Raw genomic sequence first — 72,089 nt, 5'->3', positions numbered from 1 at the left:
TAACAGCATGATTATGCTGTGCATCGGGTTTCCTGTCTTCCTATAGTTTGGTCTTGGGTTCTTTTAGTGCCTAGAATGGGTGGGCTAACATTTTCCATAAAATTCTTTCATGGACCCTGTTTATTTTATATTAATCTAACTGAAATACACCTACAACTTCCTGATGCATTTCTAATTTTTTCATAATTAACTTTTCTCATTTTTACTATGGATTATTTTCTTTCAAATTCAACAGCTTTTTCTATATCCAATCTATGTTTCACATATTCATGTGTGTGTGGTAGGGAATGGTATGCATACACAAACAAGAAAGTGCATGATTGTGGAGACCAGAGGTACACCATAGGACCTTAAATGGGTCTCTTCAAGGGCCATGTGGTTTCATTATTGAGACAGGATCTCTTCCTAGGTCCTATGGATCACTTATTAGGTGATTCTGATTGGCCAGGGATCTTCTTATTTCTTTCTCCTCAGTACTAGGATTACATACACTGACCACTAGATGTGAGTGCTAGGGATCAAGCAGGTCCTTATGAGGTGTGCCAAGGAGTTTCTCGATTGAGCTTTCTCCCCAGCTTCCCTAGCCTAATTTTCTCCTTATAAGCTTGAATTTCTAAAATTTAATATTCATTTTTTAAAATATTTTCCATGGTTTAAATTTTTGAAAATAGAAAGGAAGGTTATCATAACATCTTGAAGTCATTCTCTGTTCATTGTAACAGCTGTGTCTATTGTGGCCATTTTGTTTTATTGACCTTTCTCTTCACTGGGGAGTATGGTTTTCATGATTTCTTTGCAAGTATGATAATGCCTTTTAAATGGGTGAGAGATATTATGAATTTGGTCATTTGGTGCTCTTTTTTTTTCCTTAAGGAGATATTGAGAGGTTACAAGGCAAGAATTACAAGGACTCTAGAATGACAAAGCATTGAAAACAGTCACATAGAGACAAGATTTGCCTTTTATATGATGGTGGCTTTGTCTCTTCTTGAGAGAACATACAATTTCACCTCAAAAGTCAGGACACAATATCTGACACAGAATAGGCAATGAATAATAACTTACTAAATTGGTATATTAAAAACTAGAGGCACAAAATATTAACAATCAATAACACAGTCATTAGTAACATGTTTTAGGTGAATTGAGTTTAACTATGGGTTAAAACCTTTTCATGGATATATATTAGAACATCTTATTTCTTTTATAAAATAAATTTATAAAACAGATGTAATTATTTCCCTATATTAGAATATAAAAATAGAGGTACAGATATCCTGTTAGCCCACAGTCACATGATAGATGACAGAGTTAAGTTTTAGATAAAGGATGTCTAGTCCCAGATATTTTTATTAGCTTAACAAGCAAAATTCTTAATAACTACATACAGTATTATTAACTGAATACAGTGTTCATGACTTACAGTTTTTATCATGTATGTTTCTTGACATTTAACTTTTGGTTCAAGAGTATCATATACTTTGTTGGTGCTACTTTTAAATTTTGGATTGGTATTGGTTCTTCTCTGAAGTCACTCTCTTTTCAGTGATTGACACCCATGGTCTTATAAATCATTCTCTCACCCACCTTGATTAATATTCTGGATCTTTTCAGATGGAACTAGCATCATTTTCTCTTGTTTGCTCCTACCTGAAAACCAAAGGCAACAGACTGAATATACATGTTAAAATTAGTGGAATTAACAAGTCGACATTACGTCATTAGAAATCTGTTTCTGCTATGACCTAAAGAGGTGATGCTAGAGAAACTTCACCTTGTTTTCATATAGACATTTTGTTTATGTTTAGAGTAGCTTGACAACCAAGCCAGTTAAGTAGTCAACTTCCCCCTTTTTGGCCTGCTTCAATATTCCTATTTCACTGAAGAGAAATACAATTTAATAACAATCCTGTAACCAAAGAAATATCATCCAAGTCTCTAAGTGAGAGTGAGATGTACCAACCAGTGCACAACCATGCCAAAGTTTGGGGAAAGTTGCACAATGCACTCCATAAAAAAATAAATAAAAATAAACTGCCAACATAATAAAATTGTTAAATCAGTCAAAAGTCTCAGATTGGCCTTTATATTGGTATAAATATTGTCATCCTTTTAGAGAGTTCCAATGGTAGAAATACAAACACGCACAATTATTATTAATGGGCAAGCTATTAGCAATGAGTTATATATGCATTTAAATCATTATTGCCCATGACACTGTATGATATTATTAAATATGTGTAGCTACAGTAAATAATACTTTGCATTTGTAAGATTCTACACAGTTTAGGATAATTTATGAAACACATGTATGGCCTCTGATCATAGAGGAAAATGAGACTCCAAAATGGTGAAATTAGTTTCCAGACAGATGGACTAGCAGGCCATGTGCTTCTTCTGTTGCTTTAGCCAAATAGGACATCCTGAACAAAATATAACAAGTAATAATTCTGAAGACAATAAAGAGACAGTGATCCTTGAGATGTGGGAAACAACGCAGATGAGCTAATTGCTGGCCTGGTTACTGCCTTGAAATAATTTCCAGAATACAGAGCAAGAAATAAGAATTCAGTCTGAGTCCAGAGAAACTCCAGGTGGAGGAGTTGATATAGAAATCTGAAAATACTAGAAGTCAAAGAACAAAGATTGAAGGGGATGAAATCTACAAAAAGAAGTGTTAGCATTATAGTTAAGGTGAATATAAAGTAGTGAAACAGAGAGCAGAATCTAGAAATAGACTCGTATATAAATTTCTGACTCTAAAATATGGGAAGGCAATTCATGAATAATTCATCTTTCAAATGTTGCTGAATTTTTATCCACACCTGTGCAGTAGAGTAGTTCTGCCCCACACATTGCAAATATATGCAACAACTGGCAAAATATTAATTGTAGATCCAAATGATATACCTCTACAAGTAACTATATGCAAATGTTTATTACTTCAGTTTAAGTAAATATTATAGACATAATCCACAAAACAGGGTCCATAAAAATTCAAAAAGAAAATTGGAATATCATTCCATTTAGAACAGCATTCTCTTCCAGAGATACTATTAGGGTAATGAAAAGACTAAGAACAAAGAAAAAACATACAGACATCAAGTGTGTAATAAATATTGTTTTAATCAGGAATATATTTTGAAATTTCTAGAATTGAAAAAGGAATTAAATGAGTCAATTAAGAAATAGAATATCGCTGGGTGGTGGTGGTGCACACCTTTAATCCCAGCACTCGGGAGGCAGAGCCAGGCAGATCTTTGTGAGTTCGAGGCCAGCCTGGGCTACCAAGTGAGTTCCAGGAAAGGCACAAAGCTACACAGAGAAACCCTGTCTCGAAAAACCAAAGAAAGAAAGAAAGAAAGGAAGGAAGGAAGGAAGGAAGGAAGGAAGGAAGGAAGGAAGGAAGGAAGGAAGGAAATAGAATATTTAGGTTGATTCCAGGTTCTGGCTATTGCAAACAATGCTGGTATGAACATAACTGAACATGTGCCCTTGTGGTATGATTGAGCATTCCCTGGGAATATGCCCAAGAGTGGTATAGATGGATCTTGGGCCAGATTGACTCCCAGTTTTCTGAGAAAACACCATATTGATTTCCAAAGTGGTTGTACAAGCTTGCATTCCCATCAGCAGTGGAGGAGAGTTCCCCTAGCTCCACATCCTCTCCAACATAAATTGTCTTCAGTGTTTTTGATCTTAGCCATTCTGACAGGTGTAAGGTGGTATCTCAGAGTTGTTTTGATTTGCATTTTCCTGATGATTAGGGATGTTGAGCATTCCTTAAATGTCTTTCAGCCATTTGGGCTTCCTCTGTTGAGAATTCTCTCTTTAGTTCTATAGCCCATTTCTTAATTGGACTGTTGAGCATTTTGATGTCTAATTTCTTGAGTTCTTTATATATTCTGGATATCAGCCCTCTGTCAGATGTAGGGTTGGATGACCTTCAACTGAAGAATGGATAAATAAAATGTGGTACATATATGCAATGGAGCACTACTCAGCAGAGAAAAACAATGACATCATGAGGTTTGCAGACAAATGGATGGATCTAGAAAAAAATCATCTTGAGTGAGGTAACCCAGACTCAGAAAGACAAACATGGTATGTACTCACTCATAGGTGAATACTAGATGTAAAACAAAGGATGATGAGACTGCTACTCACAACTCCAGGGAGGCCACCTAGTAAAGAGGACCCTAAGCAAGACACAGGGATCACCCAATGACAGAGAAATGGATGAGATCTACATGAGCAAACTGGACATGAGAGAGTGGGGTAATGAAGGGCAAGGGTCGGGGGAAAGAGAGCTTAGGGGAGCAGGAGATCCCAGCTGGATCAAGAACAGAGAGGGAGAACAAGGAAAGAGACACCATGATAAATGAAGACCCCATGGGAATAGGAAGAAGCAAAGTGCTAGAGAGGTCCCCAGAAATCCACAAAGATACCTCCACAATAGACTACTGGCAATGGTCGAGAGAAAGCCCAAACTGACCTACTCTGGTGATTGGATGGCCAAACATCCTAACTTTTGTGGTAGAACTCTCATCCAATGACTGATGGAAACAGATGCAGAGATCCACGGCCAGGCCCCAGGTGGAGCTCCGGGAGTCCAATCGGCGAGAAAGAGGAGGGATTGTATGAGCGAGAGATGTTGAGACCATGACTGGAGAAAGGACAGGGACAAATAGCCAAACTTGTGGAAATACATGAACTATGAACCAATAGCTGAGGAGTCCCCATGGAACTGGACCAGGCCCTGTCGATAAGTGAGACAGTCGATTAGCTTGAACTCTTTGGGAGACCCCCAGGCAGTGGGACCATGACCTGTCCTTAGTGCATGAGCTGGCATTTTGGAGCCTGGGGCTATGCTGGGACACTTTGCTCAGCCGGGGTGAAGGGAAGAAGGGACTGGACCTGCCTTGACTGAGTCTACCAGGCTGAGCTGAATCCCCAGAGGAGACCTTGCCCTGGAGGAGATGGGAATGGGGGTAGGTTGGGGGGAGTGCAAGGGGGTGAGGATCGGGAGGAGGGAGGACAGGGGAATCTGTGGCTGATATGGAAAATTAAATTAAATTATAAAATTTTAAAAAGTAAATAGAATATCTTTTTTTTTTTTTTTTTGGTTTTTTGAGATAGGGTTTCTCTGTGTAGCTTTGCCTGGAATTCACTTGGTAGCCCAGGCTGGCCTCGAACTCACAGAGATCCATCTGGCTTTGCCTCCCGAGTGCTGGGATTAAAGGCGTGTGCCACCACCACCCGGCTAGAATATTTTTTAATGCCTGGTATAGTTGATTGACTTAGCAAGATGAAGTATCTCTGACAAAGCCTTGTGGAAATCCAGCGGTCAGTAGAGCAATTTTAAAAATAAAGACGTTGACCAGAACTAGCCTACACAAGTGAACAATGTCACTCCCAGGAGACTTGTGTTATGGAATGAAAATCACTGTGCAAGGCACAGATCTCCCTCCAAGTTTTGGATCAGGGAGCAGCCAGTGATCCACAAAACAGCAGACTATTGACACCGCCCTTTGGTTATCCATCAAATCTATATGGTAAGACCCCATTGCTGAAGATATCACACACTTTGTCAGCAAGTAAATAGAGCAATAAATGTGAAACTGGCTGAAAAATCTTCCCCGCCGCTCAGGTGTCACACCAGACGTTAGACAGGTTGCATTGCGGAAGAAAGACTAACAAGACATAAACGGTCTTACCCAGTGCTGGACCTGCGCCTTCTTGCAAGATGCACCTACTGGTGCAACAGTAACATGACTATTACGGGATAAGTAAGTGCTTTCTGGTTGGATTTGAAGCCTGCTTGTTAGAAAAGAATTCTATGACCAGTACTGTAATCCTGCTTAAAAGCCCATGTCTGGGGAAATCTTAGACTTTGGGGTAAAACCTGCAATAATTCTTTCAATGAATGATCATGCTGTCAAAGTACCTTTTAAATATTCGTGTTTGTACCATTAGAAATAGGCTGCTCTAAACGTTGGTCCAGAAGCTTCTTTTGGGAGCAAAAGAAGCAATCAAGGAATGGATTTATAACTAGTCAAAGGGCTGAGAATAAGAGACTGATTCAGCCCTAAGGAGGATATTTGTTTCTATGTCTCTCCCGTATGCCTCTGGGAACATAACAGCAAAGAGAGAAAATAATCATAAGAACAGAAGAAAAAGGATGAGTGCAATGAAACACCCTCTTCTGAAAGTGACCTGGCTAGTACACTTATAAGGCATAAGATCAAGGCAGCCACAATTCTGATACAAATGGGAAGGATAATTTCCAGATCTTCTCACCTCTTACTGAAAGGTGCCCACACACACACACACACACACACACTGTGTGTGTGTGTGTGTGTGTGTGTGTGTGTGTGTGTGTGTGTGTGTGTGTGTGTATGGACAGCTGGGAACCAGCCAACCATGGATCTCTGGAACAATGAGCCAAAAGGAGTATTTTCCAACTTCAATGGTTTCTCTCGGGTATTTTTGTAACAGTAGGGGAAGAAATCTGACTTGTAAATCTGGAACATTTATTACCTTGTTTTCCAGAGGAAATGAAAATTAAGAAATTTCATCAACCCCTGTATGAGATCAGACTTTCTGTTTCTGTTTGTCTACTTTTTCAACCGGTCTTGAAGAAGTGCCCATGACATTAGAGTCTTGCAAGGAAATGGGCATAAAGCATTGCTGAAATTGACATTACCTTTTATCTCATATTCGCACCTTCTCATGAAGCCATGACAATGCTTGTCAGCATAACTGCTCTTACTGCAGAAATCCTCCATCTGTTGTTTTCATGACAAACATTGAGCATATCGACACTCAGAGATGCCTAGTCAGATGCCCCCACATTCTCAAGATGCCAAAGTTGTCCTTCTCCAGTTTTATATTTACACTGTACCTTCAACAAACTACGGATATGAAAGGATTATTTGCACATCAGTGAGAGTTTTGAAGGCATTTGCCAAGAGGACAAAATAAGTGTTCAAACACAAGTTAGAAATGGTGGTTTGTGCAGCAAGCAAATGAAAGTTTGAAAATAATTAGTAACTATGTGAGAAGTAAACTATGGGAATAGATAAAAAGTAAATGTGTCTTAAATAAATTTTTCACTCAAACATTTACTGTCTATTAAGATGAGTATGCAATCTGAACAAAGAAATTCATAAAACGTTAAAGATATAGAAAGCCAATTCTAACTTCATACTTTTTGGCTAATATTAAAAATAAAACAATATATAGAAGGGAAATTCACTGAATTTTAGTTTCATTTAATTGTATCTGGAACAAATTTCTACAGCATACATCTTCACTATACTGATACATCCTGGTCACTTAAGGAACTTTTAATGCATGATTTAGCCAGCATGCCCTATACCTTGACTGCATTCACTGACTGCTATGGGAGGCCATCTAGAGTGGTGTCATGGCTTGCTTCAGGCCATTTGAACACTTAACATTTGTCTTGGAACATGTCCAGAGCTGTTATATTTTTGATTGCTTGCCTTGCAGTTTTTAAATTGACAGTTTTCCCACTTACTTTCTTCCTTGAAAGCACTATTTCCACAACTGCATCAAAGCACCCCATGATAGTCCTACCACCCTCTGTGTCAATGCATATTGGATAATAAAACTGCCAAGCTTATAACTCCTCCTCTTCCCCCTTTCTGTTTATCATCTTGAAATTAACTTGTAATGATCAAGGCTACAATGTACCCTGTTGGTGGGCTGCATCCTCAGCAGTACACAGTTTCACATAGAAAGAACACTTTGGATTCTTTTCCTTTATATTCTCTCTCTCTCTCTCTCTCTCTCTCTCTCTCTCTCTCTCTCTCTCTCTCTCTCTCTCTCTCCTTCCCTCCCTCCCTCCCTTTCCTCTGTCTTCTTCCTATAAGTAAACCCATGTTTCCTTGGATTAGAAAATAAAAAAAAATCATGTGTCATTCATTTCATAAACTTACATAAAACATTTTAATTTAGGAAATAAACTTTGAATGGGAAATAAACTTTGAATGAATATGATTTTTAAAGCAATGCATTAACTTAGAATGTATAATCTGTTATTTTCCTTCCTTTTTATTGCAGTTTATGAGGATAAGCAATTGATTTACAAAATATTGTCTTACTTTAAATGCTGTTAGTAAACACCTGACTTTCCAACAGTGGCATATTGGGCTTAGTAATTCCTTTTGAAAAAATACATATTTAAGTGAAATGAGAATATATCACTTTTCTTCGATATTTTCCTCACTCCAGCCATTCCCAGTACCCTGCCCCAAACACCCTTTGACTCTCAAGACGATAGCTTCTTTTTATTTTATTGTCATCGTTGCATACACAGTTCAAGAGATATTTGTAGATAAAGTTGGATTCCTTTTTAATTATTATTTTATTTTATAATTAATTTAATTTTACATATCAGCTGCAGATTCCCCTGTCCTTGCTCCTCCCACCCCCCAGCCTTACCCCCCATTCCCACCTCCTCCAAGGCAAGGTCTCCCCTGGGAGTTCAGCTCAGTCTGATAGATTCAATTGAGGCAGGTCCAGTCCCCTCCTCCCTACACTAAGGCTGAGCAAAATGTCTCAGCATAGGCCCTAGGTTCCAAAAAGCCAGCTCAAGAACAGGTCCGGTTGGTTGTGGTGGCACACACCAGTAGGATTTACTGAATGAGGTGGAGGCAGGAGGATCACGAGTTCAAGGCCAGCCTGGGCTACACTTTTTAGGGCTGGAGAGATGGCTCGGTCGTTAAAGGCTAGACTCACAACCAAAAATTTAAAAGTTGGATTCTTAATAGAATCCTTAGCAATTAGATATTAATAATGTCTTCCAATTGAACACTTTAAAAATATCTCCAGACATTGTCAAATATCCAAAAGGAAGAAAAGATAAAAATTAATCTAAATTTAACTAACCAATTAAATGTAATTATAACTGCTGAACAGAGAATATGAGATGGGAGCATTGAATTTTCATCTGGTTTTGTCATTACTCCTTTCCTTCTTTTTCTCCCTCTGCGACTTCTCTTCTTTCATTGATTCCTCCGTTTTTCTCTTACGTTTACCTTCTTTATTTTGATGGATAAAACTTTTATTTTAAAAAAAAAATCACACTTTTCCCCCCAGTGGATACCATTCTACATGGAATTCTAACATGTAGAAGACCAAGCAATCAACACCCCCCCCCCCTCTTTGGTTTTTCGAGACAGGGTTTTTCTGTGTAGCTTTTGTGAATTTCCTGGAACTCTGTAGCCCAAGATGGCCTTGAACTCACAAAGATCTGCCTTCCTCTGCCTCCCGAGTGCTGAGATTAAAGGCTTGCGCCACCACTGCCCAGCTAACATGTCTTTTTAATGGTGAATTCCTAACACTTCCCATTTCTATATTTTGTATGTTGTGATAGTTTTTCCTCTTCCCATGCTGTCAGGTTAGAAAGAGATTCCCTTTTCATTAGAGAGAGCAAAGAACCTGGCATATCTTTCATATAAGCATAAGGAAGCCTTTGCTTTTTGCTCGCTTGACCTCACTCTCACTGGCAAGTTCATCTGTCTTGCTGCTGAGGCATTCCTTCCCTGGTGTTAGAACCGCCTGTGGAATTCCCAAATCAGCTGAATCCTGGCAGCTTTCTTGGACTTCCCTAGGACACAAGTACCTGATTGGGGCTGCTAAGACATCTAGTCTCGTGGACTGAACAACTACTGGATCCGAGGCCTTTCTTTCAGGAGGCATTCATTGTTGAACTACTCTGACCAGAAATCATAATACACTGTGTGTGTGTGTGTGTGTGTGTGTGTGTGTGTGTGTGTGCTCACTCTGTCAGTTCTGTTTACCTGGAGAACCCTGACTAATAAAGCTCTGGATATGAGAGCTGGTGCATAAGTCCTTGTTAAATAAATAGATTAATTTTATTTCAATATTGTCAAATTAAAGCTATGTTAAATTGTCATAATCCTAAAATAACACAATTATCTTTTGAAAAGAGGTCATTCTATATAGCTAATCCTCAAAGCTCTAAGGAGTATAATATTCCAAATGAGTTCTAGGGAAAAAAACATTTTTTTTCTTTTGAGAAACAATTACAGGGCACATTTCTATCACATTGATTGCACCCTTGAGATGATATAAACTATTTCTAGGTATTTAATGATAATGAGAAATGGAATGATTCTTTAAATTCCTTGTATTTTATCATGTGTGGATTAGACATAATGATTGAATTGTGTTATTTCCATAAGTGCATGAAACACTGATTAAATTCACCCACCCTCCTTTTATTCACCTCAATATATAAACACTCATTCTCTAGGAAGCATTATTATACTTAGGTTGACTTTTTATTAGTGTCTAAGACAAAGAATCCATTGAGTCTTTAAGTGTAAGGAAAAAATAGCTTAGTTTGAAGTATTCAAATTAGGAAAATATATAAGTCACTTGGCAGACATATGCATGTAAATCCTAGAGTTAATGTAAATGACTGGAGAGAAGGGAATCAAGCGGGAGGGATTTAAACAGGTGCAGAAAGCCTAGACTTAGGAGACCTTCCACAGACAAATAATATTCTTGTCAGACTAAAAGGAATTAAGCATATTGTATAAAAGTGCTCAGTTGGCACTTTAGTGGGGTCAGTGACCAAAAAAGGAATGTTTGCACATAGGTAGGACTGGGAGTTGCATTTCTTCCATGAGTTAGATTGCTCTGGTCCAGCAGCTTTGTTCTCAGAGTTCATCAGTGACTTCTTTTTCCCACCACTCTCAACCTTGCTATTTTCTACTTTCTTCTCTACATGAAGAGCAGACAGTACTACAATTGCAAGAGAAACTGTCACACCTAAATCAGGTAAACATATTCCCTTTATTCTAGATAGTAAATCCATATGTATTCTTGTCTCTCAACATTTTTCTATGGGACATGCTATAAAACTGATAGTAGCAATGATGATCCTGAGTCTATTCAAGCAATCATGTGTACACTTGTGTTTGGACAAATTTTACAAAACAAAATATAAAGTTAAAACAATAATGAAAGACCTATAGAATAAAGTTATAAAAACAATTGTGTATAAGCTCATGTTGGTGTTAAGCTGTTACTACAAAAGAGATTCAGACAATAAAAATTAACAAGTTGTATAAAATGAAAGCATTGCAGGAAGCTGAAGTTGATGTATCATTGAAGAAAGAAAGAAGTCAATTTTAAAATAAATTCAACATAGTCTAAGAACACATAATTTCTAAAATTGACATAGCATACACACATATGCTTCCTATTCACTCACTAACTCACCCAAAATATTTTCTGCCTTGAAAACTCCATCAAAAAGTGCCATAGAAAGGTACACTATTTTTAAAATCATGTTTTATCTTAGTTTATTTTTCTTTTTTTATTTAACTTAAGAATTTTTTATTCATTTTACATACCAACCACAGATCCCCCTTTCATCCCTCCTCCTGCTCTCCTCCCCAACCTCCCCTCCCCCACCCCGCCCATCCCTCAACCTCTCCTCCAAAAGAGTAAGGCCTCCTATGGGGAGTCAGCAAAATCTGGCACATTCAGTTGAGGTAGGACCCAGCCCCTCTCCCCTGCATCAAGGCTGAGCAAGGTGACCCACCGTAGGTAATGGGCTCCAAAAAACTAGCTCATGCACCAGAGATAGATCCTGATCCCACTGCCAGGGGCCCCTCAAACAGTCCCAGTTACACAACTGTCTCCCTTATGCAGAGGGTGTAAGTGCAATCCTATGCAGGCTCCACAGCTGCCAGTCTAAAGTTCATGAGTTCCTACGAGTTGGTTCTGTTGTCTCTGTAGATTTCCCCATCATGATCCTGACCCCCCTTGCTCATACAATCCCTCCTCCCTCTCCTCAACTGGACTCCCAGAGCTTGGCCTGGTGCTTGGCTATGGATCTCTGCATCTGCTTCCCTCAGTTACTGGATGAAGGCTCTATGACGACAGGTAGGGTATGCACCAATCAGATTACCGGTTTAGGCCAGTTCAGGCACCTTCTCCACTATTGCTAGTAGTCTAATCTGGGGTCATCCTTGTGGATTCCTGGGAATTTCCCTAGCACCAGGTTTCTCCTTAAGGCCATAATGTCTCCCTTTATCAAGATATTGCTGTCATTGCTCTCCCACTCCATCCCTTCCCCTGCTCTACCATCGCCTTCCCTCATGTTCTTGTAGCTGAAGTTTTTTTCTGGTCCTGCCCAGCACCACGGACCCCGCAGCCGCTTGTAAAACAATCACTCAGAAGCTGATATTAATTAAAACTGATTGGCCATTAGCACAGGCCTACCACTGACTAGCTCTTAAATTTAAGCTCAGCCCATTTTTTGTTAATCTCTATGTTGCCACATATTCCATGGATTTACCTGTGTGCCATTACATGCTCCACCCTGCATGGCAGGCTGGCATCTACTACTCAGCCTTCCATTATGCAGAATTCTCCTTGTTTGTTTTCGGAGAAAGGGGCACTGTACCTTTTACAGATTGCAAAGCCCACTTAAGTGATGGTGCCATATTGTCCTGGCCTCAGAGAACACCTGTTGCTAAAGCCACAACCACATTCTCCCCTCTATTGCTCCCCAAACCCCAGTTTACTCAGGGAGATCTCATCTATTTCCCCTTTCCAGGATGATCCATGTGTCCCTCTATGGGTCCTCCCTGTTTCCTAGCTTCTCTGGAGCTGTTGGTTGTAGTCTGGTTATTCTTTGCTTTATATCTAGTATCTACTTATGAGTGAGTACATACCATGCTTTTCTTTCTGAGTCTGGGTTACCCCACTCAGGATGATATTTTCTAGTTCCATCCATTTGTCTGCAAATTTCATGATGTCATTGTTTTTTACAACTGAGTAATACTCCATTGTGTATATGTACCATATTTTTTTATCCATTCTTCTGTTGAGGGGAACCAAGTTGTTTTCAGGTTCTGGATATTATGAATAATGCTACTATGAACATAGCTGATCAAGTATCCTTGTGGTAAGATTGGGTATATGCCCAAGAGTGGTATCATTGGGTCTTGAGGTAGATTGAGTCCTAACATTCTGAGAAGTCCCCATACTGATTTCCAAACTGGCTGTGCAAGTTTGCACACTCACCATCAGTGGAAGAGTGTTCCCCTTACTTCACATCTTCTCCAGCATAAGCTATCATCAGTGTTTTTGATCTTAGACATTCTGACAGATGTAAGATGGTATCTCAATGTTGTTTTGATTTGCATTTCTCTGATGACCAAGGATGTTGAGCAATTACTTAAGCATCTTTTGGCCATTGAGATTCTTCTGTTGAGAATTTTCTGTTTAGATCTGTAGCTGATTTTTTTTTAAACTGTTTGGTAATTAGATGACTAGTTTCTTAGTTCTTTATATATTTTAGAGATCAGCCCCCTGTCAGATGTGGGGTTGGTAAAGATCTTTTCCCATTCTGTAGGCTGTCGTTTTGTTTCATTTATGTGTCCTTTGCCTTGTAATAGTTTCTCAGTTTCAGGAGATGTCAATTATTAATTGTTGTTCTCAGTGTCTGTGCTACTGATGTTATATTTAGGAAGTGATCTCCTATGCCAATGCATTCTAGGCTACTTCCTACTTTCTCTTCTATCAGGTTCAGTGTAGCTGGATTTATGTTGAGGTCTTTGATCCACTTGAACTTGAGTTTTGTCCATGGAGATAGATACGGATCTATTTGCAATCTACATATTGACATCCAGTTATGCTAGCACCATTTGTTGAAGATGTTTTCTGTTTTTCATTGTACAGTTTTGGCTTCTTTGCCAAAAATCAGGTGTTTTTGGCAAAGGGGCATCTAGGTTGTGTGGTGGTATTGTGTTCCCCAAAATATTGTGAACCATAATAAACTTATCTGGGGTCAGAGACAGAACAGCCACAATATTAAACATAGAAGTTAGGCAGTGGTAGCACACGCCTTTAATCCTAGCATTCCAGGGGCAGAAATCCATGTGTTCAAGGATACAGCTAAGCATGGTGACTCACGCCTTTAATCTCAGAAAGCAAACCTTTAATCCCAGGGAGTGGTGGTAGAAAGCAGAAAGGTACATAAGGAGTGAGGACCAGAAACTAGAAGCTTTTGCCCTGGTTAAGCATTTGGCCTGGTTAAGCATTCAGGCTTTGAGCAGCAATTCAGCTGAGACCCATTCTGGATGAGGACTCAGAGGCCTCCAGTCTGAAGAGACAAGACTAGGTGAGATAGCTGTGGCTTGTTCTGTCTCTCGGATCTTCCAGCATTTCACCCTAATACTTGGCTCTGGGTTTGATTTTATTAATAAGAACTTTTAAGATTTCTGCTACAAGGTCTTTAATTCAATTTCATTGGTCCACATGTCATGAAGCTGTTTATATTACTATAGTTCTATAGTAGAGCTTGAAGTCAGGGATGGTGATGCCTCCACAAGTTGCTTTATTGGAAAGGAATGTTTTAGCTATCCTGAGTTTTTTGTTTTTCCATATGAAGTTCAGTATTTTTTTTTGAGTTCTGTAAAGAATTTTGTTGAGATTTGATGGGGATCACATTGAATCTGTAGATTGCTATGCTAAGATTGTCATTTTTATTACATCGGTTCTACCTATCCATAAACATGGAAGATCTTTCCATTTTCTGATAGCTTCTTCAATTTCTTTCTTCAAGGACTAAAAATTCTTGTCATACAGGTCTTTCACTTGCTTGGTTAGAGTGACCCCAAGATATTTTATATTATTTGTGCCTATTGTAAAGGATGCTGTTTCTCTGTTCTTTTTCTCAGCCTATTTATCATTTGTATATAGGAGGGCTATTGAAAAATCATAATTTAAAATGTATTAAAGCATATTTTCATTGTATATCTCCTATAGTTGGGTGTATTCAGTTATATAAATATTATTTTGTTAAATTTCCTACAATATTTGCTACCTGTTGTATAATCTGAAACACTGCTACATTACACCATATATTTCAGCTTGTAACCCATCATATGTCCAAAAATATAGGGCCAATCAGTTATGAATTGAAACAAAAAAATGCAACAAGATTAACTTTTTATCTCCATGAGTTGGTTTATTTCTAGTATTTTGCACTAAAATGGAAAAATAACTCACAAATATAGAAATGAAAATTTTGGGTAATTCTGTCTGCCAAGCAGGGCTACATTCAGTTCATATTTCTGACTAAGACACTTTAATCTGCATGAAGAGGTAAATTTTCATATGTTTTAACAGTGTGTTGGCTGAAACTAATGCCAGAACTCTTGGGGCTTTGTGAAGAGTAACCATTTTCTTTATGTCTAGCTATAACATTCATCGTTTCCGAGCAAGCCATTCCTAGTATATAAAGTGCTCTGCCATGTAATGACACTAAGCTTAAAAAGTTTAGTAAATGAATATGTATACACATGGACTTCACACTAAAAAAGAAGTTTAAATAAAGTGAATCCATTGCCCTGTTCTCATCCCATGTACTTCTGTACTCAGGGGTCTGTAATGAATGCTCTCAGACCAAAATTCTTTACACTAATATATGTAATACTATGCTGGGTGGGGTTAACCATCATTTTAGTTGTATGCAGTATAGTTTGTCCTAAAATTTGCATCAGCACATGTCTGACTGATTGGAAAATATCTTCATTTTTGTAGCTATCCCTGACTTCTATTTAACCCACCAAAGAATGGTAATCCAAAAACACAGACAAATATATTCTAAAATAAGCGTCATGGATGCCCTGATTTCTGCACAATTTCAATTCCTATAGCTTTCAGTTCTGTAGTTGCAGCATGTATGAAGACATCCAAGTCCAAAATTATCACCCCCCTTCCCATGGATCACTGTACTATATCCATAGCCCTACAGGTGACGATCACATTTAGTACTATACTCAATCTACTAGTGTAAGAAAGTGACTGATGGGGACACTTTAGACTTCCCACAGGAAAAGAAAATGTGTTAGATCAAGTAATATGTGCCAGCATGCCAATCAGCTCAAATATGGCATGCCGACTTCCACCATCCCCTTGTTCTCTTGGCTATTTCCTGTTAGAGTGGTTTCTCTTTGGTCTTAATCATAAGCCCTCATTCATAATCACAAACTCCCTGCCTCTCTTCTGTACCTCGTGTACATCTCTCTATTATTGCTCTGGTCATCCCCATTGCTTTATCCCATCTGAACCTCAAACATGCACATATACCCCCTGTGCTGGACAAAAAAATTTCAGTGCTCAATAGGAAGAAGTCACTGCGGCAATGTTCAGTGAAAGTGTGTTTCAGTCCTTACTTTCATTATTTACAATTGAACACAAACATTTGTATCTTTCCTCAACTGTTGATTTTCCATCATTTGTTTTGTTCCTTTCCATTCTGGATTCTCCCATTTTCACATACACTAACACAGTGAGTAAAGCAGAACTTTTGAGACCAGATGCCAGGGTTCCAACTATAGCCTCAGCTATAATTAGATAAAACCAGGGAAATTCACATTTTGTCTTGATACATATGTGAACTTGGCAAAGCCAAGTAAAATCTCCAATCTCCATGTTAACTTCAAAATAGAACTAATACCTCCATTAACACCCAGGAGAAGGAGATTATTATGAAAATTAAATGTGTTATTACAATAAAATGTTAATAAAGTTTAAGTGCCATTTTTAAAACCCTAAATGATAAACTTCATTTAATCATACTGTTCTTACAATTAAAGCCATGGGTTCTTTCCACTTTGGCATTAATTAATTGCTGTGGTTTAGTATTGATTCTTCTGTTTCTTTGTAAATTCAAAGATATTAAATTGATAAAAAACACACAAGTATTGTTGTCCAATTAGGTATAAAATATAGATTATGTGTAAGAAATGGATTTACTATGTATTAAGGCATGAAAACAATGAACTATTTATATACTCAAGTCAGACAAAAGTATCAGGAATAAATATTTATCACAAATCACTAAGAGTTATACCAACATCTATTTTCCATAAGACAATGTCTTCAAGGAAGGCAATTGATGAGTTTCCTGTAAACCTACATTTAAAGTTTACTCAAGTCAACTTCTATAAATAAAGTAATAAGTTTATTAATTAATTTGAACTTAGAATGTCATTAAAATTTACTACTTAACACCAATGTAAAAATGTTTTACAATCAATTTAGAAAATTTGAAATTGATGAACCATGGAAAATCTTTTGTGGTTATGTCAGTAGCTTTTGGAGGACAGTTATTTTTTCTTCAGTATCAGCAGCTCCTGCTATGTCCACTACAATTGTCAAGTACATTTGGGAAAACACAGAAGATGAGGGTTGAAGAAAAGAACCCATTACAGGAAGTAAGAAATAGTCATCAAGCCATGAGCATGTTTTTCCTCACCATGCTGAGCTCTTAGATACATAGAGCACACCCAAGTGACATCCTTCTGTTTTCATATTTCTGACTGCATCAGGGAGAAGCAAATACTCTGGCTGCCCTGCTTCCTCAAGGCAGCAAGAAACTTGATGAAAAGTGATGTCATTCTAACTTGTCACATATTAAGACAAATAACATAATATCCAAGAGTTGTGCATAGTCTCCCTGTGTGAGCAAAGTCTGGGGTGGGGAAGCCTGATTGGCACAGGAACATGTTTAACGGGAAGGAGAAGCATTTTGCAAGAAAGGGCATCTGGAGAAGGCTCTGAAACCACACCTCTGTCTCTTGACATTTCAGTCAACAGAAGGGTGTCCCATGGGGACTGCGTTTCGTTTTGGAGCACTTGAGCTCTTGATGAAAGCATGAGTTTCTAAAGAGGGTCTGTCACAGGGCTACTAGACTTCATAGTGAGCTTAAAGAACAGTCTGAAGAAAAAGTTAGTGTTCTCAGGAAATGAGAGCCCACCTAGCAAAGATGTTGAATGCCACATTAGGACCCTCATCATCAAACTAGACACTGGAATAACAAGTCCAGTGAGTAAGAAGATAAGATGCACAAAAGTATACCCTTGATAAGAAGCAGCACATAAGGAAAAGAAAAGATAAATTTTTCAAACATTGGACACCAGTGTTTCTCCATTTGGGAGAAATTACCAAAAGAAATACAACCTCTGAACAGCATTCAGTACGACATGAAATGGATGTGTTTTAAAAATGAGGGAAAAAATGAGACAGAAACTTAGAAGTACTCTCATCTCTGGGGAAACAATTGTGCATCGTGTTATTTCACCTTAATGGAATTAAAAGTAATAGGAATACCATATAGCTAAAGCATCCTGCTGCAGTTTTAAGTGAGATTATATTCTATTTATGAATTAACTTCTTGAGAATGGATATTGTACAAATATTTAATCAGTCTACTGGCTTATCTGATTGAATGGATCTACTTTTCAGGAAAAGTGTGCTGGATTTTGATTTCTCATATCCATTTCCTTTGTTCCATTAAGGTTTTTTTGTCTTGATAAATGTTTGTATTTATTGCCATTTAAATATCATATTTTGGATGTTGGGTAAGATAATTGAATGATCTTTTCCAAAAGGATAATTCTTATTTCTATAGTAAGTTTACTACAGGTTGTAGTGTCAAGAAAGAACATGTATTTTCTTTAATGGGTCCCTTTCTCACTGTGTGTTTTCTTAACCTCTGCCATACTGATCTTTCTGCAGAGACTATGCCTTTTAAAGTCTGAAAACAGAAAACTAAGACTCTCAGAATTAGACTGGATTAAAGGGACGAATTGGTGTTAAGAAATGTGTCCCCTGTGGAAAGAATATGTTTCAACCCACCTCACAGGGGGATAATCTTTCGATCACTCATTTCTGTGGGAAATAACGATGGCGAGTAATTTTTAAATTTCAAGTAAAATATGATTAAAACAGTAAAGGACACTTTTCTGAGCCAATGAACTAAGTATGAATTTCAATACTAAGACATAAACATTATATGAGGGAAATTACTGAATTGTCTCTGTATTTGTTAAGTATTGGATTTGTATGAAGTATTTTATAAGTGTATACCATCTGATCCACAAGTATCTCATGAAAAATGAACACGTTTGAAGTACATATTTAATTCAACTTATGGAGTTTTTACCTCAACGTTGATGCCTATTTTTAGACTAAGAGTTTGGTGAATGTTACTTGTGAAACAACGATCTCTATGGTTTAACCTAAAATTAAACATCCCCTACAGGTAAAATAGAGGAAACAGGCCCAGCTTCAGTGTATGACAGTCATGGCCTCTTAGAAAAACTTGAATCATCTGCTGATGAGCAGTAAGAACTTAGAATATAATATCCCCTCAACTTGCTTCCACAAATAAAGAAAACGTGTGGCATTTACACAAGTTGTTTAAGCCATTTTCATTTGCTTTGGAAATGAACATTTATAAAACAATGAGAAGTTTTACAATCAAAGACTAATGATTCTTTTATACAGAAAATTTTCATTTTATCTCTTAAATAACATTCTTTATAATATTATTTATCATATCTTGCTCATATGAATACTAATCTACATATATAACTGTTTTATAAGAACTTAATGTAAATTTTCATTTTAATTTTGTTAATAGTTAAAATCCATATATCTTTTTCAAAAGTTTCCAAGCAGCTTTCATCTTCACCATGATAATGAATGTTGTATCTTTCAATAGGATTGATGCCATGTATCCTAGGGATGAGTGACACAGACAGTTACTAGCCCAGAAAATAAGAACTCCAAGAGCAAACATCACTGAAAAGAAAAGTTTGGCTTAAAGTTAAGTTTCCTTATATGAGATAAGACCATTACCCAGAAAGGCTTCCTTTCAAGTCTTATTCTCACACTCCTGAGGTCAGAGGTCACTGGCAGCATTTCTTTAGTGTGTATGCCAATTTCCTTCACATTTTACCAACATGCTCCTGCATGGTGATGTGGCTAAAAAAAACTGAGGCTGGAAATCCAGATAATGAGGAGCCCTATTTCAGTTCTGAGAACTAATGAGAGTCCCAGGAGAGTAGTCATCCAAACCCAATGAAAGAAATTAAGTTTTCACTCTAGAATTTGACTGAATTAGAGAGGGAAAAAAATCAATGAAGTAAAATTAATTCTGGCTCTCACTGAAGCCAGGGCCCAATTTGGACTGAGCATAGGGCAAATATAGGACATTCAAATTTAATGAACTGTACCAGAGGTGGGTCCAGGTTTTCTGGAGTCTGGAAATTATAAGATTTGTGGGCCCCTCTCTTAGGAAATTCATCTTACAAATACATGATCATAAAAATGTACATGTGCATTGAATAATATGCATTATTCTGTTCACCCTGACACCATGAAGAAACCACGTGCAACTTACAGGTTTGCAGACATATTTCCTTCACTTCACAATATTATGAATTCGTGGAGACAGCTGTGTAATAGAAGAAGTAATACATAGTTTGGATGTCAGTTCCATACCCCTGTAAAGCAGACCACTAATAATAGGATGCTATCTAGACTTCTAAAGTATAATTAGCATTAATTTCAATAAATTTCACTTCATTTCCTAATCTTTTTCTATTTTATGTAAATGTCAATGTTTAATTTTAAAAGATAACATGTTAAGGAGACTCTGAAGTTCTACAGAGAAAATCCATAGTAGGTTTTTTTTGGTACATTTCACTGAGATAGAGAATGTTTTGATAGGGTTATTTCAAAGCACTCTATAACACACACACACACACACACACACACACACACACAAAATCCATCCATCCATCAATTCATTCATTTGTTAATATACTATTGGTAATAGCATATATCTTCCTTATGAGGATATGAACTCTAGGTGCAGATTGTCTTGCAGGAATTTTATAAGAAAATATTCTCCAAATTGAACCTAGGGAATAGAAGATAGCATAAAAAGGAGAATTTTTAACAGTGGTATAATCACACTAGTCTTCAAACCAACACCTAGAGGGTTGTGAAGATGGAATTGGTATTTCTTTTCATTAGTTTCTCATAATGCTGAGGATAGAACCCAGGGTTTTATACGTGTTGTGCAAACACTGTACCATTTTCCTGCATTTCTAGACCCAATTTGCAATGGTTAATCCTCCTGAGTTTGGGATTTGGGTGTGATGTTTTATATTTCTACACCAAAATTTCAAGATGTGTTTGCTGTCCCAAAAAAGTAAGTATGACCCCTAAAATGTGGTGCTTTTTCAGACCAGGGCAATTTTTGAAGAAAGCTGAAAGATTATAATTGTCATCCAGTTGTTCTTTCTACATTTGAGGCTACGGATCCACAGTCCGGGCTTGGCAACTCTCTTACATACTCCACTCATGCATTAGCATTATCCAGAGATAGAGAGCTCCTTGGAGATTCTAGCAGGACTTGTAATGGAAAAGCATCCATAAACAAGGCTAATGGGGCAACCTGGAGCTCTCTTTCCAAGCTAACCCTCCTTATCCTACTGAAACTACAAAACTAGCTTCACAATGCTTTCAATCTCCTTTTCCATCAGTTCAAGATTCATCTTTCCCTTAGTGTTTCTACAAGTACAGATGGCTCAACTTCAGTGTTAAAGAGATGCTTGTGGCTTGGTGCCATTCCCCTACTTTAACCCCTGCATTCATTCATTCATTCATTTATTTAATATTTGTTTATTTCTCACAAACACTAGGCAAAGGTTCCAGCAGAGACATGGGAATGGACAACTCCCATGTCAGTTGCATCCTTTCAATTCCCATCTGAAGAACATTTTCTGAAGGATGACCAACGCTTTTTAGGATAGTGATTTATCTTCCTGTACTCTATTCCTTGGTGTACTGAATTTGAAGAATGTGGTCATCAACAACAAACTAAATCTAAATAGAAAGTTTGCTGTGTCCATTGCTAGAAGTGTTCTTTTTCTGGGATCCTAGACCTATGGTGCCAGAGGCTCATTTTTGACAATACAAAAGACAAATTTCCTAATCACCTTAGGATAGCAATAAGTGGAACCATTACTACATTTACACTTACATCCTGGTCTATATGGTGTACCTGTCACAGAACAACATCACATACAATTTTGATTTCTGCAACACAAGGCAATGGAAAGGTAAGAAAAGCAACCACCTTTACAGAATGTGATCCCATTCAAGTCAAGGAATAAATCATTGCTTCTTCCACAATCAAAGAGGTAATACTGATTTCCTAGTATGCTGATGGAATATTAGGAGACCCTTCATTATCCTCTTTTGCTACCTGTTTAGATCATTAGTACCATCCTAGTATGCCTTCAGTGAATGAGAGTCTACACATTTTAGGGTAAGTTTTTCACATCGATCTCTGTTACAATAGCTGCTTACTTTTACATGTCCACTGTGATAGCATGAGGGTTTTCAATGACAGAGGATGACCTGCTTATCAGCCGGCAAGTAAAGCAATTATGTTTCATGGTAAATGCTTTCTGGTGGTGAATGCACTACCATGAAATGCAAACAGTTTTATATTTTGTGTTCCGGCCATGAGAACTCGAAGTATCACTGATTGATATTCTTTTCTTCTTATTTACCTTCTTTAAATTCCTCTGACAAATTGTTCAACATTTGCCTTTGCTGTTGTTATGGATAGTCTTAACAAAGGGCTATTTCTACATCTACAAAAAATGTACAAAAAAAAAACCCACAGTATCACTCAGAGATCTGGTCACAGTACACATATTAAAACATCACCAATTATTGAAGTGTAATTGTAGAATAATACAATTTATTTTACTTGTCCCCACATGTCTCAGGTAACTCATTGCTGAGTATACATTGGTATTCTTCTCTGCTTCATCTTATTATGAGAGTCACATGCAATAGATTGAGGGAAAATCACCAGTATAAGAATATTGAATACTATTGGCATTTGGACCCATCAGTTACATATCCAAATTTAATCTTGGAATATGGGCTCAAACATTGTTTTTTCCATCTCAGTGCTGATTTCTTTTAATACTGAAGTAGGTTGAATATATAGCCTGGTGAGTCTGATAGGACCCAAGTCTTGATTGACAGCTCTGATATTTATTCAGAAAAGAAAGTTAACAGATAAGGAAACAGGAACATTCTTGGAGATATTTGACACAAGTTTGCAATCCTTAATGCAAATGTTATAACACTGTCCCTCAAAATAGAATCCTATGTTATGATTCTCCTGTCAGAATATTTTTACATTACAAATTTAGCTGGTCCTATAATGTCTGCCATATTGATGGCCCAGGTGGTAAAGCTATCTTGAACATGATCCTGGGCACTGTTCTCATTAGAACATTTCATTCAGCCCATTATCTTTCAAGGCAATTCTATAAGCTGATATTTTATCCAAACTTTTATGCCCAATCCTTACAATTTGAAAATCTCATCTAAAACAAAGAAAGAGAAACCAGTAATTAAAACAGATTATTTTCCTATTAATAAATTCTTCCTTATCAAACTTTATATTTTGCCCCATTGATCACATACTCTCTAAATCCAAGCCCATATGTACTCTGATTTCATATTCAGACTTCTACTGTACAATATGGCTGGATCATGAAGATTCAATGGATATAAATAATCCTTTCTGTCTTTAGCAGTCCCAGAAGTTCCCTGAACAAAGTATGTTGTGATGGTCTTACTTCTCAGTTCAATAGTAAGATGCAGAAGGAGGACAGATTCTGGGGATCACACATTCTCTTTTGCAGAAAGAATGCCTGTACCTCACCCAAGTCCTTTCAGTTATAAGAATGATATGCTATTTCTGAGGAAAACTTGACCTCTGCATATGAAGAGAGCCTAAACCTCAATATTTGTTTTTGACGATATTAATTTTATACTGAAACTACATATATCTAAAAGAAAAAATCCATAGATTAGCCTTCCTTTTAATTGGTTTCCTAAATAATTTTATACAGGACCTGATTTTGGTTGAAGGACAAAATAATTTTTATGTTCGTTCTGGTTTGTTATTTGCTAAATGATATCAGCTGATTATGAAAAATGGCTGGTGAGTCTGAAATGACCCAAGTCTTCATTGGCAGCTCTGATACTTATTCAGTATGAAAGCAGTTTAGAAGAGAAAAATTAAGGAAATTGACTCAATGAATATGTAGTTTAAGGTCAATTGTTCAGAGAGAACTTTCTTATATTTATTGCAGAGTGTTTGTTTTTACACTTGAAATACTCTCCCACAGTGGATGATTATTTATAGCATCATAGGACAGTCCTGATGTCCTTTAACTTGCAGACAAGCTTTTCTTTCTGTCGTTCACAGCCTGAATATGTGAAGTGCTACCTGTGTGGCAGCTTTTACAATCATTATTGTTATTGAGCATTCTGATTCATAGGGATTTTCTGTGTGTATGGAAGCTGTGACTTTGAAAATCCTATAGGATAGGAATTCAAAGTAAAAGACTTGACTGGCTGTTTCTCTGTAAAAACTATGTATGTTGATTGTTTTATTCAGAGATGATATAATCAGATATCGAGAAATATTTTCTTCAGGATGTTAATTTTTTGCTTTAATTATATATTCATTTATCTTGGATAAATCTCCATGGAGATATAGGGAAAAATTCAGAATTTTTTTCATTTTTCAATATATTTCTTTATTTCTAACCAGAACCTTTAATATTGTTCAGAGGAAAGTTTTCCTCCCCACAGATAATGCTCATTACTCAATAGTATGTTCCTAAAGTTCTATCTGTCTGCACTGCTGACAATCTCTCTGACTCTGACTTGTCTTTTGTGCCCAATTTGCAAATGAGATCCCCTGCTCTCCATAATTGCTGCAGACACCTGAGCTGAATGTGACTTGAACTTCCTTTTGCTTCTGAGTCTCAGTAGAATTCACACTACCCTTGGCCAGCCCAAGGCTAAGAGATAATGATTATCTTTCTCTAAGACCGACATTTAGTATTCCAGACAGATATCTCAGCCCAGTCCTCCTAATGAGCACCATTGCCCCAGAGAGAAGTACTGGGAAACATAAATTTGATGACAAAATTCTTAACAATTGCATTTTAATACATTTTAAAATTATTTGGGCATATTTTTATAAATTCAGTGCTTAGCAAATATTTTCACCTCTTCTATATATTTACACAACTTATTAGTTGTTATTTTTATTATCTACATTAAAATCAGCTGGTACTTTTGTGGTGAAATAGAGAGATATCATTTTATCTGCATTTCTTTTCCTAATCATTCCCTTGACATTATTGGGTAATATGTAATTTTACTTAATTTTTTAAAATTTTGTATATGTGTGTAAATAAGTACATGTGTGTACAGGTGGCCAAGATGACCAGAAGATGGTGTCAGAATCCTGGAGCTGGACTAATAGGCAATCATGAGCCACCAGACTTGAGTTCTAGGAACTGATCTCAGGTCTTCTGCTAAAAAAGTCAGTACTAGCTCTTAAGCACTGAGCCCAAGGCTCCTTCCTTTTTAGGAGCCTTATCTTGCTATCTCTGAATAAATTTGCCTATGCTCACTGTTTGCCTTCCTCAATAGATCATTGTTAATCTTTGCTTCTTGCTTAAAAAATATATCTTCTGGGAATAAATTTATCATATACAAAAAGATGTAATTCTCATCAGAGCTTATATATATATAAATTATGTGTGAAATTACAATAATTAAACTTAAGAAAACTTTGTAAAAGTCAAATAAGTACTGCTTAATAGAAATAAACTCATACTAATTTTTAAAATCTACCTAACATATACCAATCCTTATTTCTTTAACGAGTGCAATTATTTGATGGACAATGACAATTGCATGCATACCTATGTGTATATTCCTTAGAACTTAATAAAATCAAAATGCCTTAGAATTTGTTAGTATAATATTTGCAACTCAGCCAGGCGGTGGTGGCACACACCTTTAATCCCAGCACTCGGGAGGCAGAGGCAGGCGGATCTCTGTGAGTTCGAGGCCAGCCTGGGCTACCAAGTAAGTTCCAGGAAAGGCACAAAGCTACACAGAGAAACCCTGTCTCGAAAAAACCAAAAAAAGAAAAAAAGAGAAAAAAAAGAAAAAACAAATAATATTTGCAACTATATTATCTGTTCTATATTTTTATATTAAGTGAACCAAGAAACCAATTAATATGCTTGAATGAAAGAGCTCTTAGCTCAATTTTTTTTGTCATTGCAAAAAAAAGTGACAAAATCTCAAATTAGTTTAAAAAAATAAAGGAAAGTAAATATCCATGTGCCCATGCCTCTGTTTACCTTGTAATGACAGAGAAAAAGAAAAACGTAGATTCTAAGGCAGTTCTTCTGTTTCTCCATTGCTCCTTCTTCCCACAGTGCCTCCTGTGGCAACTTCTCTTTGCAGATTTGCTGCACTTGACACCTTTTATAGAAGGTTAACTTTCTCTTCTCTATATTCTCTGATGAACTTGGAATCCTTTAGCTCCTGAATTCATGCATCCTCCACCAAACTCATACTCCTTGTATAGACAAACGGAGATGAGATTTACGAAGTCTACGTTCTTAAAGTCCCCTTAGTGCAATTCACTGGACATAAAGTTCTTTGAACTCAATTTTTGAATCTTCATGCGATCATCATTCTCCCCTTAAGGATAATACTCTGTTACTCAAGCAAATCATGACAAAGTGGATCAACTGATGTGGGTGGGAGGGTTTTTTTTTTATTTTAAATAATGAAGTAAAATTTAAGATCTAGCAATTGGAAATTACAGTATGTCATGTTAACTATATCTGTTAGCAGTTTTCTATCACTATGGCAAAATACCTGAGCCTTTATAACATATAAGAAGGAAATATTTATTTTTGATGTTATGATTCCAGACATTTTAATAAATGGTCATTTGGTCCTATTTTGGGGACCTATTGTGAAGAACCCCATTTTGATGGAAACAAGTAACAGAGAAAAGTTGTATGTTTCATGGCACATAAGAACCAGACTAGATGCTGGGTGGTGGTGGCACATGCCTTTAATCCCAGCACTCGGGAGGCAGAGCCAGGCAGATCTCTGAGTTTGAGGCCAGCCTGGGCTACAGAGCAAAACTACACAGAGAGAAACTACACAGAGAGAAAAAAAAAAGCCAGACTGGAAGTAGAGGTGGGGGAATCTGGTCTGAACATACCCTTCAAGAGAATGCTACTGTCTGCCTTTTCCCTCCAATAGTGCTAATAGTCCCACCAGCTGAGGACAAAGTCTTCCAAACCTGAGCTTTAAGGTACACTTAAGAACCAAACAATAGCATCACCTCTGGGGAGGCCCCATGCACTCCTTCCCCCCATGCCAGTAGTACTACTTCAGAAGAGTTTGTTCCCTTCTAACAGACAGAAGATTAAATCAGTTCTCATGAGACCCACATGGCACTGAGGAAGACATCAGCACCTCGTCTGCTTTGAGTCTCTCTCACCTGGGCAAAGATGGGTACACTTTAGGATGTCCTGTGGCTGGCTAGCAACTTCCTTCTGTTCCTTTAACAATCAAACTGCAACCTCAGATTTTAAATCTTTAAATATTACTAAAGAACTTAGGTTGTCTATATTGTGTGCACAGATGACAATGACTAGTAATGGCCCTAAGGTCACTGTCATGTGGGTTTCCATAGAAACTGATTTAATCTTCGGTCTGTAGAAGATTCTGTCTGTCTTGCTTCGGACAAAATTCTTCTGGGTAGCAGTAGTTCTTAGTATATGAGTAGACAATTTTCAGAAAAGTGGGGCATGGATAAGGCGTATCTGATACACACCCTCAATGAATCTACTCCTGCTGTGTACCTACATCATGAATTGAATATAAAGCACTGACAATAATGGGAAGAAGTAAATAGCATATAAAATGTTGGATACAAATAACAATTAACTTCTGGTAGACCCAAACTTTCCATCTAGGGATCCACAAAGAAATTCTGGGAAGATACTATTTTCCAGAGTATTGGAATCTTTTAAGACACTAAATTCAATAATGTATTCCCATTAAACTAATGCAGAAATAGTAATTGCCTCAGGTTGAAAATTTCCCCTTCTGTTACTTACTTACTTGTTTAACATCCATTAAATTATATGCCCAGGAAGTAAAATTGTCAATAATTTAATAAGAATAACAATAACATTTTCCCAAATTGAAGGACAATGTCAATTGCCAGTTCCTACTGGCTGGAATTTGGGAGGCACTTGACTTTACTGTTGTGGACAGAGTACATTTTCACAATCAAATCAGAAAAAGCCAATCAGTATATGTTAACTCTGAAACCTTATGTTAGCAATCTTGACTCAAAACACAATTATGGCTTAGAGAGATGACTTATGTGGTAAGTGGCTGACATAGAAGCATGAGGAACAGGGTTCAGATTCTCAGCATCCACATAAAAACCCAGATGTGTTCCCATGTGCCTGTAATCTCACCACTGAGTAGGTAGAAACAGAAGGATCCCGGGGACTTGCTGACCACATAATGTACTGAGTTTATTAGTTCCAGGTTGAGTGAGAGAACCTTTTGCAAAAAATTACAATGGATAGCAATGGAAAAGACACTTAATATTGACCTTTCTCCTCCACATACATGTACACACACACACACACACACACACACACACACACACACACACACACACACACCAAATCCAACAAGTAATGTAAAAGAAATTGAAAAATATGTTCACAAAGGTTTTGATTATGTAATGAGGACTTAGAAGCAAAAATTAGGTAAATGTGATTTTTACAAATCACATTTTTAGATGTATTTTGTGTGATTATGGGGGGCGGGGTGCATGCAAGCTGAGAGCATGAGTGAGAGGACAATTTATGACAGCTAATTCTCCACCATGTGGTTTCCTAGGATTGATCTCAGGTCACCAGACTTGGAGTAAAACACCTCTACTTGCTTAGTTGTCTTGCCTGCCCCAAATGTGGTGAACAGTTAAGGAAAATCCACAGTACTTAAACATATCATAAGTGTAAAGCATAATAAAACTCTGAAATACAGCACTAAACAAAAAGCAAATTCTTAATACATAGCATAATGCTTTTTCAGATGAGATATCCAAAATACCATATATGAATACAAATACATACAAATGTTTGCATACAAACATATCTATATATAAAGGCATGCATATATATGCATATATTTACATATAACATTTGAACGACTGTTTCTGAGGAGGAAATTTGAACAAGGACTAAAACCTTGTAAGAAAACAAATCAAAACTAAACAAGAAAAGCAAGGTTTGTCTAAGACCAGAAGTGCTAGAAATCATAAACTCTCCCTTCTCTCTCATCTCTACATTCACATCCACCAAAAAAATTAAGTAAAAGAATCTCATTCTAGTGCTGTAAATTTGTTGACTATGAGGATAAGAAAAAGGTTGTTATATCTAATGTTAATGACCCCCCTTTCCCCATTAAATGCTCTTGAATATGTTAATAGCAAAACCCCAAATGAGAAGGGGTAGAGCGGTCTAGTGGAATGACTGGGATGACATGAATCGGAGGAACTTGGTGTTATGAATTGCATGTATTAGGATGTTATGGGCTGGAGGGAGTGGGATATTGTGAATTGAATGAACGGAATATTATAAATTTGGGGGAGTGGGATATTATGAAAAGGAAAAATTGGGGTATTATAAATTGGAGGGCATGGGATATTATGCATTAGAGGAATTGGATATTATGAACTGGAGGGAGTGGGATATTACTGCTTTCTGAGTTCTCTTTAGTGTTTGTCCTGGACTCTTTATCTCTTTCTCCTTCCTGTGTCCTTTCTCCAAACACTCCTCAGGGCTGTTTTTACACATGAACAGATGAAAGATTTAGAGAATAACATTATTCATTGTCCTAGGAGCACTTAGATATCCTTGGCAGCAACCAGGTTTATAGTGTTTTATGAAAAGACATAGACATGTTCGTTGAGAAATCAATATAAACCAGAATTGTTTCGTGGACCGTTCACATACATAAAAGGAGCAGATAAGCTGTGCCCTTAGGTAAGGTGATGAAATTGTGTCAGACACTCATTTGTTTTGTGCTCTGCCACTGTGAATACCATTTACCACAGTGCAACCCAGTGAAAGGCCAAGAGTCTCTTTAAAGTAGATCTGATAACATTATCCTAAACATCAGCTCTAGGTCTGGATGCTGCCAAAAGTCCACATTTCTTCATGTTTCTTTCAACTCTGTTGTTCTTGTAACCTTGCTTCTGGCTTGATTGAGTCCCATGTCAACAGATAGATAAATAGGTAGAAGATAGATAGATAGATAGATAGATAGATAGATAGATAGATAGATAGATAGATAGATAAAACCTTGACTCTCTGTCATCCATGAGAAGACATAATTAGTGGTGTTGCAGTTCAGAAATTGTACATAGACTATCAGGAATAATGGAACTGGTCCACATTAATCATGCTTCAGCATTTTTCTACCTCTCATTTTTACCCATTCTAAAGTCCTGACTCCTTAAAACCTTTATATTCTACACTCTGCCTTTTAGAACCATATACTTGATAAGATTATCAAGAGTATTTTTCTCTATTCATAACTAGAATTATTTCTTAGTATGCTGATTCTCATTATGTTGGACATACCCTGGGGGGAAGAGTGCATGAATTTTTATAACCATATCAGCATAATACTCATAATAGGATTACTGAGTTAATGAACAAATTAATTAATTAATGAAAACTGAAAAATATAAAAGGAAGCACAGTGGCAGCCTCTGAAGATCTTTTGCAGTGAAACATTTCTTCCATGTTTTCATCTTTGAACTGTCACTCTGTTTCATTTTTAATGAGTTACATGGACTATATTCAGCCACAATTTCTGAAGCTAAGTCCAGTGATTACTTACATCTGGACTTTTAAACTCCTACTCTAGTGAAACTGTTGCTGTGTAAAAAAATCTAACTATCCTATGATGCTCATGTTCTGAAGACACCCAAGCTAGGCAGCCACTTGCAGAGGCTACCTGAAGAGAGAAAGAATGAATAATCAGGACACTACCAGCTATCCCATCTATCCCATCTAAAGTGCTAGACATTTGAATGAAGCTGCCTAACATCTGCTGTGGCCTTTCAATAACTCTAACACAGTCACAGACACCGCCCAGTTCTCATTGCATACAAGTCAGTCATATCAAGACAATATTATATTTGGCTAACAAAGCCTCTATTAGACAAATTTCCTAGGTCCAAATTTATTTTGCACATGATCTGATTTATGTCTCTGCCATATATTATTATATTTAGTTCTCTGCTTTTCTCTAGGCCTTTACTTGAGAGACTTTTCATCTCCATAATTGCATGATATTTTTACTGTGATAGGTAACCTTATAATAACATGCTGTCCTTATTTCCTCAATTAAAATGCAGGGCTCTATTTCAGTAGGATTTATTTCAAATTAAGTTTAATTCTGGCCAAAGTTAGCTAATTAAGTAGGCCTTTTCCCACTAATATCATCTTTACCAGACTTCTAAAGTCTGAAATAATCATACAATTTGTTGGGGAAAATACTTTAACACTAAAAAGGCCTCTCTCTCTCTCTCTTTTTTAATTTTGTTACTAGTTTATTTTATATTGTCATAAAAAGTAACAGCTTTCATTGAGGCATTCTCCTACATAATTTGTGTTCTCTGAACCCGTTCTCCTCTCCCATTGCCTGCTACTTAATGCTGGGTTCTTCCTCTACCTAATAGCCAGCCTCCCTTCTACTTTCAAGTCACATATAGTCTATTGAATGTTAAAGAAATTAATGAATTAATCTATTAATCTCTTTTCCTTTCCTCCCAGCTCTCCCTTGAGAGATATTTTTCACCCTTTCATGGTCCATTTTCTATCTCCATGACTTATACCCACACCTCTACAGGTAGATATTTACACATATATGAATCTAGGATCCAGCTGAACATGAAGGCACGTGCATTCAATTATAGCATTGAAGATGAAGAGGGAAACAGATCTCTATGAGTTCAAGGCCAACTTAGTCTACAAAGTGAGGTCTAGACCAGTCAGGGTCTTATAGTGAGACTCTGACTAAAAGAAAACAAAACAAAACCAGATCCTCATAGAAGAATGCGGTATTGTTTTTTCTGAATGTTTAACTTTTGGTAAAAGTAACAGTTTCTAATTCTATTTACTTTCCTGTGAATATCATGTTTTAATATTTCTTCATGACTGAATAAATGCCTTCCTAAGTACATACACAACAAATATATGTACTACATTTTCCTTACCTCTCTATCTGTTGATGGACATCTAGACTTGCTTCCTTTCTTAGGTCTTATGACTAGTGCAGCATTAAGCATGGATATAAAGCTGACTCTGTGGTATTTTAACCAGAAGCACCTTAGGAATAGACTCTGGAATGCTGGAGCATATGGTAATTCTTTTTCTTTTTTTTTTTAGGCTTTTAAGAAAAAAACTACACTGATTTTCATAATGCCTCCACACTGCTTTATATTCCCTTCAACAGTGAACATTTGTGGGGATATATTGTGTACCCCAATATATTGTGTATCCTAATAAACTTATCTGGGGATCAGAGGACAGAGCCAGCCACTACATTAGACATAGAGGTCAGGCAGCAGTGGCACACATCTTTAATCCTATTACTTGGGGAGCAGAGATCTGTTTAAAGCCAGCACTTGAGATCTCACGCCTTTGCTTGGAAAACACATGCCCTCTTAATCCCAGAAAGTGACATGGCTGGGTAGAGAATGGTATATAAGGCATGAGGAAACAGGAACTAAGCAGCAGTTCAACTGAGACCCTCAGGGTGAGGACTCAGAGGCTTTCAGCTTGAGGATTTGTGGAGACAGAATTAGCTGAGGAGTTAACTAGGTGAGGTTGGCTGTGGCTTGTTCTGCTTCTCCGATCTTTCAGCTTTCACTCCAATATCTGGCTCTGTTTTTCTTTTTATTAATAAGACCTTATAAATTTCATATTACAAACATTAAAAGGGACTTTAATCAGTCTCTTCATATGGTAAAAGAATAAAGCTAATGTATATACTGATAAATTTCAAGTTTAAAATTAGGGTTCTGCAGAGTTTACTTTCTATTTCAGCTCAGTTCTTGTTCATTTTTTTTATGAGACTATTGAGCAATGGTAGTCATTCTCAGGTTAAAGGCCTTGATGTGATCATATCTGAAACGTTATTTCAGTTTATAAGACTCTGATTTGAAGTGAAAATTGTCTACATAGGGAAAGGTTACTGGAATAAGAGGCTTCTTGAATAAGTTACTACAATCACTGATAACAACACAACTTGAAGAAGTTGAAGACAGTTGAGGAGCCCTTGCTGATAATGTCGAGTAATCCAATCCCCACTGTGCATTAATATTTCAATGTGCTAATAGTATACAAAGCATGCTATTGATGGATTCTGCTGGATCCATGTGTCCTGTACACTGATTCTAGCTGGACCATTAACACTGGTATAATCTGGTCCAGTTTGGAATATCTTCTTACAAGTGTACCAGCAAAAGCAATGCTGTAGCATTCAGATCTACCCTTCCTTCGGCTTTCTTAGCATAGTTCTTAACTTGAATTACAGTACTATGTTGATTTTAGAATGATTTAGTGTATATGACACTGGTGATCTGTTACCTTATTTTAAATTTTCTCACATGCCTTAAGGCTAGGTTTATTCCAAGCCCTCTATCCCAGCTAATGGCACGGTGAAAATTTCACATTTTATCCAGTGATAGTTGTATTTGTAACCATGGTTTCCAAAAACTGAGGTTTTCTAACACAGCTCCATTAAAAAGGCTGCATCTTTTTTTAAAGCAAATAATCCAAAACAAAATTATCTTTTTATCTTTTTGGTTTGTAGGCACGTGCGTTCGAAAATTTACATTCTAACAAAACCCAGTGTATTTGTTCTACTCTGTTATCTCCTTTTCTGCTTTTCCATTTATTCTCATTTTCTGTATCAGCCTTCAGCCCCTTCCATAAACTCTCTCATCTCAGTTTATCTGAAATCAAACCACCATGTTCTACGAGCTTCACCCCTCGAAGTTGAGCTCCTTCGGATGATGGGATACTGAGAACAGCCCAGTGTAACAGAAGGAACAAGTGTGCACCAAAGCTTTGCTAAGTTCTGCACTTGCCACATTGTTTCCGATGAGTTCTTAAGGAAGGAGGGTGAGGACCAATAGGTATTCACAGGGTGAATGAGTCCTAGCATAAAACAGATCCCAAATGACACACCAGTGTGCCCTGTGACTCTTAGAGGTCTGTCAATGTTCCTTCCCTTGGTTTTCTGAAACGTGCTCTGCTTGTATCTATTGTATCACACTACCAGTATCGTAGATGGATGCATAGCCTCACCACTTACTAAACAAATATTTGGTGTGTCTTCCTCAATATTGGTTTTCTATTAAAACAGACACATGCACTTCTCTTGACAAGGTTCTAGTCATACAGGAAAGGGGACAAACGAATGAAGCTTGGTGCAATCCACCTGCCACACATTATGTGTCTGTAAGGAGAGAACTTCGAGAATATAAAGATCAAGTTTAAAGCCCATGTGCAGATCAGAAGAAAATGCCTCAGAATAAGCATGGAGGGTGATGATGATGCTAAAACAGTCAGCTGCTTTGCAGCAGGTAGCAAAAATCCTTCACTTAATTTTTAGAATAACACTGTCAGGTAGACTATTTTTTAAAATATATATATATATATTTATATAGTAGAAAAGAAATAGAGACCTAGAAAGAAAAAGATTGTAAGATGAACATGAAATTTATTTTGTATAACAAATAGTGAACATTTAAAGACTTGAAATCTCAAATGTCTGTTCCAAAATAAAATAGAAACTCTGCTCTATGGGTCATTATCATGGTAACGCTTCATTGACCCAGGGTAATGTATGCTTTTCCCATTGGCTTGCATATGCTGCCACATTTCTATGAACCTTTCCCAGGGATACGGAAATCAAGTCAAGGATTGTCTTTTTCCATATCTATGGGTCACCTGAGTCCACATACTACAATTCTACAAGTGTCAAAAATAAAGCGGAGGTCATTGAATCTTAAAATCATCACCTAGACAGGATTCCTGGGTGAGGAAAATACATCTGGGCCTGAAACAGAGTATTGTGACGTGACTTAATGCCACCCTGCCCAGTACTTATATAACCTTTGATCTCGTATAGAAACAAAGAGGAAGAATTAACCCATACAGAAGCCTAAAGCTTCTTCTAGATAAGGAAGGAGTTTCCGAATTGTGACCTGGGCCATCAGACAAGTTTTCAGGGCTGCCACCAGAACATATCTGTGACATGAAATGGCTTATGAGGTCTGGGGAAAATAAAGTGTACACATAGGGGAATGGAAAATACTTCTTAGCCTCTCGGATCCAAATCTGTCAGGGAGAACGTGTCGCCTATTTCCCACAGAGCAAGTAGCAGCAGAAACCTCCACCATACAAGCTACAGATATCTTCATTGGATGACAGAACAGTTACAGTCCATTACAGAACAAGTTTTGGGAATATGAAGGTGGCATCCTGGGACAAATCTTGGATTAAATTTAAGGACTATTGAGATCCACCGCAGAGTTATGGAAGCAGTTATATTTGCCACATGTCACTTTTGAATATAAGTTTCTTCTCTTTCCTTGAATGAAACATGCATAGGAGCTGACACTCCTAGCAATATTGTTGAAGTTTCAAGGAACACTGCCAGGATGACAGGACAAGGGACAAGAAATTATCTCACTGGTCTAATTGTTTCCTTATCCTGCACAAAGTTAACAAAACCCAAAAATGTCACGTCTAAATCTTTCTGAGAAAAGGTTCACATGGGAGCTCTACCGATGCGTGCCTCTTCCTGCACTCATTGTGATTCATGCTCTTTCCCATCTGCTATCTTTAAACTACAGTCACTCCGGGGATATGTATATGCTTTTTATCAGAAAAAAAGCATACAATGTTCCAGTTTCCTATGTATTAACCGTTTTGGGGGTTTTCAATCTCAAAAGCCATTCTTCTGCCAGTTTCTTTCTGTTGGTTTTACGGAAAGAATGAGGTGAGTCTGTGTTCAGGGTTTCATCTGCCTGTGTAGGATCTGGGGGCAATTTCTACTCAGACAAGTACATCATATCCCTCTAATTTCTGAAGCCACACATCTTATAGGCATTAGGATTCACCACTATATGAAATGCACCTATTGTGTGAATATGATATAATGAACTCCTTGTATTGAATTAACTCATGGTCCTATTTTTCTTAAAATGAAAAAGCCCTAACCAAAGGAAACAGTTTTTTTTTAAATAAATATTTGCCTCAAGCATGATCTTTGACATACTTGTATACTCTTCTTTTACTTAATCAATACAAAAGCCATAACACATCAGTATTGTTTGCCTTTTTTTTTACCTAAGTAACCCTTTCTTATTCTATTCTAAATTGAAGAGGGATAAGCTATAATCCCTCTCCTGTTAGCTAAATCATTTCAACTAACTTCAATTTTGACCTTCAAATAATGTCCTAAAGTATAACACCACCTCAGAATATGAACTTTTAAAATATATTCATCCATACAGCCAATAACTTGTTGAGCAACTGTGTTCATTTTCACTCCTAATAGCCATGGTTGAAAATGTGTAGTGCCTCTTAGAAAAGACTGGACATTTTGGCTAAATAAAAGTGTGTTCAATTTGTTAAGCAAAATAGAATCTAGTATTTAAGATAATACCTGCAATTTTAAATAAATGAAAATCATGAAGTTATGAGGCTAGGTAGAGAGTGAAGACACTTCAAGTAGTAATCAAGTAATGACTATAACATACACTGTGTGCTATTTAAGATTTATGATTTTTTTATATAAGAGTTCGGTCTTAATTCTTTCTTAAGCACAGTTTTATCTCAAATCTTCTATTTTTTCAATCTAAAATTTCAGACGCTAAGTGACCATTTCTCCTCTTATTAAACCATAGGCAGGTTTTGGCCATGGCACATTTGTTAGGTGGGTGATTTTGTTCTTATGTAAAGATGAAAGTAAGGGCATGGAGCCTCCAAAGAGTTCACTGACTTCTCCAGCATCGTATATATAGTAAGTGCCAGGACCAAAGCTAGGCAGGAAAAACACCACACTTCTTTCCCCTCTACCCCCTGGGAAATTCCCACAGGAACACTGACTCAGTGAGTAATGAATGGGCTCTTTCAGAAATAGAGTTGTCACAGCCTGATCGAAGTTAGCAAGCTTTCAGTTTGTTCAGACAAAGAAAACAAAATGTTAGGCTGGCTTCTCAGCCTGAGGGCCTCAGAGTGAAGGAAGCCCTCTATAGTGGGGCTCCTTTCAGCTACACTGAGCATGAATTAGCAGACTGGAAAGCACACATTTTGCATGAATATGGACACATCCGGATTGCTATTTTCCTTCACTGGAGGGCAGGTAACTCGATGCAGCTTGAGACTCTCTAGACATTAACAGGCAGGGGAGAAGAACATAGATTCAGATCTAATATTTGTCTACCATCTTTCAGACAAGACATCCCTGCAGGACTTTGTGAGTCAGTAGTCAAAACTACTAGGAAACTGTGAAAGACTATCCATCAACAAATATGCAGGTGACCAAGGACCACAGATGATGCCTCTACCCTCTCCAGCTGGAGCGTCATTATTATGAGACAAAGTTCCCAAATAATTGCTCATCCTTCACCTGGAAATGCAAAGATGCTTAACATCAAGTCTAAAACCAGAGGGTACTAGTCTAAAGCTCCTTGGAGTCAATGTAAGTGGGGAATCTTTGATGCCACAGCCAGGAGGCTTTTAGTTAGTCGGAATTATTATCACCTCCTTTGCCTGTTGACGTACACAATGTGATCTTATCTAATATTCCAGAGTGCAGGAAGGTAAATAACATTGTCCCATTTCTCATGGGCTAGTGATGAGAGCTTCTGGGCAATGAAAAAGTTGTCAGATGACATTGCTTTATGAAGGAGATGAATTTCTCAAAAGGAGGCCATTTTGTTTCAGTGTACAAGACGATTAAGAGATGAAAAAGCATTCTACAATGAAAACTAAACAATAGTGTTAGAGAGAACTGAATGGTTTTTAAATAAAAACAATTGAGGAACATTTAGGTCAAAGTAGGAGAAGAAATAAGAAAAACTGAAAAAGCATAATGAAAGTTCTAGAAACCATCTATTATCCAACTTGCTTAAAAGGATGTTTGAACGCACTTTTAAAGTATATTTTGCATGTAATGTTTATTTGTGTCTGTGTTTCCATGATACAAAACCCTTCTCATCTTCCGCAGACCCATGAGATTCATTGAGAAGTTTATTTGGCACTTGTAAACAGAAAACAGGATAACTTAGTGAAGTAAGTAATTCTTCGCCTCCACAGAATAAACAGATATCTTGTCTAAGGTTAGATTTTATGTCACCTTGAACTAGTTCTTTAAAACTTATGCAAACATTTCTTAAGAAAGACAGCGGGGAATTTTCATCTGTTCCCACCCCTCTGACTTCAAAGCTCTCATTTGGGAAGCAGATTAAAAGAATATATATGTGTGCATATGCATAATAAATGCTGATTTATAGAAGGTCTAATTGTCCAAGTAAACATACTAAACAGGACAGTGGGATAAATTATAAGCCCACTTGATATAAACCTGCTTCCCCACGAACATTCTGCAGCCAGGATTTCACACACCTTCTTACAGACTTAATATCTTACAGCTACTGCTGGGTCATCAAGTCCTCTTCCAGAGTTCTGGGCATGAGGAGATGGCCATTCATTTGTATTTTGCAAGAGTGCTAGAGGGTAGAATATCCCCATAACCCAGCCAAAGTCCCCCCTCAATACAGCCCACAGCCCAGAAGTGGGAAAAGGGGTGCATAATGGTGACTCACCATCAAATCCAGAGGATCAAAATTTTTAAACAATATCATGTTGAGACAGTCCTACTGAATTTTTTAACACAAGAAAATGTAAGGGATATAAAAGTTCACAACTGAAACATGTTTTAAATTGAAATTATTCATTACAAATCCTAACAAGAAAGGTACTTCTTTACAACTGTGCTTAAACTTGCAGAAATATCAAATAAAATATAAATACCACGCACAAGCCAAAACACATTTTTATTTTAATTCCTAGAAGACCCAGGTGTACCTGATAAGACTACTGACACTCCTCTTTGGAAAAGCAACTTAGACTTTCCAAATTATGAAAGTACTGTCTCCCTCTAACCTGCTAAAATTATACAAACACTTTGCCATGCATGAACATTTGTTGGTGCTTATCTAATTAAGGACTGAAAGCACTTAAGTTGTTTCATCAGCAGTCACATATTCATTCAACAATCCCCTGAGTTCCTACAATATGCTGATGCCAAGAAAAGAACCAACAAGGAAAACAAAATTGCTAAATCCGTAGAGGAGAATAAGTGCACACACCTTACTACATTGAGAGAAAAACATAAAGCAAGTACAGGAGAGAGCACCATATCACTAGCTGCAAGACATGCGACTACAAAGTTTAGAGAGACCTGATGTATCTTTTCCATGAACCTAAAAAACAATGAATGATCAAGAGCATTTGGTTACCATCAACAGAAACATGGCTTAGTTTGTTTTAAATGCATTATCATGTATTAAAATAAAAAAATCTATATAATTTTCCAAGCAAATTTCTTTCTGCATTTAAATGAGGATTTCTTCAGAAGCCCAGGAATTTCTCTTTTTAATGTTTGACTTTGAATTTAGGGCATTGAGTCTGTCATTCACAAGCTATTCACCACTAAGCAGCCATGTTTGAGTATTCAGTAGGAACAAAAGATGCATGGGATAAAATTAACGATAGGAATAATAGCTTCTTATACAGAGCATAGCTTATATGCTGGCTGTAATATAAGAAAAGTATCATTCTATGGAAATAACAGTACTCAAAATCAGTTGAAATCAATAATTCGTGTAAAGCTCCGGACAGCATTGAGTATAGGACATTCGATTAACCTGTGGGCTGACAGCGAGTGCCATGAGCAAAGGCAGGAAAGTGCACACACCTCTTCACATTTCCACAGGCTCCACAATTTAAATGATTGGTTCCAATGAATATCTATTTCCATGTCTACAAATACTGACTGAATGCTGTTGAATTTGAGGCAGAGTGCTCTGTAAACTTAAAAGAGTGAGCATCCCATGGTTTTGATTTGTAAAAGACTTCTCTACCACTCCATGTTTGTTCTCATGTGGTGATTAGAACATATGTGATCCCTACCTTTTCAAGTGTGATCCCCTAAAGATCACCTTGGGGTGGATCAGAGAGCATCCTGGAAGATTATTGGTAGAAGCTCTACCGGGATGACATGGAAATACTGGTGAACGTGGTCTTGCTGGCAGTCATTTCTTGGTAAGTCAAACAGTTCTTGAATTTCAGTGAAAGCCAGTCAAGAGCTGCCTGCATATATCAAAGACAGTGACATACATCTTCTTTGGATTTCAGTTTATGCATTTCCAGTAGATATGAATTCACTCTATTTTTTTCTAGAAAATGCAATTATTGTGTTTAGAATTTTATAACTGATATTGGTGAAAATGGAAGAAAAGAAGAAAATGCAGGAGGGAATTAAAGTCATGAAGATATGGATTTTTTTAAAGGAGGAAAGGGGTTAGGGAGAAATATAAAAATCACGGTGATTTATGTGGACAATTTTGGAGTTCCCTATTATCTTTTAAGACCACCATTTGTCAGACTCTCCCAATAATGATAAAATAAAAAAAGAGAATTGACTTTCAAATTACTTCCCAATTTTCAGCATAACATGTCTCAGAGGGCACTGAGGAAATGAGAAACCTAATTTTTGATGACATTGGAGATCATTTTGTCCAATTTCCTAGTCTTACACATAACAAACCCAAAGCAACAGCGGATAAATGTCAGCTGTCAAGTGCCACAGAAGGTCTGTGGCAGAGTCTTGCTGGAGAAAAAAAAATGATCTTTTTTTTAAATTAATTAATTTATTTTTTAAGAATTTCTTTAAATTTATTTTGCATACCCACCATGGATCCCCTTCTCATCCCTCCCCCCGCACCCCCCTCCCAACGTCCCTTCCCCAACCACCTGCTCTGAAAGGGTAAGGCCTCCCATGTGGAGCCAGCAAAGCCTGGTACTTTTATGGAAACGTTTTGTTGAAGTGTATATAACATGAAGTAAATGTTGAGAATTGGAAGCTTCGTATGTGTCGGCACTCATCCCATGTTGTTATTGCCACACCGTGCAACGCCTTTGTAGTATGAAAAGGACATCTATTTGTAAGACACTTCCTCATCCATTTCCTCTATTTGTTGCACAGAATAATTTCAAATATAGCTATCAGTCTTTACTCTTTCATGCTTTTTCCACCTTTGACCAAGGAAAATTAGTCATAAAATTTAGGATACATGTTTTGCAAAGAGTATGGGGAACTTATTGATTACATACATCAGTAAAAGTGGAGAAAGGAGCCAGGGAAATGTTATCCTCATAGCAGTGCCCTGGGAAGAGCCGTTAGGTATGAAGAAATATCTGAAGATGTTTGCAAAACCTTTGTTCTTTTAAGCTGTCCTGTACGAGTTGTTACTTGACAACACAAGGGACCCACGTTAATATCATACAGACAACAATGAAGTAAGATTATCAACTAGATCAACCGTGACTTTCAAGTCACCCTAGAATGCAATGGTTCGACATTGGTTTGATTTGGTCTTGAAATGATTCCATGCTGTACTAAGATATTTGCATGTGCTATTTTAGTTAATTCTTTCATTTTAAATATGTGAGAATTGAGGTTCAGAGGCTAAATCATCTTATATTAAGGAACAAAGATCTCTTTTCCTTAAAAACTGTCTTCACCTTGGCTTTCATAGCCTACAGAAATCTAAATAAATGCAGACATCCCTCTGCCTCCTGGCTCTCTACCCCTAGGTGTCACCTACTTATCTTGCTTCCACTCCTCAGATTGTGCTGGCTGCATGATCATTAGTTCTGATCCTCCCCTCTTTGCTTCTTCACTCAAGCTCTTTTCAATCAATTTGTGGTCTTCAGGACAACTCTTCAGAGAACTTTCTCTGATGCCTAACAACAAAACAGGTTGGAAAGGGTTTTCACTCTCAGCAATCTATCACATGATACTTAACTACAATTTTAAATTAAGTATTTTTTCTTTTAGTTCAGTCTCTATGAGGGCAGAGATATTTAACTTAGAGTCATATATAAAGTAACTAAATATATGAAAAAATGAACAGTCAATATGGAATAAGTCAATTAAAGGAACAGAATTCAGGTGTTCTTGCATGCTTTAAATGACTCCTACCTAGTCCTCATCCACATTGAGTTTGTTGCATTACATTACTCTGCTGAGCTGTGTCTGCATTTGTTCCCATAAGGTCCTCAGAAGAAACAAAATAATCAGGAATACAGGGAACATACCTAAACATAATAAAGGCAATTTACAGCAAGCCAACAGCCAACATCAAATTAAATGGAGAGAAACTCAAAGCAATTCCACTAAAATCAGGAACCAGGCAAGGCTGTCCACACTCCCCATTCAATATAGTACTTGAAGTTCTAGCCAGAGCAATAAGACAACATACAGAGATTAAGGGGATACAAATTGGAAAGGAAGAAGTCAAGCTTTCCCTATTTGCAGATGACATGATAGTATACTTGAGTGACCCCAAAGATTCCACCCAGGAATTGATAAAGCTTACAAACACCTTCAGCAACATAGCAGGATACAAGATCAACTCAAAAAAATCAGTAGCCCTCCTATATACAATGAACAAACAAGCTGAGAAGGCAATTAGAGATACATCACCCTTTACAATAGCCACAAATGACATAAAATACCTTGGGGTAACACTAACCAAGCAAGTGAAGGACCTATATGACAAGAACTTTAAGTCCCTGAAAAAAAAAATTGAAAAAGATGTCAGAAAATGGAAAGATCTCCCATGCTCATGGATAGGCAGGGTTAACATAGTAAAAATGGCAATCTTACCAAAAGCAATTTACAGATTCAATGCAATCCCCATCAAAATACCAACACAATTCTTCACAGACCTGGAAAGAATAATACTCAACTTCATATGGAAAAACAAAAAACCCAGGATAGCCAAAAGAATCCTGTACAATAAAACAACCTCTGGAGGCATCACAATCCCTGACTTCAAGCTCTACTATAGAGCTACAGTAATAAAAATACCTTGGTATTGGCATAAAAACCGACATGTGGACCAATGGAATAGAATTGAAGACCCTGACATTACCCCACACACCTATGAAAATATAAGTTTTGACAAAGAAGCCAAAAGTGTACAATGGAAAAAAGAAAGCAACTTCAACACATGGTGCTGGCATAACTGGATATCAACGTGTAGAAGGCTGCAAATAGATCCATATCTGTCACCGTGCACAAAACTTAAGTCCAAGTGGATCAAAGACCTCAACATAAATCCAGCTACTCTGAACCTGCTAGAAGAGAAAGTAGGAAGTACTCTTGAACGCATTGGCATAGGAGATCACTTCCTAAATATAACACCAGTAGTACAGACACTGAGACAAACAATCAATCAATGGGACCTCTTGAAACTGAGAAGCTTTTGTAGAGCAAAGGATATGGTCAAGAAGGCAAAGCAACAGGCTACAGAATGGGAAAAGATCTTCACCAACCCCACATGTGACAGAGGACTGATATCCAGAATATATAAGGAACTCAAGAAATTAGACATCAAAACGACCAACAGTCCAATTGAGAAATGGGCTTTAGAACTAAACAGAGAATTCTCAACAGAGGAAACTCAAATGACTGAAAGACATTTAAGGAATTGCTCAACATCCCTAATCATCAGGGAAATGCAAATCAAAACAACTCTGAGATACCACCTTACACCTGTCAGAATGGCTAAGATCAAAAACACTGAAGACACTTTATGCTGGAGAGGATGTGGAACTAGGGGAACTCTCCTCCACTGCTGGTGGGAATGCAAGCTTGTACAACCACTTTGGAAATCAATATGGCGCTTTCTTAGAAAATTGGGACTCAATCTCCCCCAAGACCCAGCTATACCACTCCTGGGCATATACCCAAGAAATGCTCAATCATACCACAAGAGCACTTGCTCAGCTATGTTCATATCAGCATTGTTTGTAATAGCCAAAACCTGGAAACAACCTAGATGCCCTTCAACTGAAGAAGGGATAAATAAATTGTGGCACATATACACAATGGAATACTACTCAGCAGAGAAAAACAATGACATCATGAGGTTTGCAGGCAAATGGATGGATCTAGAAAAAAATCATCCTGAGTGAGGTAACCCAGACTCAGAAAGAGAAATATGGTATGTACTCACTCATAGGAAGATGCTAGATATGGAACAAGGATGACTGGACTGCTACTCACATCACCAGTGAGGCTACCTGGAAAACGGGACCCCAAGAAAGACACGGAGAAATGGATGAGATCTACATGAACAGCCTGGACATGAGTGGGAGCAATGAAGGGCGAGGGTCGAGGGAAAGAGAGCGGGAGATCCTAGCTGGATCAAGAAAAGAGAGGGAGAACAAGGAATAGGAGACCATGGTAAATGAAGACCACATGAGAAAAGGAAGAAACAAAGAGCTAAAGAGGACCACAGAAATCCACAAAGATACCCCCACAAAAAAACTGCTGGCAATGGTCAAGAGACAGCCGGGACTGACCTGCTCTGGTGATGGGATAGCCAAACACCCTAATAGTTGTGCCATAAACCCCATCCAAAGACTGAGGAATCTGGATGCAGACATCCATGGCTAGGCCCCTGGTGGAGCGCTGGGAGTCTAATTAGTGAGAAAGAGGAGGGTTTATATGAGCGAGAATTGTTGAAACTAAGGTTGGATAAAGCACAGGGACAAATAACCAAATGAATGGAAACACATGAACTATGAACCAAAGGCTGAGGGGCCCCCAACTGGATCAGGCCCTCTGAATAGGTGAGACAGTTGATTGGCTTGATCTGTTTGGGAGGCATCTAGGCAGTGGGACCAGGTCCTGGGCTCATTGCATGAGTTAGCTGTTTGAAACCTGGGACTTATGCAGGGACGCTTGGCTCAATCTGGGAGGAGGGGACTGGACCTGCCTGGACTGAGTCTATCAGGTCGATCTCAATCCTCGGGGGAGACCTTGATCTGATCTGGAGGAGGTGGGGATGAGGGGTGGGCTGGGGGGAAGGGGAAGGGGGCAGGACGGGAGAGAACAAGGGAATCTGTGGCTATTATGTAGAACTGAATAGTATTATAAAATAATAATAAAAAAAGAATATGAAGTTGCTGAATATAGTGTTGTACCCAGAATCCCCAAAGACCACCAAGAGACCACATCTGATTTTAAAAAATTTTGAAAAAATTAAAAAAAAGAAACAAAATAAATAAAATGTATACAGATACACACACACACACACACACACACACACACACACACACACACACACACACACTGCACATCCTCACAAAGGATGTCTATATGCTGGAGTGACTGAGAACCGGGTAGCTGCTATTCCATGGATCTTAATAACTCAGCAATCACAATCTGTTGCTGAAAGCCTGGATATCCCTGGAGAGTCTCTGGAACTGAGTCCATGTTGGAAGGCCCAACTATCTGGTGTCAGCACCTACGGTAGAGATACATGTTCAGAAACAAGTACCAAATGCAAGCAGCTACATTCTGCTATTTTCTTCTACCTTGCTGTATCTGACATGTCTTTTGGAAGATACTCCCCACTTGGGGGTCAGTCTCCTTCTTTTAATCAATTCCTTCTGAAATATCCTTTCAAGTATGCCCAGAGATATGGACCCTTAGGTGATTCTATGTCCTGTCAAATTTAAAATAAAGTCCCACCGTGGATGAACTATTTCTGTTGGGGACTGTTTATGAATTCATTAGACTTATCAGTCAAAATGTTCCTCATAGGTTTTGAATTTTCCTATCATGTTGATTCTAACATACATAAGTCATATTTTGTACCCAATATGATGATGGATGGATCTACCTACGATTTCTATCAAATTTAGTTGACCAGAATTGAACAAAGGATCCAACCCAATTATCATAAGGTCATGAAATGAAACCTACCATGTGCTCAGAAAGGAGAAAGAACAGAAATATCCAAATGCAAACAATAGCTTCCAAGGAAAGCATGAAGGGAGTGGGGTAAATAAAGGGAGGGAAGAAAACAAAGACAAAAATTATAGGAGTGGAAACAATCAAATGTTATAATTATGACAGCTTTTAGAAATATCAACTCATTTATTCTAAATTCTCCAGTCACAGTATCTGACACGGATATAATTGTTCTTGAGAAGGGATTTTATTGATGTATCTAAAGTTCTTACTCCATTAACTAAAAATTAAAGATATTTTTGATGATACGGTATATTCATTATAATCAACTGGGAACCTTAGATGCAGACCAAGGTTTCTTCCAATAAAGGCAAGAGAGAGGCTTCCATTATAGCCTGGCAAATAAAATAATTTGTCAGTCTTCCATGTAAGAAACAAAGGTATATTTGAAAACCACACATACTCACATGGTCAATTTAAATTACTGAAAGATTGTTAACTCTAAAAGTGGTTATTAATCGAATACTTAATCACTGCGTTTAACAGAATTCGTTGAAGGCAGTGCTACAAGAATAAACTGTTAAATCTCAGCAGAAGGCATGAGAACCACTTAGAAAAGCTGAGAAAATATTTCTTCCCATTCTTTTTAAGAAAAAAAAACAAGCACAAACAAAAACTTCACAACTTTTCTCAGGGTTGTTTAATAAAGAACAGGGGATAAATGACCAATGTTCCTTCCTCTCCTCATCTCCCTTATAGGGATTTGGCTTTAGGAGACTTTAAAACTTCAGGCTGCCAAATTTTGATTCATGCCTCTTGGCAAGTCCCATGGAGACAGGCTTCGAAAGATGGCAAATCCTTGTGCTTACATTCCGGGAAATACACATTGAAAGGAGACACCTGAGCCCGTGGGTGCCCCTTTCCCAGGCTGTTGTAAGGATGAGGTCTCGAGTGCTCCTTGCCTCCTGAAATGCCCCTGTACTTCTTAATGCACAAAGATGGGAAAGCAAGGATGTGTTTGGGGGAAAGAGGAGCAGCCAAGTCAGGAAGAATTAAAAATCAAAAGCCATCTGATTGTGGGAAAATCTCATGGTTGTGGTCATTCCCTTTGGGAAATATAGCCAAATGTACCCTGCTGAATGTGTCTTTTGAGGTCTTAGCTCCCTTGTTCACTTAAGACCCATCCAAAATTCACTTACTGCATAGGCCCTCAATTATATGAGAAGGAATGTTGGGGATATAGGGCTCATGTAAACACAATGAGGGGTAGGAAACAAGTCTGGTTTTCAGACAGAGAGACAGCTTTCCATAGACCATATTATCTTTGCATTGCCTTTACTCTGCCTTCAGAGAATTTGCTAAATTTTTTGAAGCAAATTGTGGGTTGAAGGAGGGACTGATGTTTCATAGAGATGGGTAAAACCTATGCAAAGAGAAACTGAAGGCCAACGGTTTCTCACTACCTCTGGCAAGTTTGATTCTTCCTTTGTAAATGGAGGAAGTGAGAGCATGGATGAGGTCACTGACAGAATTACTCTTTGGTTATTGAAAGGCAGCAGGAAAGCACAGGGAATTTAAGTACTGCAATGTGGACAGTTTAAACACTTATTCACTGATGCATTCATGATATCTAGCAAAGTTTTTGATATATAGTAAGTGGTCAGCAAATGTATTTTGAGTGAAAAATGTTCCTGTTACCATACACATACACACAACACACACACACACACACATACACATGTGTGTGTGTGTGTGTATATAGAGAGAGACAGAATATGTATATGTATATGTATATGTATATGATGTATGTATGTATGTATACCCTGGGCCATATGCATGATAGCTGAACTCCCAACCACTAAGCTACAGTCTAAGTCCTCTTTTTACTTTGTATTTTGGATCAGGGTTTCAGTAGTCACCCTAGCTGGCCTTGACCTCTATAGTCCAGGCAGGTATTGAACGCTCTCTTCCTGCCTCAGACTCCCAAGAAGCAAAGATTGCAGGCTTACATCACCAGGTATGGCTGCCTTTTATATTTTTAAAGATTTATTTGAACAATAGAAGTTTATGAATTTACCAATTCTTTTAAATTCTTCCATGAAACCTTGACCTACATGTCCACACTTACCAACTGGCTTTGCTGCATGCTAACTTAGGAACCCAGATCTCTTTCCATCTTGGGCTCCTTTAGTTTACACGTGCTCTCCATCTTTTCCTTCCCGAGTTTTCTCTACCCTGTCTCTTCCTGTTTCCAAACAAGATCATAATCACAGAACCAGTAGTATTGAGTTTTCAGACAATAGATTATAAAGTAAAACTGTGGTTACTAAACTGAAACATCATTTACTCAGGAAGAAGTCCAATCCAAAGGAACGTATTCTGATAGCCTTGGATGGTTTCGAAGAATACTGCTTTGGGAAGCTGCACAGACACTTCTAGGCCAAGGACAGTAAGAGACACTTGACAGTTGTGTGAGTACATTTAAGAATATGTATCACTGTTTGGTACATTTTGTCTCTGGCAAACATGCCATCTCTTGCTTGGCTGTACTTTTCCTTTTTCATTCCAGATCGGGTCTTCAGGTGTAGCTTGCCAAATCCACCCCTGATGGTTTACTCATAAATTTCCTTCCAATCTTCTCTCTCAAGTTCTTGGGTAAAATTTTCTAAAGGTTAAACCACTCGGTTTAGGTGTTGCCGTCTGGAAATGTAAAACCCTTTCATCTCCCTCTTTAAAAAATATAGACCAGCCTTTGAGTTGGTATTCTTCTCCTTCTTCTATCCCTATTATTTGTAGGTTTGGTCTTTTCATGGTGCCCAAATTTCTTGGACATTTTGGGTCATGACTTTGTTGGCTTATGAGTTGGCTGTTTGAAACCTGGGGCTTATGCAGGAATGCTTGGCTCAGCCTGGAAGGAGAGGACTGGACCTGCCTGGACTGAGCCTACCAGGTTGATATCAGGGGAGGCTTTGCCCTGGAGGAGGTGGGAATGGGGATGTGCTGGGGGGAAGGGGAGGGAATGGGAGGGGGAAGAACAAGGGAATAGGTGGCTAATATGTAGAACTAAATTATATTGTAAAATAAAATTTAAAAAAATATATATATAGACCAAGGCTGGAGAGATGACTCAGCAGTTAAGAGCACTGTCTGCTCTTCCAGAGGTCCTGAGTTCAATTCCCAGCAACCAATGGTGGCTCACAGCCATCTGTAACGAGATCTGATGCCCTCTTCTGGCATGCAGACGTACATTACATGCAGAAAGAACACTCATATACATAAATAAATAAATAAATAAATAAATAAATAAATAAATAAATAAATAAATAAATCTTTAAAATATTATAGAGACCAGCCAAGAAACATGAATGAATCCTGTTTTAAAACCTTGGGAAATTTTCCCAAATAATATCTGAATTAACTGAGTGACTTACTGAAGAAATAACAGAGAAACCACAAGGGTAGGAGTAGACCTTTAGCAAGACCATGTGATAACGTTTTCCTTTCCTCAGTATATTGGGCAACTGCACCCTGTCTTTAAATAAATAAATAAACAAATAACACACTGCCTTTGGGGCTTGCATGAAGTGGTGTCTTCCCAAAGCAAGAAGAGAATCAGAATCCATGGTAGCTAACTACAAATCAAGCCTAGTTGCCCATGTTCCTGGCTTTCTTCTTCTTTTCTTCTCCTCCTCCTCAGTGTGTGTGTGTGTGTGTGTGTGTGTGTGTGTGTGTGTGTGTCCGCATGCGTGTGCATGCGTGTCCACACGCGCAATCTTGGGCATCACTCAGGAGCCATTTGCCTTATCCTTTGACATGAATCTCTCATTGGCCTAGAGCTCAATGACTTATACAGTTTGGCTGGCCAGCAATGTCCTGTGAGTCAAATTGTATCACTTCCCCAGCGCTGAAATTTCAAATGCCAATTTATCTGTGACTTCACCATATCCTCTCTTGATTTAAAATCAAGTGGCTTTGTCTTTCAATCTTTGCATTGCATTCAGTTGTGGTTTTCTCTCTCCATTTGCTATGAAGAGAAGCTTCCTTAATGAGTGAGAGTTTCATTTACCTGTGGCTGTAAGTTTTAGAATGTAGTGAAGAAATTTTGCTGACCTAGTAACAGGATGGTAATATTTCTAAGATCCATGACCTCACAAGTTCGGGACTGTTGGCTTGGTTTCTAGTACCAGGCATGAGTTCCATCCTGGTTAATTGGACTTAAGTCCAATTAGATCGCTGTTGATTATCGCCAACAAAAGTATCCCCCTATTGGCCTTTAGGGATTTCTTGCCATGTTGGTTATTGTTATGGTTCATAGGTCCCACAGATAGATAGGATTATAATTGCTTACTTCCCTTGGGTATTCAGTGAATTTTAGTCATATATTTTTAAATATTATATATATTTTCAAGTAAAAAGAGGCCACACCTTTGAGAATGTGTAAAGGGAGATGAGAGGGGTTGGAGAGAGGAAAGGGGAAGAAGAAGTTACATCTTAATTAAAACTTTTTTAAATGTCATTGAAAATTAAATTACATTTTAAAAAATAGGGATCTAATGACAGTTTACAAATTTATTTTTCCAAGTTAATCAATTAAGGTATCAGCCATCTACTTTCACCATGAATTCTTTATGGAAATGGTTAAACACTAAGTTAATAAACCAAATGCATATATCACAGAATAAATGGAACCCAAGTAAACTGAGTTTACTTTTGTAATATGATTATTTCATTTTAGTTCACTATGTTTTGTATTATTGTAACTGATTTGACATTATTATCATATGTCTATACCTTGTCTTTTTTTTTTTTTTTTTTTTTTTTTTTTTTTTTTTTTTTTTTTTTTTTTTTTTTTGGTTTTTCGAGACAGGGTTTCTCTGTGTAGCTTTGCGCCTTTCCTGGAGCTCACTTGGTAGCCCAGGCTGGCCTCGAACTCACAGAGATCCGCCTGGCTCTGCCTCCCGAGTGCTGGGATTAAAGGCGTGCGCCACCACCGCCCGGCTTATACCTTGTCTTTTATGAAAACTCAAATAAGATAGTTCTCTCTCTCTTTTATATCTATTCCCAGTCAATGAAAAAACAAAATATTAATAATGCATAAAAAAGCTAAATAAATGGTAAAATGAGCATCAAGCCTAAAAGTGTGAGGAGGAGTGAAAAGAGAAAGTGACTTTTCATCTTAGAATAAAAAAATCACTTTTGCTAGTAATCAATGCCAGTAATTCTCTACCTACTTGTAGACCTTAAACAATATAGCCTGGTTCCGTGTCTACCTAGCCTAATTTAATTATCCTGCTGTGAAGCCCAAGCTCAAGATTTATACCTTAAAGGTTCCCCCATGATCATAATGAACAAGTTGATGGGAAATAATTAAAAATGTAAGTTATAAGTTTGCACCCTTAGAAAAAAATTGATTTAAGCAAAATATATAAACAATAAAAAGTTATTTTTGAAATAATTTTTAAATACACCTTTGAGTCAGGTGCTGATGGTGCATGCCTTTAACCCCAGGAGGAAAAGACAGGCTGATCTCTATGAGTTAAAGGCCAGCCTGGTCTACAGAGCAAGTTCCATGACAGCCAGAGTGGTTACAGTGAGAAAGCTGTCTCAAAAAACAAACAAACAAACAAAATATATCTTTGATCTTTACAAACTGGGAGTCAGATAGTTTATATGATTTACTCAGCTTTATAGAGTTACATGAAATATTGATATCCATATAAACAGAATCCAATCACTATTAGTGTGTCGTCTCAATATCATAGTGTAAATGTTTACCAAGAATTATTGAGGTTGTGTCACACACTGATTTGAAAGTGCTTTTTAAAACCAGTTCCTAATTCGTCATGAAAAATATACATTAGAATATGTCAGTGGTATATATCCTGAATTGTTAGGATTTGGAGAGAGATGTGTAACTCAGAAAAGCTGACTGAAGTCTGAGAGGAGTTGTTTTATTTTTTTTTTAGTGTGTGTGTGTGTGTGTGTGTGTGTGTGTGTGTGTGTGTGTGTGTGTGTGTGTTGTTTGTTTGTTTTAACAAAACCTCCAATTGACATAAGGCCAGCATTTATCAAAGTGTGAAACGGCAAATCTTGCCTTTGAAAATACCGCCCGGCAGTAAAAATTGCAAATTCTTTGCCTGAAGTTGGAATCAGCAACTTACCTGTGTACAAGCCTTTGTTTGATGCCAGTATGTAAAATACCAGAGCTAGGTCTAGGGTCAGATTTCAAAACACAGCTCTAAGGTCATGGTGCATTTTTCAGCTGTTTGCTAGTCTACCATGACTAAAAGTCTGTGTGCACATGGAAGATGGAGGAAACATTCATTGCAGGGAGACATTTCTAGGCAGGATTTTTACTAAATCCTCACTGAGCAGCTCATTTCAGAAGTGATGCCTTAGAAATCGCAGTTCCATTACATAAGTTTGCAGGGCTTAACTAAGGAGATTAACTGAAGCAAGCTTCAGCCTTTAATCTCTTCCAGACATTCAGACTCCTGTGACCCAGACAGCCTCCTCTTCTGTCAAAATACAGATAAAGAGGCCCAATTGATTGACAAACCTATTGCCAATTTCCTCATGAGTGTTCAACTTCGTGTTAGGACTGGATCCCCTGCACCCTCTAATCCTCTGGCTATCATATTACTGGTATATAGCAAGAAACTCCCAGGTTTTCACGATGTATTGAAATAGCTTTTTAAAAGATAGCCTTTTAAAAGTTTGGAGAGACAGGTTTTTATTGAAATAGAAATGCCAGGCTAAAGCATATTTTAATTATTTTTAAGGATCTGGGCAACACCGTTATAGGTAGTCTTGAATTTTATTTAAGCAGAGAGTAGATCATTCAAGTTTTCAGAGAACATCTATTTTGTTTGTTTAAGGTCATAAAAATCACAGTTCTGCATAATTTTCTGATTTCAACGTCCTGAATATGTTTTCTGTTTCTTGACTTCAGTTTATGTGGAGTACAGTTTACTCAGCAAACTGAATGCAACTTTACTGTATTTTTATAAAGCTAAAACATAGAGAGTAGCATTTGTGTTTTCTGTATGGTACACTCTACAGAAAAGAAACTTGATGTCTAGATTTTGAATAAGCTTCCATTCATAGTTAGCCACAGTACATGGTGTTAAAAAGATGGTGTTACATGCAGATAGCACTGAAATTTTTCCCATAAATAAACTTAGTAATATACAGTACAGTCCTTTAAAATATTCTAGATTTATAAAATAATTCTATCTTTAAAGATCTACGTTAAGGAAATTATCGCATAAGGGACACATGGATCACCCTGGGAAAGGGAAATGAATGAGTTCTCCATGAGTAGACTGGGGGCAAGGGGACAATGGAGGGTAGGGGATGGAGGATGAGAACACAAGAGAATGGGATGGATGAGCTGGAACAGGGACAGAATGGAAGAGCAATGAAAGAGATACCATGATAGAGGGAGATACCATGGGGATAAGAAAAAACTGGGTGCTAGGGAAGTTCCCAGAAATCCACAAGGATGACCCTACCTTAGACTATTAGCTATAGTGGAGAGGTTGCCTGAACTGGCTTACCCCAGTAATCAGATCAGTGAATACCCTAACTGTCACCATAGAGCCTTCATCCTGTAACTGATGGAAGCAGATGCAGAGATCCACAGCCAAACACCAGGCCAAGCTCCAGGAGTCTAGTCAAAGAGAGAGAGAGGGATTCTATGAGCAAGGGGTATCAAGATCATGATGGGGAAAGCTACAGAGACAACCAAACCAAACTAGTGGAAACTCATGAACTTTAGACCAACTAGTGGGAACTCAAGAACTTAGACCAATAGCTGTAGCGCCACTATGGGACTGGACTAGGCCCTCTGCATAGGTGAGACAGTTATGTAGCTTGATCTGCTTAAGGGGCACCCTGGCAGTGAGATCAGGATCCATCCCTAGAGCATGAGCAGACTTTTTTGAGCTCAGTGACTATGGTGGGACAACTTACACAGCCTTGGTCCAGGAGGAGAGGCTTGGACCTGCCTCAGCTGATTGTATCAAGCTCTGCTGACTCCCCACGGGAGACCTTACCTTGAAGGAGGTGGGAAAGGGGGTTGGGATGGGAAGGGAAGGGGGAGGGAGGAGAGAGGGGAAGGGATTTGGAGTTGGTTTGTAAAATGAATAGAAAATTTCTTAATAAAAAAGAAAAGAAAAAAAAAGATCTACATTAAAGAAATAATCACATAATTCATCGACATTTTAATTAAGAAATCAATTAAAAGCATCTGCATATTGAATATTTTAAATATTGATACAAATTATTTTTATGGTCAAAATGACTATATGACATAAAATTATATTTCTCATATTAGATAACTTGGTAATTGTTCCTTATATAATATTAATAGTACATTATAGAGATAATGATTGATCCTTATCATAAAAATTGTATGCATTTTTAACACTGTTTTGGATTCTGTGGAACAAAACTAAACAGCAACTCTATTATCACATCCTTTATAATGTGGAAGGACAGGAAAATGCTATGGACACAATCGCCAAAAAAACTCTGTGGTGGTTTGACTGAGAATTGCTTCCATAGGCTCATATACTTGAATAATTAGTCTCCAGTTGTTGGAACTATTTAGGAAGGTTAAGGAGGTGTGACCTTTCTAGAGGAGGTGTCATTGGGGTAGGCTTTGAGTTTTCAAAAGCCTAGACCAAGTCCAGTCTCTCTCTCTCTCTCTCTCTCTCTCTCTCTCTCTCTCTCTCTCTCTCTCTCTCTCTCTCTCTCTCTCTCTCTCTCTCTCTCCCCCCCTCCCTCCCTCCCTCCCACCTCCCTCCCTCCCTCCCTCCCTCTCTCTCTCTCTCTCTCTCTCTCTCTCTCTCTCTCTCTCTCTCTCTCTCTCTCTCTCTCTCTCTCTCTTTGCCTCAGACATAAGCTCTCAACTACTACTCCAGTGTCAGGACTGCCAGGCTGCTGCCATGCTCCCTGATATGATGGTCATCATTTCACCTTCTGCAACTTCAAGCAAGCCCACAATTAAATTCCTTCTTCTATAATTTCCCTGATCTTCGTGTCTCTTTATGGCAACAGGAAAAATAACTAAGAAAAACTCAAGAAAAGATGATAATTTTGAATATGAACAATGATTAAGAGAGACCAAGAACTTTCACAAACTTCAGGAGCAGAAAAGGACTTTGACAATACCTAATATCCCTTCATGATGAAAGTCCTAGAGAGAACACAGAGACATGCCTTAACATAAAGACAATTTGTAACAAGCCCAGAGCCAACAGCATCCTAAATGGAGAGAAACTTAAATTATTCCCAACAAAAATAAGAACAAGACAGGGATATCTACTCTCCCATACCTATTCAATATAGGACTTGAAATCTAAGCTAATGAAGGAAATCAAGGGGATAGATACAAATAAGAAAATGAGAAGTCAAAGTTTCATTATTTTATAGATAAAAGGCCCTAAAGACTTCTACAGGAAATGTCTACAGCTAATAAATACATAAACTAATGTAGCAGGACACACACAAAATAGCACGCAAAAATCAGTAGCCTTTCTATATTCAAATGACAGACTGAGAAAGAAGAAATCAGGAAAACGCCTTTCAAAGTAGCCTCAAAATATTGTAATAATTCTAACCAAGCAAGTGAAACACTTGAATAACAACATCCTTAAGACATTGAATAAAGAAATGAAAAAGTCAAAAGAAGATGAAAAATCTCTCATGCTACCTAAAACAATGTACAGATCCACTGCAATCCACACAAAATTTCTATACTTTGATATACACAGAAACAGACTTATGTACATTCATCATGTAACAACCACTGCCTTGTCTTTTCATCATATAATGTCACTCTATTATAGGTGCATCGTACTCTGTTCATTCATTGGCAGTAGATCTTCAGGTTTCTTCCAGCTTGGCAGCATTGTGAATAAAGGTGTGATGAACGTGTGCATACAAACCTTTGTAAGGACCTGTTATTTCCTCCCCTTAGGGAAATACCTACAGGAAGAAATAGAAGTGGTTGGTTATAAGATAGCCATAGTTTTATTTTTTAATTTTTATTTAAATTTTTTCATACAACGTATTATGATTATATTCTTTCTCTCCCATAGCTTCTCTAAGATCCTTCCTACATCCTTACCCACTCAAATTCATGATCTCTCCATCAAAAAATCACAGTAAAACAACAACAAAAAACAAATAAACAAAAATTAAAACACAATAAAAATAAGAAAAGAAAATGAATATATATTCATATATGCAAAACAAAAACACACACAAAAAATATGGAATCTATTTTGAGTTGGCCAATAACTCCTGAGCATTGGGCTTGCTGTGAGGTACATTTGATATACCCAGTGACATTCATGATAAGATTTTGCCTGGTTTGAACCTGTTCAGATGTTGTATACTCTACCTTTCTAAGTCTTTATTTTATAGCCTTTGAACGAAAAAAAATAGATTTGTAAGATTAGGTTGTATAATCAAATGTTCAAACTAGTCAATTCCTGGTTCACTACTACAACTGTCAGGAAGAAATTAACATTTTCTCCCTTCATGAAACAATGATTCATGATTTTACATACATATATTTACATTTTACAATATATGATAATCTTGCTCTATAGTAGACTAAGTGAAAAACCTTAAAATTCCATAACCAGTTTTCTCTAGTGCTAATCTGGGCATTTGTACTCTGCATGCATTGCTCACTCTACACCACTTCCTCCAGCACAGAGATATCAGTGGAAACATGGAGACAATGAATTTCCCATGCACTTTTATCAGAACCTGGAGGAGCAGGAAGACCTGGGGAAAGTGATACCAACAAGTGGATGAACTTTGAGGTTCTTTTAATAGCAAAGTATAGCAAGAAGTAATTGCAGGAAGTATCCAGCACCTTCCATGAATGTCTGTCTCTCCAACATCATTTCAACATTCACAAACAATCTTCCTTGCAAACACACAGTTTAAATGATATTGTAAGATATTAAATCAGGATAGCAGCATCTGAACCTTAGCATGACTCACCAAGGAGACTTCGCCTCCTTTGGTTCCTACTTTCCCTAGGTCATTCTTTTTTTTTTTAAACATAGAAACTGGTTCTAAGTTTCAATCTTTTTCAGGCACGATTTAAATACTGACATGAATTTTGAAGACTCTGTAAAGACCAGTTGCCTGATACTGGAATTGGGTGTGTGTGTGTCATTTCGATCTGCCATATATATATATATATATATATATATATATATATATATATATATATATATATAGTCTTTGGTGGTGAGGTCTAGAAATCAAGGATTTCAAGTAGTCCTAAGAATCCCTTTCCCACTAACTGTCATGGCAATTTTGAATGGCTTACTGGCATTCAAGAACATTTCAAGCACTTTCCAAGTAATTTGCATGTAAAAAAATGAATTTAGGGTTGTTTGAATGTGTCTGATTTCTATCTAAGGAACACATAGTGGGAAAACATGAAATGTAAGAGGGTTTGGTTTAGTTTATCAATAAGACACAGTCATCACACACAAACACACAAAAAAAAAAAACTGGCTTCTCTTCAACAGCATGAATATTTGTTTTCAGCTTAGATGTAGACGATAATCAAGTGCCAGTCAAAAAATTGTATCCATGTTTGTTTTCACCCTAGATATCAAGATGAGCAGGAGGTACTCAAAGAATCCAACAAGACCTAAGAAAATCTTGACATCCCAGATAGGCAAAAGGTAGGACAGAGATGAAGGCAGCTTAAATTTTTAAGAGAAATTTACCATTTGAATGGCCTGGAAAAGACATCTCCACATTCAAATTAGTATTGATTAATATTTTCCTACCTGTAATTTCGTTTTCACTTTTCTCAACTCCTCTTATTTGAAGGCTCCACTGTAGTGCTGCTTTAGAAACCATTCTTTCCTCTAAAGTTTACCTTATGTGCATTGCTCATACTACTGGAGTAAGAGGTAGATTTGTAATCAGAAGATGGGATTGGTCCTCCCTAGCTCAACCATCAGCATACATCGCACATCCTGGTGGACTCTGGCTTTCCCATGTGAGCAAAGAAATCCACTTTTAAAAAGCCAAATCATCTACACGTCATTTACTTGAAAAATTAATGACTATATTAATGTACCAAAATAGTTTAATAATGATTAATGTTAACATTAATATAATATAGCATTAATATAATATACATAGTCTTACTGTTTAAGAGATAGTCATGATCATCCTCAATCAATATAAGGTTTTGTATTTCATTTAATTAACATGACTCATATAATTTATCATAAATAAGAAAAGCATTATGCTTTAAATTTTTTTCCAATTTAACTTCTTATTTAGTCTTTGTGGATTTCTCATCATGTGTCTCAATCCCTCCCACTCATCTCCTATTGTTTACCATCCCTCCTCTAACCTTGCAACCACCCCCCCCAACACACACCCACCCCCTCACCCCCCGCCCAGGATAAGACAAAGTAAAAATCCATCATGGAAGCTGTAGTGTGACACATGCAATATACCCTTTGGTCTATGGATCATTACTTGTAAGAGTTCATTGATACACCTTCAGCACTGCACACTCATTGGGGCACCTCTTGGATATCCTATTGTCTGGCCCATCCTAAAGTTGATCCTGCAATTTTGTGTCTGCAGGACTGGCCCCTTCACATGCTCCAACAGATCATAGATGGGGTGGGTGCTGGGATGGGCATCCCTCATAGCCCTATTTCTGAGTCTGAGTGTTTGCTAGGTTGATCAGCCAACCAACTCTCCTTCCTCCTCAACACCAGGGTGAGCTCTCCAGTACCACCCTGACTAGCTCACCCTATGTAGTAAGCAGCAAGGGGTGGGTCTAGTTCCCCTGCTCTCATATCATCAGGGCTAGCTCACCCACACCTACACCACCAGGGCTGGCTCTACTTTGCTGCCCAGGTGAGGGCCACCCTGCAGAGTTCTACAGCTGGTGGGAGGCAGGGCCAGCTGACATCAGGAACAGCTCTCCCACCTGCCACATGCCTCAGGGACTCAGAGAGGGAGCTTCTCTCCCTTGCCCATGCCACCATATGGCAGATGAGGGATGGGACCAGAACTCTCATGCTCACCCAGGTCCCTGTCAATGGGGTCAGCTCTACTCTGTCATTCAAGGTGAGGTACAGGGCCTGCTCTCCCAAGAGCTGCAGCTAGTGAAGGGCAGGGTCTATTCTCTCACTTGCTGCAGGTGACAAGGGGCAACGCGGAGAAGGCATCTTTCCCTTGCCCTCACCACAGAATGGCAGATGATGGGGGTACAACCAGCTCTCCCACTCTCAGGACCTCAGGGTGGCTCCCCTGCTCCCCTGCCAGGAGGTACAGCCTGTATGTTGCCCAGGTCCTGCTCTCTGAAGTGCTATAGTCAGAGAAAGAGAGACAGCGCCAGCCCTTCCAATCTCATGACTCAGGGGCCAGCTCTCCCACCTGTTGCAGGTAGCTAGGGGCAAGGGGGTCATCTCTCCCCTGTCCAGGCCACCACATGACACATGAGTAGTGAGTCTAGCTCTCCCATGCTCGCACCCTCAGGGCAGGCTCACCAGCCCCTTTGCCAGTGGAATCAGCTCTGCTGGGCTGCCCAGGCGAGTTGAAAGGCCTGCTCCCCACAGTGCTGCAGTCTATGAAGAGCTTGGCCAGTTCACCTCACCAGTTCTCTTGACCTCTGGGCCACCTCTCCCACCTGCCACTGGAGGTGAAGGAATGGGGAGGAGGACATCCCCCCCTCGCTCACACCACCATATGGCATATGAAGGCTGGGGCCTGATCCCCCATGCTCACGTTCTAGGGGTCTGCTCACCAAAACCTGTAAACAGGGTCAGTTCCACTGTGTTACTTAGGCAAAGTGCAAGGCCTCCTCTCCCTAGTGCTCAGCTGGTGAAGGGCTCCTGCCCACCACAAGTGTTGAGGGGTGAGAGGAAAGGGCATCTTTCCCTCACCTGTTGTTGTTTTTGCTCTTTTGGGGGGCCTGCCACTCAGCTCCCACATAAATCATATATGGAGACTTATTCTTAATTATGAATGTCTGGCCTTAGCTTGGCTTGTTTCTTGCCAGCTTTCTTTTTCTTTTTTTTTTTTTTTTTTTTTTTTTTTTTTTTTTTTTTTTTTTTGGTTTTTCGAGACAGGGTTTCTCTGTGTAGCTTTGCGCCTTTCCTGGAACTCACTTGGTAGCCCAGGCTGGCCTCGAACTCACAGAGATCCGCCTGGCTCTGCCTCCCGAGTGCTGGGATTAAAGGCGTGCGCCACCACCACCCGGCCTCTTGCCAGCTTTCTTTAGTGTTAATTATCCCATCTACCTTTTGCTTCTGGGCTTTTCCTGTTCTCTTACTTCTGTGAATCTTACTCTTACTCCATGGCTTGCTGTGTAGCTGGTGGCTGGCCTCTGGAGTCCTCCACTTTCTCTGGCTACTTCTCCTTCCTTTCCTCCCAGATTTCTCCTTTTATATATTCTCTCTGCCTGCCAGCCCCACGTATCCTTTCTCCTGCCTTGCCATTGGCTTTTCAGTTCTTTATTAGACCATCAGATATTTTAGGCACGCACAGTAACACAGCTTCACAGAGTTAAACAAATGCAACATAAACAAAAGTAACACACCTTAAAATAATGTTCCCCAACATTTGCCCACACCATCAAATGGTAGACAAGGTAGAGGGCAGCACCAGCTCTCCCACTCTCAGACCCTCATGGCCAGCTCACTGGCACCCTTCTAATGGTCAGCCAGCTCTGTAATGCTGCCCAGGTGAGGTGGAGGATCTGCTCTCTAGAGTGCTGTAGTTGGTGAAGGGCAGGACCAATTCTCCCTAGTGTTTTAGTTAGTAAGATTTGGGTCCAACTTTGTGCAGCCCTATCCTCTTGGCCTTTGGTAGCAATAGGAGACATGATATGAACACAGCCCATGACTGTGGCATGGCCACAGGCACAGACATGGCCCTTGGCTCCAGTTCAAACCGGGACTTCACAGTTCGCCACCCACCTCAAACCACTTTTCACTGCCTTCACCTCTTCAAATCTGCCTCTCTTTAATAGACACGTACCATCCTGTCTCTCTTTCTTCCATACCCCACTATATATTTGCTCACCATAATGGAGCTCATCCATCCAGCAGGCACTTTGTGGCACTGGGCTGGCCCTTGTTTTCTCCTCCAGAAGATCTTTGTCTTCTACTCAGTCTTACTGGTGATGAGCAGGTTCCTGTCTTCCTATGTTTTAATTGTTAATGATGACATTACATAATGGCTGAACACATTAGTACTACATGATAGAAAAGAATTCACAACTTTACATCAAAATAAAGATTTTCCATTTAAAGAAAATGAAACTCCTTTTCAACATTACTTTAAAATATTGCATGTATTTTATATAAATGAAGAAAAATTTCACAATCTGAAAATGTACTGAGCAATGGTTGTGAAAACTCTAATATTAACAATAAATGAATATTATCTGCTATCTATGTAAATAACTGTCTACTCTGACTTACCTTAACTAGGTACCATGTATTTAATTTCTGATTTTACTCCCTTAAGTTAAATTGAGATTATATCAAAATCAGGCTTTGGATGTCAGCATAAATTTCTAAAGATCATTTTTAAAAGGTCATTTAGCTTATAAAACCTGCAGACCACTGGGGGACCTATTTTTCTTCATCAAAATATTTTTCTTTTTAACTTTGGAAGTGATACTTCACATACATGCTATTTTATATTGATTTATTTTAACCTTTTAACATGCTTTATAATGTCAATATTTTGAAATTTTTCTTTATTTTCATGTTTATATGCAAACAAAAACCTCTTAACTTTATAACTATTGAGAGAATTTTCAATGATTAATATTAGCTTGGATGGCTTTAGCTGCATTTCACAACCTCTCCACTCACTTGGCCAGTTTTTATTTTGCTAATTAAGAAGCATGGACTATTCTGTCCATATCTGCAGGTAGATAGTGAAACCCATGTAGATCAAGGGTCCCCTCTGCTGGCAGAAATACAGACCAGACATCAATTCAAAGCACTGTGTCTGGCCTACCAGTAGCAGGAAGGTTTGGGGGCACAGAGGAGGGGATCTCAGAGGCATGAGGAGAAGGTTCTGACAGCAAAACGATGATATGAAAGTGCTACCATTCTAATTAAAGCTCCATAACTTCACTTTACACATATGGATCTAATTATTTAGATTGCTGTATATTTTATAGGTAAACTATTCATTTGGGTCAACACAGTAAGGCTAAAAAATTGGTTGTTTGGCTAAATAATCTTTTGAGCAAAGGCTCTCTTACAAAATTAGTTTTCACAATATCAATTTTAGATATAAAAAGCTAAGATTTCAAAATGTTCAGGTTTCCAATCACCTTTTTGTTTGTTTGTTTGTTTGTTTTCTAGACAGGGTTTCTCTGTATAGCTTTGTGCCTTTCCTGGAACTCACTTTGTAGACCAGGCTGGCCTCAAACTCACAGAGATCCGCCAGGCTCTGCCTCCCAAGTGCTGGGATTAAAGGTGTGCACTACTACTGCCGGACTTCTAATCACCATTTTACCTAAGCTTTGTTTACAATAATTTCACTACTTTTCTTCATGAACTCAGCTACACATTCAGCAAATATTTCATACATAGGATTTTTTGCTAACTACCTATGATATCCTGAATTACTATAATTTTGATGATGGTAGGCATTTAACTAAGCAATTTCTTTAAAAAAAAAAAGGATCTTAATATTGAAGGCAATATAACCAAAGTCTTCAAGAAATCAAGAGGGGTAATATGGTGGCTGGATTCCACTGTGCCAGGAGGTGGGATTTAAAAGAGGCAGGATGGTGATCTGGGGGTGTCAGGAGAAGCTCCTCTTGCTCAGGCTTTTCCCAGGTGAAATATGAAATATGGATCAAAGGGAAAGACTACAGGAAGTGAATGACATAGTTGGTGTGACATTAATCCAAGGCGGCAGAAGGATAAGTGAGATGGGAATTGGTGGGAGGGCACAAGTAGATGGTTTTGATTGAAGAAACAGCATTTTCAAGATTGTGGACGGTTATAGGAGTTGGTGAGGCAATGTTTTAGACAAAGGTACCAGTAAAAACAGTGTCACGGCAGATCAACAAGAATCACCTAGTGCAAGAGCCTTCATGGCATCATCGGACACAGAGAAGAGGGATATTTAAGAAATTTTCAAGGAGGAAATATGTGCCTTGAACGGTCACACAAAAAATAAAGAAATTTGAAAACAGAAGTCTGTTTTATGAGGAAGAACCTCTTTCTCCTTTGTCCATGTTGATTGAAAGTTCTGAGATTTTTCTTAAGAAACTAATGGATTACCCATTATTGATGACCTTGCGGCGGATCTGCCTCAGCCTCCTGCATCATTCATCTGTAATTATTAACAGGGTCATCACACTCTGAAGATGAAATCCTTCAAAGGCAGATGCAGCTTGTTTGAATTCATTACTTCAGTCCTGCTTTTTATCAATTCACAGAAAGTAGCAAAGAGCATCAGTACTAAACTGGAAGATAAATGACCCCAGTATCAGAAAGGAAGGAGATTATTCACAGTTGTGAAGAAGGAGCTCAACTCAGCTGTTTTGAAAATCCAAGAGTAATGGAATTTAGTTAGGTAGGTAGGTATTCAATCAAAAGAGAGTATCTGTAGCAAGTTCTCAGCCATCCCAACAGACCCAACTAGGTAAAGCCAATGACTTGAGCAGGTATGCAACTTAAAAAAAAAATTGGATTCATAGTTTTAGTCAGTTGTCTATTTGTACCTGGTGCCAATCACCTTTTCATCATGGCTTCAGTTCCACATGCATTCTTGCATAATCAAAGTCAGTCGTCTCTCTTAAAGATAGACTAATTTTGCTGTGCTCTGAATGTTCTTACAATTCATGTGTTGAAAGTTCATCTCTATTTAGTGGCATTAACAACTGAGACCTTTAGGGAGAGGAGATTAAGACAGGTGGGACCCATCCTAATAAATGGATTGATGTCATGTAAAAACACAGAGATGAACTAGTCCAGGACTTTTTTTCCCTCTATTCCTTCATTCACAACAAGGCACAGAATTTGCTTCTCAGGAGGATGCAGCAAATGCATTTTTTATTCTCTTGGAGTCATAGACAAGACCTTCACAAAAACTGCCAGGACCATGATCATGGATTCCCAGGCTCCAGAACTGTGGTAAACAAATTCTCTTCTTTGTAAATACTTTGTGTCAGGTGTCTTATCTACAAATTATCTGAGACACATTTATTGTGTGGTCCAATGATCTTCTACGGGAGACTTACTTAATTCAGGAGAACAAAATGGCTTAGGTAATGGGCTATAATGCCATAAAACAAAGCAAGACTAAAATGGAAATGATTAGAGGTTCAACTTATCACCCCTGTAAAAGCTTTCAGAAGTTGTCAGAGACCATGGTGGACAGGCTACTCTGCTCTATAAGTTTTATGTCCCAAGTTAACTGTTTCCTAACCATATTCAGGAGTTTGGAGTTGTCTCCAGATTTAACACTGCCATATTATTCATGCCGCTATAATGTTCCACTGCTATACAGGAAAGGCTAAGATAACTCAGTGGATAAAATACTGGCCACATAAGTGTAAGGTATGGAGTTTGACTCTCCAGAACCCCAAATAAAAGCTGGTTAGGCATATGGCCACCTGAAATCACAACACTTGGAAGGCAGAGACAGGGGATCCCCGAAACAAACTGGCTGCCTACTCTAGCCAATCAGCACTCTCTGAGTCCAAGTGAGAAGTCTGCCTTAATGAAGTGGAGAGCAATTGAGGGTGATACCTGACAACTAGAGGTCTCCATATGCACACACACACACACACACACACACACACACACACACACACATTGCATCCATATACTTGTGCCCCACAGATATGTAAATGTACATATAAACATACATACACACCACATCAATACACATGCAAGATAAAATCATAAGTTTACGGGTAGTTATTTAATATTCAAGGAGATGACTAGGAGGTAATATAATTTAAATATTAAATATTAATAGATTAATATTAAATATTAAAATCCCATAGATCATATACATTTGTGTAATTTATACAAACTCAATAAACTCCTGGAAATGTTTTCCACTGAGGAATGACATATCTAGGTGATTCTGGGAATTCTTGAAAAACGGAAAACAAAAGGATATAGTGAAGGAAAATAAAAAAAGATGACATTTCTGAAAATAGATAAGAAAAGCTTTCTCAAATCTCTGTTCTCTTATCCTTGTTGGATAATCTTCAAATGAGTTAATTGTTATGATCAAGGCAAAAAGAAAACAGGAGGTCTCTGCTTGTGTTTTAAAATATCCTACACTGGCCCAAACATTATTAATGAAATGTAATAATTACAGTCAGCATACATGTGGCAGTGTGTGTTTATATCTGAAGTGAAATATGATCTAGAAATATGTAATGTATAGATAAATATTATACAAGTATTATATACACATAGTTTCTCAAACCGTTTATTTAACTATGTGAATAAGTATATGTATTTACACAAACAAATATACACATGTATGCACACATACTTACAGTCAAAATTGAAAACTGATAACTTCATCCACACTAAATAGAGCAAGAAGAGAAGAGTGTCATAAACAGAAATATCATAAAGAAAAAAATAACTAAAAACAGAAAAAGTAGGGGAGAGAATTGCAGTTCACAAAAATTGCAAAAAAGATTAGGAAGTTCCAAACACAGTGAAACCTAACTGACGTCAGAAAAGGACCTATTGGGTGGGCCACTTTGGGTAGTTACCAGGTATCTTGTTAGAAGTCAATTTGAGACATAAAAGCATAATTGCAAAGACTCAAAAATGAAGATGAAGTGGTAATGCCACCATGTAAGTGGAGAGACGGAAACTGAATGACACCCAAATGGAAAAGCATGAATCATCATAACAAGATATGGCGACTTCATAAATGAGTCACAGTTTATTAAATCATGCTGGAATCATCTTTGCTTGTTTTCACTATATGTTGATATAGACCTATTGTGTTGAAATTAAATCTTTATGTTGAAAAGAGGCTTGGAATGGATTTGACAATGAATTTTTACCTTTTCCTCATCCCTACTTGTTTCAATGTGATTGTTACCCAGAGGGACATGTTAGAACATGTAGTCACCAGCAGGTGGCGTTGATTGGGAAGGTTGTTTGAGAGAGTTTGAGCTTTACTGGAAGAAGTGTGTCCGTGGGAGACAGGTCTTGATGTTATTTAACCCAGACCTGCTCATCATTCACTCTGTGTTTTCTGAGTATAAATGCAACATGACCACATGAGTTCCAACTGCCACCATGTCCCCTCTGCCTCCACGTCTTCTCAGCCATGATTATTGTATATCCTTAGGAACTGTGGGCTAAAATAAACTCTTTCTCCCTTGAGTTGCTTTTTTTCAGAGTATTTTATCACAGCAAGGAGAAAATGACAAGGACACTAATTAAGCCAGGAGTGATTTTACATAAAGCATCCCCCATCATTCTGTCTTTTCTGAATCATGTCTGGACTGTGAATGGTGAATAAACACAGTAAAAACAAGACAGGGTTTGCTTGAAAGTCAAGGAAAGGAACATTTTGATACAGGGAGGATTAAAGTTTTAAAGAGACTTTTATAATTATTGCTATTATTTATTTTTAGATAAGAGTGTACTAGTCCTTGAATGAAAAGATCGAGAAACAAAGTATGTAAGGTTACAGGATGAAATAGCATGAAAAAGATAGAGGGAGAGAATGTAAGGAGAGAAGCAGATAAAGGCAGAAACAATAGAAGAAGATTCAATGTCTGCAAAGTATTTTGAGTGTCTAGATGATGAGCTAGAGGAGAGTGAATGTTCTTGTCTTTAAAAGGTAAGGGACAGTTCCCTAGAATGAGATAAATTGTCATGTAAGAAAATTCCACAACTTAACAGGAGCTCCTTCCTTCACGAGGTCTCTGACACACAGGTAGACAAAGAGCCTAAACAAAGACACAAGCGTATAGTCAGAAGTTTTTTGGGGTGCCACTTGGCCCCCCCGCAGACCTACAGCTGCTTATAAAATAATCATTCAGAGGCTTAATATTATTTATAACTGCTTGTCCATTAGCTCAGGCTTATTACTGACTAGCTCTTACACTTAAATTAACCTATAATTCTTATTTATGTTTATCATGTGGCTTGGTACCTTTTCTCAGTTCTGCCCTATCATCTTGCTTCCTCTGTATCTGGCTAGTGCTCCTCACTCAGCTCTTCCTCTTCCCAGAATTCTCCATGTCTGCTTATTCCACCTATACTTCCTGCCTGGCGACTGGCCAATCAGTGTTTTATTTATCAGCCAATCAAGAGCAACACGCATCCACAGCATACAGAACAACATTCCACAGACAAGCTACAGAAAATTGAGCTAGATTCTTATTGGTTTAAAAGAGTATCTTCCACATTTTAAGTAATCTTTGACATTTTTCTTTGAGTTTGTCCTCCTGTCCTACTTAAATGGTGTCCTGAGTCAGCCATGGATTTCCAGAAAAAGATTAAACAGTGTTCTGAGACTGTGGGTTCTGTTCATCGTAACATGGAGCTATTTCCTGGTCAGTTTTTCTTTATTTATTTACTTGTTTGTTTGTTTTCAATTAGAAATGATGCCCTTTCATAAATTAGTTCCTTTACAAACCAGACAGAATTCGTCTCCAAGCTCCCAATTCTTCTTTTGCTGTCAGTTCACATTTAGGCAATACATCCTGTTGTACCCATATGGCATTGCCATGGCATCCAAGCCAAACACTGAGGTCATTATCACTGTAGACAAAACAAAATGGGGGCAGGGGAAATGTTTTGTGCACAGTGTGAGACCAATGAATGATTATGTTCTCTTTTTCCTAACTGAGAAATTCAATTCCCATGTTAGTGACTCCCATCCTAGTGACTGAAGATTTTACAGGCCTGACCATCATTTCTCTGTTGTTCCTCATTCACTAACATCAAAAATACTCACCCATTACTCCACCACAGGGGACTTATTGGGAAACATCAGCATCAGCCTATGGCAAATGTTGAGACCCAACCCAACTCTGTTTTACCAGGTTGTTGCCTATTAAAAAAATGTGTCACAGAGAGAGCAGAAAAGCTGTTACATTTGTATTAATAAAGGTAAAATAATCATAAGAGGGAAAGGACCTTGATCACAACATCCACTGCTTTTGTCAGAATGATTCTGTCATCCAAAGTCATTAAAGTGTCACTAGTGAGTACTTTTAACTTGCTTTAAGCATCTCTACAATGTTTGGCTATTAACACTCCATCATAGGGTGGGCTTGACTTCATGTGCAATTAATTGAGCAAATATTCTTGGGGATTCGAACCATGACTTCTACAACAAATACCTTGAAAGAAAAAATAAGAACTTCACCAAGCTGCTTATAAATGTTCCAGATCTTTCCTAGCATTTTCAGCTGGAGTCATATCAGCCTAGAGCACCTAACCAGAGAAGGGTTCCAACTGAGTGCATTAACAGGTAGAACCAACTACTCCACTCAATCCAAGCCTACACATTTTTGTTGAATCACTTCTTGTTTTTCAGCTTATTGACATTTGCTGAACATATATGGACTTGATTTTTTAAGTAAAATACAGAAGAAATAAGTGTACTACTTTCAATTCACTTCCCAGAAATAATCCCATTATAAATTTTAGCATATTTACTTTCTTCCCATCATCTGCTTGAAGGGGAGAAACCATGTTGTGAAGCTAACACAGTCAACTCCACCCAACCTAGAATCATATATATATATATGACCCTAGGACCCCATGATTCTGTGGGTTGCAGTCTGATTGTTCTTTGCTTTATATCTGGTATCCACCCCAGAAGGATAAACATGGTATGTACTCACTCATAGGTGGATTCTGTTCTTCTTGGTAGATGTGCTATAACTAGCTGTCTCAAGTTTCTGACATTGTGAATATTGCACAGTAATGGACTATCACCTGGAATTATGGGTTAAAAAAACTGTTTATCCCAAAACTGCATACCATTAGGATTTTTTGAAGTAGAAATGAAGTTAGAATACATGGGTATGTTATTAATATATGACAGGAATTTGTAGAATAGGTAAGAGTCACATAATTCAAAATTTTTCTTAAGACATAACAAAAATATATCAAAGGAATAATACATCTTAGTAAGAAATAAACCTTTCAAATCCAAGTTAAATAACAAGAAGTAATAGTTTAATTAATAAAGCTTATAAATACAAATAAAAATTTGAAATCTCAAAGCTCTTGATCCATATAGCTAAATTGCTTCAACAATGTTAAGGATATATTTCATGTAATTTTTGTTTTATGCTTTTAAAACTTGTGCTAGATACAAACACAAATAAAATTCACCAGAGTATATCAAACAGGCACTCATACTCTGGAAATGTAAGATAAATAAAATCCAACATGTAAATATGAATGTAATAATAAATATTATGAAGTAGTCATGTAATGTCTATCTATATGTATATGTGTGTTATCTATTTGTGCTCTTTATTAATATTACTATTTTGAGACTAAAATATTCAAGTGACTCATAAATCCATGTTTAGGATTCCATTCAAAGGGAATAAATAAAGCTCTGGCTGGAGAAATATACATATTTAAGCCTATTCTTGAAGTGATTATTAATTCTGGTGAGAAATGCAAGGTAGCTAAATGAAAAAAAATGGCATAACTAGTACACTTCAAAGCATCTACCAAGTGTTATATGATTTTTAAGCCTCTTTCTCCCCAGTACTTATTTCTCCACTGGCTGTCACTCACATAGATCTGGGACTGATGTTTTTCTGCCAAATGTAGTTACTGCTTTAATTATCACCAGTTAACTAGAAAAATGAGACTTACTGTGAAAGCATATGGTCTAGCACCTTGGGAGATAGTCTATGGTTCTGGCATCTTCACTCCGCTGTGGTTTCTGATGTGACTTAGGCATTGCTTTCACGGTATCACACAATGGATCACCTCTCTGAGCTTTCTTGCAGAGTATGACCTTGCCACACATTTCCCAATGCAAGCCATGGTGCAAACATCCATGACCCTGTAGTGCTTGCCTAGTTCCTGATACAATCCTTACTCCCCTCTGAAATTTAATGAGTATTGTTTTTATTGGCTGTATTTCTTCCCAGCAATCTGGTCTTCCAAACTTCAACCATAATGGTCCAATAAACTCTGCCTACAGCTTCACAGGGTCTCTTTATCTCACAGAAAAAATCTTTTCTATGTTGTTCCAAAGACCTACAACAGGCTTACCACAACAACCCCACTCCTTCATATGAATTCTCTTGCTGCTGTTACAAAATACCCAACAAAGGAGCTTGAGGGAGGGAAGGTTTACTTCCATTAAGAGTTTGAGGGGACAATCCTTCATGGCAGGAAAGGCATGGTACCAAGTGTGACTCTATCTGTGATAGCAAGAGAATGAGGCAGCTGATCACATTGTATCCACACTTGATAAACAGGGAGAGATGAATGCAGTTGCTCAGCTCTCTTTCTCCTTTTTTTTCTTTGTATTCAGTCTGGCACCATACTCCAAGGGCTTGCATTGCCATATTCATGGTAGGTTTCACCTTTTCAGTTACCCTTTCTTGAAACATCCTCACAGACACACTTAAAGGTGTGCCAAACCAAGTCAAGTTGACAATGATGATCAACCATCAAAGGACACACTGACTTCTGAGTGAAAAAGTAGACTCTAGTGGGGATGATAGATAGATAGATAGATAGATAGATAGATAGATAGATAGATAGATAGATAGACAGATAGATGATAGATAGATAGATAGATAGATAGATAGATAGATAGATAGATAGATAGATAGACAGATACATAGGCAGGCAAGCAGACAGCTAGAGCAATGACAGATATAGAAACAGAGATAGAGATATATAGATATGCATATTTGTGCTACTGAACTCAAGAACCATCATTTCCTCTTCTATATGTTGTAAATTTGAATTGTAGCACTTATATTGGACACTGATTTATTTGCATGGAGTTCTCTAACAAACTTTGGTTTTGTAGAGTTTATGCAAGGAAAGCAGGCTAATTGTTATCTACTGTTTTCTAAGATGGAAGAATATATTTGAGGCTCCTGACATCAATTCTGTATAATCTTATGGAGGAATAATGTCTTCAACATAATCAACTCATATGGTTGCCTAAATAAGACCAGAGAAATGACAATACTCATTGATTTGACAGCATAGATGGGGATATCTCATGTGCCCCCCAAATCTAGATGAACAGCTACAGGCAATTAGTTAATGAGTGCTAAAAAAAAAAGTGAATCAGTCTTCTCCAGAGATTAGCACACTGGTAAATTGTTCAATCCCAAATGGTCAGACTATATATGAACATTAAAGGGACTCATCAGGTTGTAAATAAAATGCATATGAATATAATAATTAAAGAATAAGAGGCCAAGAATTAGAGATGAAGTATGGGGAATGAGATGAGTTTGAGGGAGGGGAGGGAAGGGGAATGTCATAAATCCAATATTCACATGTGAAGTTCTCAAACGAAACTATTTAAAGTAAAATTTAAAAAACTAAAATAAAATCAACTAAGATTGGTCCACAGTGAAATATAATAACTGGCATATTGATTTATTTCTAAGACTCACAAAATGACCACTACATGTAAACCATATCTCAAAGTACTGCAAAGTACCCCCTGAGAAACTGAATTCTGAAAGTATAGAGCATTTACTAGCCTCTTTTAGATGTATTGAGTCAATTTTGTCAGGCTCTAATATGATGTGTACTAATAAATTTATGAATGACTTTCATCTTTACATTTATGTTAAACTTAACATACTTTGAAATTCTATCCTTTTAATTGAGAGGGACCTGGAGATTAATAATAAAATTTGTTTTCTTGAAAACACAGTAAGGTAAAAAATCTAAAATAGTTGTTATCTTTTCCAGCTTGCTCTCATTTCCACATGGATAAAGATTAAAGGAAGTTGGATGTGGCTGTTGATAGACAAATGAAAATCTGGTACCATATTATTGATTTTCTAATTATTTCAGTATTTTGCTTTCTGAATGAAGAAATTGTA

The sequence above is a fragment of the Peromyscus maniculatus genome, chromosome 20 (genome assembly GCF_049852395.1).
Source record: "Peromyscus maniculatus bairdii isolate BWxNUB_F1_BW_parent chromosome 20, HU_Pman_BW_mat_3.1, whole genome shotgun sequence".
NCBI classification, from domain to species: Eukaryota; Metazoa; Chordata; class Mammalia; order Rodentia; family Cricetidae; genus Peromyscus; species Peromyscus maniculatus.
The sequence above is the reverse complement of the archived record's forward strand: the minus strand, read 5'-3'. Positions refer to the sequence as shown.